At 35.0% G+C, this 72,089-nt stretch overlaps 2 protein-coding genes and 1 long non-coding RNA gene across 4 annotated transcripts; 1 reads left to right on the plus strand and 2 right to left on the minus strand.

Moving 5' to 3' along the window:
* Positions 1 to 15,097: 15,097 nt before the first annotated feature.
* LOC123532574 (SAP domain-containing ribonucleoprotein-like) lies at positions 15,098 to 26,141 on the minus strand. Of its 2 annotated transcripts, XR_008365974.1 has the most exons (6): positions 26,024 to 26,141; positions 25,257 to 25,327; positions 22,619 to 22,667; positions 21,931 to 22,119; positions 21,181 to 21,343; positions 15,098 to 20,920 (listed from the first exon to the last, which is right to left on the minus strand). XR_008365974.1 is itself a non-coding variant. In XM_053517060.1 (5 exons), the coding sequence occupies exons 1-5, from the start codon at positions 26,051 to 26,053 to the stop codon at positions 21,302 to 21,304; spliced, it is 381 nt and encodes a 126-aa protein (XP_053373035.1). In that variant the 5' UTR covers positions 26,054 to 26,141; the 3' UTR covers positions 15,098 to 21,301. The 2 variants fall into 2 exon arrangements, 1 of the variants encoding a protein (XP_053373035.1); XM_053517060.1 differs by having other exon boundaries at positions 15,098 to 21,343.
* Positions 26,142 to 26,732: 591 nt separating this feature from the next.
* LOC123530886 (uncharacterized) lies at positions 26,733 to 41,556 on the minus strand. The gene is made up of 6 exons (XM_053518012.1): positions 41,473 to 41,556; positions 36,414 to 36,516; positions 35,500 to 35,550; positions 31,800 to 31,829; positions 30,526 to 30,593; positions 26,733 to 26,777 (listed from the first exon to the last, which is right to left on the minus strand). The coding sequence occupies exons 1-6, from the start codon at positions 41,512 to 41,514 to the stop codon at positions 26,733 to 26,735; spliced, it is 339 nt and encodes a 112-aa protein (XP_053373987.1). The 5' UTR covers positions 41,515 to 41,556.
* A 6,149-nt stretch (positions 41,557 to 47,705) lies between these two features.
* Positions 47,706 to 63,434, plus strand: LOC128546498 (uncharacterized). The gene is made up of 3 exons (XR_008365975.1): positions 47,706 to 47,810; positions 60,180 to 60,271; positions 63,288 to 63,434. It is a non-coding gene; the product is annotated as an uncharacterized LOC128546498 (long non-coding RNA).
* Positions 63,435 to 72,089: the final 8,655 nt, after the last annotated feature.

Raw genomic sequence — 72,089 nt, forward strand, 5'->3', positions numbered from 1 at the left:
TATATAGCTTACTTGAGACCAGTTCTAGAATATGCCTCTGTTGTTTGGGATAACTGTGCGAATTATGAAAAAGATCAATTAGAAAAGATTCAACTTGAAGCAGCGCGTATTGTTACTGGGCTAACGCGTTCAGTATCAATAGAAAGACTTCTTAACGAAATTGGATGGGTTTCTCTTTCTGACCGCAGAAAAATACAAAAATTAATTTTAATATACAAAGGAAAAAAATGATGATCTTCCAACATATTTACTAGATTTATTTCCATCGATCGTGAATGACTCAAACCAGTACAATTTAAGAAACAATGCCGATTTTGAAACTTTAGCTAGGCGTATTGAAATTTACTCCCAATCTACTATTCCCTCTGCAATAAAGTTATGGAATGATCTGAACATTGAAACTCGTCAGCTACCAACTCTTTCGGCTTTCAAAAGTAAACTTAAAGAAATTTTCAAGCCTCCACAATTCCCTACTTTTTACTTAATTGGTGACAGACAATACTCTGTGTTTCACGCTAGGATACGAAACAAGTGCAATAATCTAAACGCCGACTTGTTTAATAATCACATCAGAGAAAATCCAAACTGCGACTGCGGATCCGAAACGGAAGACGCAGAACACTATTTCTTTAAATGCACTCGTTTTTCACATCAAAGAAGAGAACTTTTTACTAAAACAAGATTATTTCACCCACTAAGTGTCAATAAGCTTTTGTATGGCAATGATAATATTTCTATAGAAGATAACACTACTCTTTTCACAGAAGTTCAAAACTATATCAAACATACAAGACGTTTCGACAGTACATAATGTATTTCTCATGTCCTCTTGTCATTATTACGTTACTTTGGGACAGGATGTTTGTGATTACTGGGTAGACACTCGGGGATATAAAGCAGCATATATTTCTTTTTCTTTTCTTTTCTAGCTCAACTATAATGATTACAACCATAACTTGACTAATACTAAAATTTATTAATTATCATTGTGTAATTATTATCATAAATACTATTATTGTTATCATTTTGTTGCTACATCAACGTGTAATTATTATCATAAATACTATTATTGTTATCATTTTGTTACTACATCATCGTGTAATTATTATCATAAATACTATTAGGGTTATCATTTTGTTACTACATTGATATCATCATCATAATATTTCCCTTCTTCTTCTTCTTTTTCTTCTCCTTCATCTTTTTATCTTTGTAGTTATTATCACTATCATATATCTTTGTATAAGGAATGCTTAGTTAAACTAATACACTCGTTCATTTTTCATTTGCTATTAATGTTACGCACTTGGGAAGGGCTGACTTCTAATGTTGCAATAACTTGTAGCCCAACCCATTTGCTTTTGTTACTTATTATGTATATGTGCTATGTATTATGTGTTCAGAAGCAATAAAATATGATTAAATCGAATCGGTTTGTAATACTACCAGGATCTGCTTTTTAATTCTTAGCAGATTAAATGATTTTATCTGTAGGTGAGAATGTATTCTGTATGATATACCCTTTTTGACGATTGCATAATATAAATCAGTGTTAATCAGCTCTTTTTATAGTTGATGGAAAGGATATGTGTCTTAATATATCTCTGAGTATTACAGCTTTGTTTTAATTCTTGCGTCTTTAAATATTTTAAAAATGAGGTATTCACAGGCCCTTGAAGCTGTATCAATAAATATACGATATAATTATCATATCCCACCCACCTAATATACTATGAAAGTGTACAGGATCTCGATCTCTTCAAGAGATCTAACCTACATATATATCTTATTTTATTAAGTTTCAAACACATGTAAAGTATTTTAAGTAATTTTCAACAGGAGTTATTGACCTCCTATTGAAATGCGTATACTACCAGTGGCATGATTAACACTTCTTATCTGTCTTCAATGTAGATATGTTTATATGTTAAATAGGTGCTTATGTTTAAATAGTCTGTACTTCTTTATTACTGTCAGCAAGTGATAATTTGATAACTGATGCCATTCGTGTGGTTATGTTTTCATAGATGTGTCTAAACGTATACAAGTCTCTTTTATTCAGTAACTGAATGACAATGTGAATCTTAAAATATATTCTAAAATTTATATATATTATGTAATATTTGATGTACTTAATTCATTGGTTGCTTCTGTTCTTGATTTACATATCTGAATACCAACTTCCTGTTGGTCACCATAAACACGGGCTGATCATGATCTACACTGGTCACAAAGACAGAATCAATCGTGTCCAGCATGGCAATGGCTAAATAATTGCTGAAGTATATATTGAAATAGATATACGTTATATGTTTTAAAATATCTGTCCATAGAAATAGATTCTAGGGAATATCTAGAGCCAAAAGTTGAAATCTCAGTTGGATGTTTTCAAAAATAGTTAAATATTCCTGCACTGGCACATGGACATTTTGTGGTTAAAGACATCTACATTTGTTTCCATATCGGCCACATTTATATTCATGGTAATAACACAGCGCGAAAACAAACTCTGTTTCAAGCGCTGTCCACATGATTGCTGCAGATATTGACTGGGCAATGAATTTTGTTCCTACCGAAGCATAAAAGTACGGAAGAGCTTTAGTGTCAGATGCGTTTTATTTATTAACTCGAAATTTCAAGATACTTGACTCGAAATTTATTTACTCGAAATTTTGACTTACTAACTCGAAATTTCGACTTAGTAACTCTAAATTTCGAGTTAATAACACGAAATTTCGACTTCGTATCTTGCCCTTTTATCCGCAAAATTTGGTCGTCTGTCCGTCTGTCAAAGGCCAAAATGTAATGGACGGCTTTTGACTCTTAGAAGTGGAATCATTTATCTACACATCCATAATATTGTACCCAACTTGTAGGGATTTGAACATATACTACCATACATTAATGTATGACCTTCCATAGCCTCTAGAGCTATTCCAGATTTCAAACTGTATCCAGGATATATACCTTCATTTACATTTATAGTATGTTCAGGTGGAAGGGGCTCAAACTAGGCCGAAAACCTTCCAGATATGGTCAAAATAGTGAAGTTTGAATACTTCCCGGTGACTTTCTATGACGTCTCCTCAAAATCTAAATCTGTCCGGGTACACGATCTTGAGCAAACTCATACTACTACACGTCCATGTAGGGTATGTCTATATTTCATTTCCATATGGGCTCAAACTAGGTCGTAAACCTTCCAGACTTAAACATGGTTTAGTTTATACTAATTTGTTTTAGCTCGACCGTGATGAGAGCTTCAAGTTTATTGAAACAATCCTCGTGTCCGCTTCCTTGAAAAACCAGTACTAGTGTCATATGAGAAGTCATGGCCGTGACCCCAGTGGATTGAGCTTAAATAGTGATATTTTTCATAAGCAAACGGTGCCATACGACCCTGTGGGGCTACCCGACGGATACACCAGGTACCTAATCTTGGCCAGGACCTGTACATCAACGAAAACTATTATAGTAAGTAACTCGAACAACTCAAAATTTCGACTTAATAACTCGAAATTTCGACTTAATAACTTGAAATTTCGACTTAGTAACTCGAAATATCGGGATTTCGGGATACGTTACTGGAAATTTCGATTTAGTATTTTAAAATTTCGAGATACGTAACTCGAAACTTTGAGTTTATAAACAACATGCACCTGGCACTAATGCTCTTCCGTATGAAAGTGCCAAGTAAGTTATTACTCAAAAATATGTATAGGTAAGAGGTTCTGATAACCGGGCAAAGCCCGGTTATCAGAACGTCTTACCTACTTATTTGCAAATATGTGGGGCTGAAGAAATCTGACCTTCCTAATTAACCATGAAATTGCTGTTGTCAAACAAATTTGTGTCTTCAGAGGTAAGCTGAGTGCGAATTACATCATTTATTTTGTCTGTAATTTGGAGCCAAAACAGATGTGAATGTCTAGCAAAATGACGGAATGTTTTCAGTTTGTTTCAAAGGTTATGTTGAGTAAGCTACGTTTAGAAGATATAAACATTCCACACATTATCGAAATTCATCATTTTTACCACCACAGAAGATAAATTTTCTCCACTTTAAACGTCAGTTGATTTGTTTAATATACTCCGTGATCCTTAAAGGACCAAAAATATAACAACACTGAACATATCAATGACAACACACATATCAGTGACAGACAGACAGACAACACCTCTGTGTATCTTAGGCGTGGTATTTTTCAAAAGTTAAAACAACCTAAGGCAGACATTGTTAATGATCGGACTGAATGCTCACTTACAGATACAAATACAGAGGGACGGACTGGCACACAGTCTGGGGGAGGACGGGCGGAATTGTGTGCACAGTCTTGGGGAGGACGGGCGGTATTGTACACTCAGTCTTGGGGAGGACGGGCGGTATTGTGCACTCAGTCTTGGGGAGGACGGGCGGAATTGTGTACTCAGTCTTGGGGAGGACGGGCGGAATTGTGTACTCAGTCTTGGGGAGGACGGGCGGAATTGTGTGCACAGTCTTGGAAAAAAACAAAGACTCTTATTTGTTTTTATTTTTCTATGTAATTAATTCAGAAGCTTTCCATTACTATCCGCTTGATGGCGTAGTTGCTGCTTTCTGAAGTGCTGCTATCACCCTAGAAATAAAAATATTTTATAATGTTTCGCTGTAAAGAATGTGTACACGTTATATTGAGAATACAAAGAAATTGTGTGAAACCTGAGCAAACGAATGAGAATAAAAATACGTAAAGCTTAAGTATATTCTTTTTATGTCAGTTTCCATGTCTTTAACCGGATATGCGAAGACAGAACATGCAAATTACGCATGCAAAACTATCAACAGAGGAAAAATGTGAGTGTCTTATACATTACATAAATATTGTTTTGATATGATAATCAGACGGAATCTGCGAGGTCTGCTTATGATTATCTTCAGGTTTACTTTTTAAAAGAACAATACGTTTCACTGCGCTCCGTTACTACACTGGATGTTCAATAACTGATCTATAACCTGTTTAAAAAATCCTAGGAATTTACGACAAACGTGATAAAAAAAAACAGATCTGCAACAGGTGACTGAATGTTTTGATTGAGCAAAAATAAAATCTCTGATATGGCACAAACTTACTCGTGGCAAAGGGTTCCGCAGCCTAATGATAAAAGGCCGGTGACGTACTTGCCGCACTGGTGTTCGCACTCTGCCTGCGTAGCGTCCGCCGAAAGAATAGCCGTCAACGTCTGTCTCACTGCGGAAAGATAATAATTAAAGTAAGTTTTGACATTCATTTCATTCATTTGCAAGTTTAAACAACAACAACAGATAAGATAAGATAAGATAAGATTTATTTTGAGTCGGCAAAACAGCAACATATGAACATAAGCTTTTATGAGCTTTTACAATCGACTAATGAGATTTTACAACCGACTAGTTTCTTAACAACAACAAAAAATATAAAAATGAAAATACTTTCATATTCTTATTATTTCCCCTATTTTCTGATATGCAAACAAATATACACGGAGACAGACAGACAGACAGAGGGCAAATGGAGGAGAGAGAGAGGGGGGGGAGGAGAGAGGGAGAGAGGGAGAGAAAGAGAGTTTGCGTTTCGCTGGAAAAGAATAATCAAGTTTTAATGAATCACTACACGAATAATGCATTGAAACGATAAAATGATAAAGGATTTATTTATTTCTCTCCTTTAGTAGCATAATACTCCCAACACCTAGATAACGTGTTGTTACGTACCGGTATCCATGACGAATCTTTTGTTATCAACACTGGCACAGTAAACCAGGGGCAGCAGAACCAGCAGACACAGCAAAAATTTCATGTTGATGCAGCTTCTCTGTAAATGTTTTCAAAAATGTCTTTATAAATCTTAACATTTACAAGCATCTCGCAAGTTATTTACATTAGGCCTATCTTCGGAAGTCCGGTGTACCATGCCAATTCCTAAATGCCAAAACTCGATGCTTAATGCCAAATTGCGAAATACTTAGTAATTAATGCCAAAATACCACCAATAATTTTATACTGCGGTATTTTCGTTAATTAATTGACATGTTGTAGTGAGATATATCTGGTATTTACACAAAATTTAATATATTTTTCACCGTTCAGAAACTTTCAAATGGATAAATTTAGTCAAAACATTAAATAAAAAGAAAATTTGTGCCACGTCATGAGAAAACCAACATAGTGGCTTTGCGACCAGCATGGATCCATGCTGTTCGCTAACGGTTTCCCTAATTGCAATAGGCATTGAAAGCGAACAGCATGGATCCTGACCAGACTGCGCAGATGCGCAGGCTGGTCTGGATCCATGCTGGTCGCAAATCCACTATATCGGTTTTCTCATGGCACGGCTCATTTGTTTGTTTTACATTTAAGATCAAAATACCTTACGCAAGCGAACACTATATCTTACCTTTTCACTCGTGGCTATGCCACTCGTGTAAATATTGCATCTTGAAAGATATTTAAATCTAACATTGACAGTTTATGTTGAATTATGTATGCTGAATGCTAAATAGTAAATTTAAATAATCACTTATTATAAGATTGTTTCACTGGTTGTAGGTGCAGATGTGAATTTCCGGTCTCGAGGGTAACTGTGTAGGCGGTGACGAGGCTCCAGCTACCCGAGAGCCGGATATTCCCATCTGCACCTATAACCAGTGACAGAATCTTTTTCTTGCATACCGATATCAAAATGATAATAAAAATAAAATCAATTGAATGGGTTTCTTTTTAGAACTATTTCTTATTGCAGCGTATTTAAAAAAAAGCGCGTCTTTGCTTTCTTATTTTTAATTAACATCAAATAAACGTGCTTCCTTTATTTAAAAAAAAAAAAAACAACAAAAGCTTAACTTGTGTGTTCTTTTTTAAAATCATAAATACTTAAAGCATTGATTTATAGTAAATATTTAAATCTACATTTTCAGTTTTATTATTCAAATTACAAACAAACTTCCGAAGTGAAAATCAAAGATATCTAAGAAAGTGTATATTCTTCATACATAGTAATAGACAACAGATTATTTGTTAGAACGATATAAAAAGAGTTAAGTTAAACAATTACAGTACCTTTAACAATGATCAAGTGACGCCAGACAAATGTTTGCCAAGAGATTATATACTGTTAGAATGCATGCATGCGTGACAAACATGAAAATATTCCGGTAACTTAGATAAGACTCAGGTTGTTTATAGATTTAATTTCCTAATGTGTACTTATTTTCAAATTTGCCGTTCAGTTGCATTTTTACTGCATCTTATATCAACTTTCTGTGGATTTTCTTACGAAATTTAAAGACTGTTGCAGTTCTAGATCTATAAACCAAATGCTTTTTAGCGTCAAAATTGTTGAAAACAAGTATTTGTTATACATATGTTCCCGGTACAATGTCTCGATTTCAATTTTAACATTATGCAGGACATTGCATGAACTGCAGTGCTGCAACTTTCAAGAACATGTATAATTATCCGCAAATCACGCTTCATTGTGGTCGTCTATAGCGCCAGTTTCATGCTCAAAGAAAATGTTGTTTAATTAAAGAAATCGTTTAAGCACACATACTGTTAAGTATTTCGTAAAAGGAGTGTTTTCGTCATTTGAAAATATAAGCCGCACCATAAGAAAACCAACATAGTGCATTTGCGACCAGCATTGATCCAGACCAGCCTGCGCATCCGCGCGGTCTGGCCAGGATCCATGCTGTTCGCTAACGTTTTCTCTAATTGCAATAGGCTATGAAAGCGATCCATGCTGGTCGCAAATGCACTATGTTGGTTTTCTCATGGCGTGGCTCATATAAATACATGTATTGTGCATCAACCTAAAGAACTTTGTCTGACTAACTTGGTAGCTCCATAATTCTAATAGAAATAAATTGTGGCTAAATTGTATATACACGTCAGCAGATTTTAAAGTTAAGTAAAAGGAAGGGGTTGCTTGAGTGCTCTAACAGTGTGAGAAATTCAGTACCACACCCTTTCTGTCAAATCAATGTAGTTTTGTATAAACAGAAAAGACATTTCATGAATTTTGACCAGGTTAAGTTGAAGCGTGTAGGAATGTACACGTTCGTCGTCTTTCACTTTTTTCAGATCTTAGTAAGGAACAAGTTGCAATATCAAGGCAATAGTTGAATTATACCCCTAAAGTATATTCCCTTGTGTGCCAGTAGTTTATTTAGTTTAAACATTTTTATCGCCCATTCAATATTTACGAGAATATATAACGATCCTACATCAGATGACGACCCTTCCAAGCACGTAGTTTATCAATTACCTCGAAACAGTTAGTTTCTTTTCAAAAATGTTCGAGTACTTTTGATTGGAGTGGAAAGACTTTAGTATGAACTACCCTGGGAATAGCATCACTGGGATACGAAGCTGTTGCCACAAGGGTATTTTTTACTATAACATTGCTCCAGTGTTGTAGATATGTATGTGCAATCACCACATAACAATATGATAATAATGTATCAGTCGTTGTTGAGATCTGTGCGTTCTCCTTGATACGTGATATTGAAAACGTGATATATGTGTTTTCAACCTCCCTACAGACATACAATGGACAGTTTACCATATTTTTAAAAGAGCTGTTCATAGAAAGAACTCCAGTGAGTCCTTAGTCTGGCATGACGAATTAGGTATTTATGTTTCCCAGTATTATAATGTCCTTCAACCTTCAGTATATCAAAATAAAATCGTCTTCGGAAGGTGGCTATAAAGTGGAGGAATTCCTAATCTACTGTAGTTGTTGCCAGTCACTTACAGTAGATGGCGGAAACTATTTAGTGTGACTATAAATGTTTCTGTGATCGATTGTGAACGGATATTTGTCCAACAGTTACAGTCATCTAGGAGGAAAGATATTGTGGGGTTAGATGATGCTTGATTTTGTAGAAAAATGCGAGCTTCTGATTTCGATGGGGTTGGAAGCAAGTTTCCCTATGAAAATTGTCAAACGAAACAGTGATAAGATCAGTGATAATTCTTAATGCTTCGTGTTGGATTTTCCGAAGTTCAGATTCAACGTGCCGAGTACTGTTACCCCATATACGACATGAGAATATCGAAAAAATGACATATAGATAGTTTCAACAGACCTACAGTCTAGGATAAATGTCTGTGCTTTTTTATGTTGATACTTCTACATGCATTTCTGTATGTTCGTTGTAGTTACCTAATTAACTGTACTGTCATGCATGTACAAAGAAGGATGTACGGGTTTGTTAGTTTTACGAGAAATACGAAAAGAGTATGTTTTTAAAGTTAAAGTCAACCAGTCACTAGTTTGTCCATTAATCTATTTTCACCAGATTAAAATTCAGATCGGCGGATGTAGTAATCGGTTTATTAACATTTAGAATTATATTAATCATAATATAAATAAAACTTTTTGGCGATAATGTAACATATGGCATAGTCTCAATAGCTCAACGAAAGTGTGTCCGCGTCGTGTGCGAGATATCCGGGGTTCAATGCTTGTCATATTAAAGACGTGAAAAATGGTACTTGCAGCTCACTTGCTTGGCACTTATAAGCATCTAAAGGGTTGTATACATGTTACTTAATATATTGTTAGTCGCACAAAAAGATTGAAAACGTTTGGCCTATTTTGTTGTTGGATTCTTATAAAGCTGCCTAAAAACAACATTATATTTCTAAATTTTAATAGGCTAAGATTTTACACAAGATATATTTCTAATCATTGAATTAAAGTTATCAAAGATATCTTCAATATAAATGTTACTCTTATAAACACCTAGTGATGCATTATTATAACGTCTTTTCTCAGATCTGAGGAGACATATGCTTATATTCTGGGATTTCGTATGTCCGTCCGTTTGTAACAATATCCGCTTTATACATTCTTATAACATTGAAGGATTCTTAAATAATTTGGCATAAAAGTTCAGCCTGCAAAACGCAACTTTCGGTCATGCCGGTTCAAGGTCTAGGCCGTATCGTGAGAAGAAATGTCTGATGGGATTTTTTTTTAGATCAAAGGATTTTCAAATAATATCGCATAGGTTGCTTAATGGAACATTGTGTAGATCGCGCTTTTCTGTGTGATGTGTAAAAATGGTAATATTTTAATGTTCGCTCAATTCTTTGAAAGATTTTCAAATATCTTTACACAATAGATATATTTGTCATAATAAGGCGAGATGCAGAACATCGTCTGTTTTACATTTGGAAATAAAACCTCCTTATCTGGCAACGAGATATAATGACCATATAAAATCGCTGATCATGACTTCTATATTTGAGACCTTATATTATCACCTGGCTTTATCCCACACGTGGAACTCGACTTTCAAATTTGGCTGTATATAAACACGAAAATCGTGATCATGATCTATCTTTATAAAGAGACATCGTGTGGCTGCCTTCTGCGATCAATTTGAATACAGTTCAGTCAGTGTATGCGTCCGTGTCACACACGTGGAAAATATATGTTAAACGAGCCATAACCTACGTTTTTGATCTGTTGTGTCAGCCTTTAGAATCTCTATAAGTCTGTCAGACAAAGAGCTATCCTTCTAAACTTAAACGGCAACATTGCAAAAACTCTTTTGACTAGGCCATAAATATATCCGCATGTTTTCGACGTTTTTTACATTCTGCGGACCGGTTTCTGAAATGCGGCGTTATGCAGGTACCTGACTACAATTTACTTGCACTTCGCTACACGATATTCAGCACTCCTTTTTCTGCTCGCTTTCTTGAGGCAAATGTACAAATGTCTTATCAAAAGAAGGTCTATGACTGAGTGAAAACCTAGAAAGTATATAAATATGATCCTGAAATTACAGAATTGTCTTGTGTTCGAAAATGTAAGTTTATCGTTACAGCATACTAGTATACGCGTTCAGTGTCCATGCTGTGTTTATGGTAGAGGATAACAAACTTCTTTTTGAACATATTTTTTCATGCTCTTTGTTGCAATAATGTGTTTAACTTACTTATCTATGAAGTACGAGTAACGAGGAGTTATATACTTATATCAATTTTTTGACACACTTTCCAGATCTACTTTGCATTTTTAAAGTAAATGTTTACATTTTTACAGCTGGTACTGTCTTGGAAAAAATGGCACAGTTTGGACAATAAGTAGGATATTTCTCTACGTAGCAGACTACAGACATGTTCTTTAAGGCAAAATATATATTTGCTAACACAATAACGTCTGTAGAAAGGCTTAATTCTCTTACTTGATTTAATAATATATGGAGAATACATGTCTTGTGTAGAAATGGAGAAAGTTTATACGGTTCAGACTCTTGCCGAACTGGATACACTCCCCCCATCTCGACACTCTAATCTACCTAAATTTGCACAGACAGATTACATTTGTGAGTAAAAACCGTTCTAGGACTCGCCTAAAGGATGGACATACTTTAAAGATTTCAATTATACAGGGGTTTTTTTTAACTTTCTTTATCACAACTAGGCCTCGTAAAGCAAGACGCAGTTCCTTATCGTTCTTTCGTGATTAGGATTGGTTGAACTTTGAGCTACTAGTTTTAGCAGTGTTCTCTCATGATTCGTCTATAAATGACAGTATTTAAAACATCAGGTCATTTAACCTATGTTTAAAACCACAACATATTTCGTGCCTTATCTTTTCCCTGGCCGATTTAAGTCTGGTTCAATGAAAGTGTGGTTTGTTTCTCATCATAATTTCACAACCCTCATATCTAAGTCAAGGCAGAACGTATGAACTGGATTTAAAGAATACCATTATCTTAAATATTTTGGGGTTATTACCATGCAAAGGCGTATTTTTCATAGGAAAATGTCTTTGTAAAGACTTCTAACCAGTAAAACTTGCAAAAATCAAAATTAAAACATGTAACTTTCAAGTATATGAGGGATTTATATCCGAAAAGAAGTGTAGTAATGGAGTCACATTTGTATTTCGACTAAACAAATATAATATATGCTAGGTAGCATTCAGCTCAGTCTGTAGGGTACTTGGGTTCCGGGTTCGGGCCCCTGTTTGACTGAAACCTTTGACGTATTGCCTAATTATATTATAATTGTGTAATCTAGTTGTGCCACGTAACCAACGGAGCATCTGGGAAAATAAATATAAGCTAATGGACATGAAATATTTGACTTCTGATCTAAAGGTACGACGTGAGCCTTAAACCGATAGTTTGCGTTTTCTAGTTACACCAAACACTTGTGTCAAAGTATCGTTAGAGAAAGGATGTAAAATCCCGACTATGAAGCTTTTGCTCTCACCATGCGACCTTAAACTTGGAATGAAATGACTTAAAGTTGTCTAACTAACGCTTATATTTATACCAAAGTATTACAGCTCCTTCAATGGGTTAATAGCCAAAATATGGAATGAAACGCTGCATTTTGACAGTTGTTCTTAATTAAATGTATGACCTTGACTTTGACCATAAATCAACGTGTCTGAAACTTCCGTTCAGCAGCATCGTTTCATTGCAGTCAGTTCGTTCCAGATTATTTAAAAGTCCTTTAAACCTGCTAAATTTCTAAAATGGACAGGTCCATCATTCAATTTGGGCAATACCATTTATTATTCGAAGGATGTTTACTGAAAATTTACTGACTGAATAGCGAACAGTGCAGACCATAATCAGACAGCACGGACGTGCAGGCTGATCTTGGTCAGCACTGGTCGCAAAGGCAGAATCACCTGCCGCCAGCAGGCTAAAGGTTAAGAAGGTGAACTGATACAAAGCGGAATGATTTTGTGAAAGACAGACGAACAAAAATTAAGACGAGACATAATAACCAAATCTTTCCTTATCTTTCTAATAAAATATGATATTTATTACACCTTTTCTACATAAATATTTCTTACAATCAGATAAATGGCACAGGAACAATTTTTCACACTGACAAATAAACGTCTTTAGGATTGTTTCCAAATGTTTAAATAAAAATCTACTACAATTCGGTGCTTTCATGCAGTGCGCTAATCGTTCATGTTTACAGACTTATAATGTGACAAGTCACATGAGAATAATGAACTGTATACCGTTTGTACATTGTAATTATATGCCCTTATCTAGCAGATCCGTGTTAAAGCGAATCTCTTTAAAAACATTTTGCTACGTTTTGCTAAAGAAAACATGAAAAACAGACGAAACCAAATTGTAGCTAAATGATTATATATAATTTATTTACTTTACATGCTATTGGTTTTCAATTCAAATTTCAGTGAAAGGTCGAAATGTGTCACAGGGCGGTACCAGTGTGATGTAATACTGAATGAACTGCTACAAGGTATCAAATGAGCCGTGCCATGAGAAAACCAACATAGTGGGTGTGCGACCAGCATGGATCCAGACCAGCCTGCGCATCCGCGCAGTCTGGTCAGGATCCATGCTGTTCGCTTTTAAAGCCTACTGCAATTAGAGAAACCATTAGCGAACAGCATGGATCCTGACCAGACTGCGCGGATGCGCAGGCTGGTCTGGATCCATGCTGGTCGAAAACCCACTATGTTGATTTTCTCATGGCACGGCTCAAATATGTTCTACTTCTTTACGACAATGCTCCATCAAACATCGGGTTATTAGAGATCTAAAAAGGTGTAATACCCAGATCTGTCACCTTGTGATTCCTTTTTATTCCAACTTCGAGGAAATCTCTCACTGGAATGAATCGCTTACCCCGGTATCAGTCTGACAAAAATTGTTTGGCAGACTGAACAGAAAGACAGACATACAAATACATGTAAATACAAGCAAATACATTCCAACTGGTACTCCCAACGAAGCGACGTAGTGATTTCATGTGCTAGAACTGTCATGTAAACAAGAGCACCACTAAGTCCGAAGCAATGTTCCTTTCAAGTTTGAGGGTCATAGTTCAAAGCAATCTGAGATGACGAAATTGCAAACAAACGGACGGCCAAACAATGGCATTAATACGTCCGTCTGAACACTTACCTGACACGACTGTGGCCATCTTCATCCGTTGCGACTTATTTTTTGTAGGAACAGTTACCATGGCATTCACCTTTCATCAACTGACCTCATAATTTAGTGTTTCTCATTCTAGTATTCACTGCAAACTTTTACCTACTAAACCTCAAACTCAATAGAGGTTTTGCACTGCTCAAGGACAACGTGTTTGCAAAATGCGAGGATCGTAGAGAAAGGGGTCTCAACACCTGGCGAAGCGTTTCTTTGTACAACTGTCACCGAGATTTTCATCTTTGACCACTGACCTCAAAACTGATAGCTGCCATCCACTGACTACAAGCAATTTCCAAGTCCAAAAACGGCCATAACTGGGCCAAAATACCCGACAGTTTTTCTTTGATTAAACCGAGTGACCTAGTTTTTGACCACCGTTTCGAGTGGGTCGCTATGCAACGCATTCAAGTGGATATCGCTCCGTGTCTTACTTGCGAAGTATTATCCGTCTTAAAAACAGTCATTAAAGCTTTCGTCGGGGGATAATAAAATGTAAATATAAGAAATGAAATTATTTTTTTCGGTGTTCATGCGAAATGAACGACAGAATAGGATCGGCAAATTAAACATGAATCGCATGCGATTCATGTTTAATTTGCCGATCCTATTCTGTCGTTCATTTCGCATGCGATTCATGTTTAATTTGCCGATCCTATTCTGTCGTTCATTTCGCATGAACACCGAAAAAAATCATTTCATTTCTTAATAATTCCAACTTTTATGACAACCATATGCTTCACTTCAAACAGCATTGCCCAGTCATAATTTCAGTACTGATTCATTTACTGATACTGGTTTAACAAAATAATGAATAAGAAACCAGAGAAAAATACAAATTTTTACATACATAATTAAAAAAATATATATATATATTTATGACGGATGCAAGATTCGAACACTACAAAATGATAACATTTCCTTCCACTCACCGCCTGGGCCAACAAGCCAACTATTGATCTAACTCTATATATTTTGTTTTAAACCCAATGCTACCTATTATTTACATTACTGCAAAAAAAATAAAAATGCCACAATACTGAACAGAACTTGTACTTGTTTTCTTAACTCAACAAATCATGCAACTGGCTAAAAATTAAGAAAAAATAATAACATTCAACTTCAGCATTTATTTTATTCTTTATTTATAAAACAGTTTATTTTTTCATATTTACAGTAATATGTCTACCTCTACAATTGTAAAGTGACATACATATTGTTGGCAACTTTTTCTAAAACAACTAGAAACTAAGTTTTGAAATTCAAGACAATTCCCTATCAATTTCTCAAACAGACTGTATACTAGAGAAATTCATGACATTTTGTGTGTCTTGTAAAGTACACAATTAATCATTAATTTACTGCAAAATGATTAATTATATCTCAAAAAGTATAAAACTCACTTTTTTCAGCTGGCTACAATAAAACAGATGCATATCTACATCTCAGTGACTGACAAATCACATTAGAACTTCACAATAAGAGAAATTAATTTTAACTGCAACAAGATTAACCAAAATGCACAACACAATTTAAGCTCCAGTCAATAGAGAGAAAAGGTTATTTATTTATTTATGTTGATACTAGCAGTAACTGCCAAGTCCAACATTCTAATATTGGCATTTTCAAATAACGTTTTGAGAGGGAGAGAGGGGTTATTCTTTACTATGTCCCCTTGGATAAAATATTCTTTCATCCTTTCAAATGGGTCTAATAACAACCTGCAGCTTTCTAACTTGAATTCAGGACCCGTCATGTATAATCTACAATCAAATAAATCTGGTAGATGGCAAAAAGAGTTCATTCGAACCATGATTACATTTTGATAATCCCCTTTTAAAGTACAATACCATTTTTACTGTTACAAGAATAACTACCAGAAACAATAGTGTGGAACAAGAAATTATTACAAATAAGAGAGATTTATAACCCATCCTTTTGCAGGTAAGAATCTATGTTAAGATTTTTGTAATACATGATTTAAAAAAAACAAAAAAACATGTATTTCAAAACACATCCAAAGGGCCATAACTCATGACTTTATGAGCAGAGGTACATGTTTAAATAAAGCCTGTTTTAGGAGATTAAAACAAACTCAATATACACATAGTTAGACCTTAATCTATCAAAGTATGATGTTCTTTGATTTCTTTCCTGTCCATATACACATAATAAAAACACTGAACACATGAAATCTGCTTAAAAGCACTGAAACCATTATATGATAATTTCATATAGTAGCCAACTAACATGCGTACAAAATTTAAGATGTAGAGATCATACATTTCTATTCGCATGAAACAGTAATAACAACATTTTACAATCTCACAAAAAGTAGTTGGTGTATTTGTGATGAAATTCAGGTACATTTTACATTTCTACTGTAGTACATTCAAATAAAGTGTGCATTATGTTGGGTTTAAAGTCACCCCAAAACAATATAATGTTCAATAAGTTTTGAATTCAGTTTTAAATTCAGGCAAAAAAGTGCCAGAGTGTCATTTCCTTTCACTCAGAATCAATTCAAATATAAATGAATACATGTTGTTCCACTACAAATAAATTCAAATATAAATGAATACATGTTGTTCCACTACAAATATCAATTTAAAGGCTCATATTGTCTTTGTTTAAAATGTGGCTGCGAGATTTTCCATTATGAACATAAAATATATTAATTTATTAAATCCCATTTCCAATAAGTGTTTTCTCTAGTATTTGTCAAAGGTATGAATACTGACGAATATAGTAAAGTTTTACTGAATGTATTTTTCTATTACCTCCCTTTGTGGCTCTAACTGTAAAAGTTCATGGCAGTATTAAAAGTAGTGCCTTTAATATGAAATTTTAAATATAAACCAATACAAGTTATTCCATTCAGATTCAGTTCAAATACAGATCAAAACACATCTGATCATTTTACACCAATCAAAAATCGATGTGATTTTTGTTAAATTTTTTTCAAGCCTCCATCTTAATCCTTTGCTGTAGTGACAAATACAATCAACAATTTGAGTTATATCAAATATTCTTTGCATGCAATTTTCACGCTCTACAGTTGTAAGAAACAATGTGCTTGTACGAGATACACGTAAGGCTGAACAATAATGTAATATTTGAAAATATGTACTGACAATATAGATTTGCTTAGGTCATTATGGAACTGCTACTTCAAGATACAATTATCAAAAAATTATATACAACCCTTGCAAGCCTTTCTATACTGCTTTACTTAAAGGCTCCAACATATGATTACTGGATTATTTACCTGAGACTACAATAATAACTTAATAAACCTAAATCATTTTGCTACAAATATTGGCTTGCAGGAAGTATATGGTAAAATATCTGGGTTTATAAAATGTTGATGCCAAATTAGCCATTCTGAAGTCTCATAACACAAAGAATCCTACCAAGTGCGCACCAAGACGCCAATTTGTACAGTCAAACCTGTGTATGAAAACCACATCTGGAGAGGCAAAATTAGGTCTCAAGTTATATGCAGCTTTAATCCAATGCTCAGTTTGACTGTACTTACAAACAAGCTTGAACGCCGTTTTTCAACAGTATTTCAGTCATGTAACGGCGGAGAGATAACCTAACCAGAGTTCCTTGGTTCTGTACTAGTACTAACCTGTTCTCAGCAGACTAAATGTCTCCTGACACCATGCCTATTATCACATCCTTACAGAGAACATACGCCTCACCTGAGAATCAAACTCATGAATCCTTAGACCTGTGCTCTCCCTACTGAGCTAAACAGGCAGACAAGCATTTCTCTACAAGCATCTCATTACATAAACTTAGCACACTAACCTCTCTCTAGGGTAACTGCTGTACAAGAAACATTTCGTAGTTTTCCAAGTGATGTTGACTCTAGACAGATTTCACTGTATCTAAACATTTAGATACAGTAGCACAACAATATTAATAACATGCATAGACTTGAGTACATAAAAACAGATTTATAACATACTTTGTGTTAAGAGTTTAAACAATATGAAATGACAGTGACTCAACATAAGAATGTGTAAACAAGAACAGCATAAAATCAATAATGTTAGGAATTAAAAAAGAAAAATCAAGAATCCATGTCCTTCGAAAGGAGTTCGAGTTCTCGGCTGCCGTTGTTGTCTCAACACTTGTACTTGCTCCAAGAAAGCACTATAAATTCATAGCATCAAGATCAAAACCATTTCATGGCAATGATGATGATGAAGTTGATGACAATATAATGGTGGTGGTTGTTGTTTAACACTTATTCCTCATGCAGAACAGGTGACTGAAGTTCTTTTTTTTTTTGAACCAGTAATACATATATGCTTGTTTAATTGATCAATTAAATGTCATTAGAAAATCGTTATACCTGTGGACTTATGTTCTCTGGTTTTTTTTGGGGGGGAGGGGTTTGTTTTGTATTTTTGTTTTGGTTTTGAAACTGTAAGTTACCATCACTGCACTTATTTGCCATTACACTTGTTCATTACTACACTTTTATCACATATCTGACGTTGCTGGAGTGAAATAAAGCCATTACATAAAAATTGATAATACACTTTTGTAATAAAGCTTTGACGTCAACTTCATTTAAAGTATAGGAGACGTTGGTCAAATTGATGTGTTTATAATAATTAAAGAAACTAGAATTTTTTATGTTAATGTGATAAAATAATATTACATTTGTGACTTTCCACACTGAATTGATTAATCGAGCTGAGTAATATTGATAAAATGCTCTGCAGAGCCTCGCAATTTATTATTTTACTCAACTCGTTTAATATATTCGATATCAAAAAGACACTCTTGTAATATCCTCTATATTCAGGTATTGGAAAAAATTGCCATGATTAAGACTTTCAAGACCCATAATGCCCCTTTCTGGCAATTTTTTAACATATGGTCAGGCAACCAAGTAGAACCACAAACATTTCACAAGCCAGCACAATGGTTTATTTACATGAAAAAAACTTCAACCACATCAATGAGGACTGATCCAGGGGAGGTAAGTTGATTCGGAGTCACAGACCCAAACCGTTCCACCATGTACTTTCCTATTTCTATCTCTGTGATGAAACTTCACCTGTTGTTTGTCACTTACTACATATTTTTCTGACTTCATAAAATTACTAATGAATGGTGATTATTACATGATGGTGTGTTTGATTAATCAGTGATTTGTCATAACTAAAATTTTACCTCATCAACAAACCACATGATTTTCTATCCTTTTGTTTTTAAATCTGTTGTTTACCACATTGATAAATGAACTCTTTAATCTTAACCTTTACCCTGCTAAATTTCAAAAATGGACTGGTCCATCATCCAATTTGGGCAATACCATTTATTATTCAAAGGGATGTTCACTGAAAATTTACTGACTGAATAGCGAACAGTGCAGACCCTGATTAGCCTGCACATCCGCACTGGTCGCCAAAGCAGAATCAATTGCCGGCAGGAGCTTAAAGGTTAAGATTTAGAAGCTAGGTTACTCTTATAAGTTTTCCTTGTTTATAGAATCACAGTCAAGGTAGCAAGTTATTTCTTTCTTAGTTCTAAAGAACATGTATGTGATATCAGAATATTCAAATCATGTAGGTTCAATAGCGATACTAAATTTATTTAGCTTGTTAAGTTAGGAATATTATCATGCTTGAAAAATATACAATATTCGTTTTGTTCACTGACACAATCCCTGTTTCAAATACAATACCCCAAATGTACCTTGTCAATCACGTTGTACTATTTTTTCACACACATGTTGTGTAATTGTGTACACTGAATTATTCTGGTCTCCATATGTTGGAGGAAATAAAAGGTATCTATCTGTCTATTTATTAAAAACATTATATGTGACCTGTTCTTGCAATATTGCATACATTAAGAAAATAACTTCAGTGAACAACTACTGTAAAATCATATAATTTCGTGGGCATGAAATTTCGTGGATTTGGTCAAAATGGCTATTTCGTGGGGATATGAATTCGTGGATTTCAACTTTTGAACATAAAATTAATGGGAATTTTACTTATTGGGATTAAATTTCGTGGATTTCTCAACCACGAAATCTACGAAAATTAGTCCCCCATGAAATATTTATGATTTCACAGTAAGTGATTCGTCAGTTTTTCACAAACAGTTTATTCTATTTTTCGTTTTGTTTGTTTCATTTAGTTTTCGGCTAGTATCATTTCAAAGTTACCTCATAATACTATTTCCTATCATTGGTTGGTTAACTGATTGACTGACCAGTTCATTTCCCTTTAGAACAATTCTCACTGATCTTTGAAAGCACTGTATAAGTGACACAGTTTAAGTCATATAGAGAATTTACAGCTATACTGGTGGGCGAAGACACAAGATGCCCCTTTGGACATTATTCTGAGCATTGATGAGAACCTTGATAGGGTAGAAACACCAACCTTCCACATCTCAGCTGGATACTGTTCAGGTTAACATACAAAGTATGACTCTAGTGTTATTTCTATAGAGAAGCTGGCGAAACCTCGTCATGCCCTTTTTAAATTCCACCATGTTGCCTTAAATCCCACCTCTTTTTAAAAATAAACTTTTCATGAATAATTTAAATGCTGAAGTTGTAGCGGTTTTTTTTTTTTACATTTTTTTTTTTGTTTTCTAAAACCATGTCATCAAGTTTTAGATGTATTTTTCATATTGTCTGTTTTATTCTTTTTAACTTCTGATAGATTTAACTGTAATTTTTTTTTGATTTAACATGACCTGTTAAAACCTTACAGCATACATACATACAATATAAAATAGCCTAACAACCCATAATTTAGGCACCTGAATATCAAAAGATTCATCATTTACAATGACACCTAAACATTTAATGATCTATTATTTAAGTATATTACTGGTAAGATCTATTAAACCATTATTCAAGTACCAACACACAGAATGGTCCATAATTTAAGTACTAACATATGAGATGATACATTCTTAAAGTACTTTTAATATTTAATGATTGTGTCAAAATATTTAAGATCATATGTCACTTAAACATCTCTTAATGATTTATCATTTAAGTATCTAAATATCTAATGATTAATCAAATAAGTGTCTGAATATTTAATGACTTGTCAATTATGTACTTAAATAAGTACCTTCTAATGCTTGATCATTAAAGTATCTATGCATTAAAAACCTGTCATTTAAGTATCTCTTAATGAGTCATCATTTAAATACCTAAACACTGAAGGATTGATAATTTAAGTACCTCCTATTTAGCTGCCTTAAGATTCCGATGCTATGAATTTACATTGCTTATTTCTCAACGTTTTGCTTAAAGGTCATCCATAAAATATTGCTAGGTTCAGGACATCCCAAATCTCTCAGCTCTCTTCTTCTTTTTCTCCTGAAATCATTAACATAACATCATTAACCATAAAATGAAACTTGTAGACTTGTTTACACTAATATAAATGCAAAGTGACTACGCAATGATGCATATGAAAAAGTCCAAAATTTAGTGCCATGATGTTGATATTTTGGATAGAGTTTACTGGGAAACTGCAAGACCACTGTCATTTCCAGCTTTTAAATTAACAGTTCACAACTTGTCAAAGTAATTTCTATCATCAAGTAATTCTCATGCCTCAGCAATGTCCAAAGTTTAATCTAAATCTAGTGTTTTATATTCATTTTATTGACAGAGCTGCCATTCTTATTTATCAAATACCATGCCTAATTATTTTTAATAATAGGTTTATAAATAAATTACCACTCTTGCTAATTATGTTCAAGATCAATAAAATATCCAGTTATTTTATTGTTCAAAATCCAGCATGTTAACTCTTTCCATCAATTTTTGCCATGAAGTATATGTCAAAACTATTAATGTCTGTAATCAATGATCAGACTATTTCACTTTGTATGCTGATTAATTCAGGCAGAAATTAAGATTTATTCTAAACATTAAAACTTGCAGTAGCAAGTTCTTACCTCTTCAGCAGAACCTGCATTTACTTTCACCAGTTTAGCTTTGTTTGGTCCGTTGTTTGTTACCGATGTCACGTCTCCAAATCTTTCTTTTCTCTTTCTTATTTTTTCTGCCTCGTCTACCTTTGACAATGTGGGTGCTATAACTTGACCAAACCTTTCAGCTCGTTTCTTCAGGACTTCTGTATCAGTCTTTAATATAAAAATAAACTTGCCATTTTGAAAATTCAGCAAGACTAGAAATTCATTAAATTTCAGTACGGTCATCTCTTTTTTTGTGTTTATATCAATTTGTTTCTTCAACAGAAAAAATTTGCTAAAACAGTTGATCTACAATATTTTCCCCGCATAAAACAGCAAATGCACTCATAACTTCCAGTAAGTTAAGTTTGACTGCATTGATAGCGTAGAGCATCTGCTCCAAGTCTGCAAGGTTGTTGGTTTCACTCACTCATCTTGTCATATCAAGACCTGAAAACTGTCTTTTCCAGTAGCTCCCTTGCATGGCACTAAGCATTAAAAAGAGAAAAAAGTTTTTGTTTCTCCTGCACTCTTTTGGCAATAGATATCATGGAGAATAAGGCCAAGAGTGATGAATAAAAGTGGTTAAACTTGCTTCATAATCAACCTAAAATAAATTAGTATAAAATATATAGGGCTATCAAAATGGTGTAGTATTTTACAAACTTACCCCAGTTCCAGATATAGATATCTTGGATGATGGTGTACTCCCTCCAAATCTGAAATATAATTATTCATTATCTTAAAGGTGCTTGTCTTCAGATGGAGGTCAAAATTTCTTTGAAACTGATAATGCAGTATATGACATATTTAAATCAACACTCTTCTGTCAGTACTTGACGAAATGCAAGAAAAGAGTTATGGTTCTTGGCCTTCTTACTCACCTATTGATGACAAAAAATGCTAAAGTTCAAAGCTATAGCATTCAAGGAAAGGGAACTAAGACAACAAAAAGGTAACTACAAAATACTTATTTCCTAAGTTAGTAAGACAGAAACAATAAAGAATAAAACATAAAGTCAAAACAAAGTAAGCTAACTTGGTTACTTCAGTCTGTCTTATGGCTGGCACCCAGATGAGTAGAATGACCCTCACTATTCTTCAATGACTAACAAAATGCTTATCAAAATTACGGTTCTTGGCCTACATACTCACCTAATCATAATAAACAAGTCTGTAAATTTTCAAAGTTATTGCTCTTACAGCACTCAAGTAAAGTGGACCTAAACAAAACTTTTAACCAAGTAATTCCAATTTTCAAAACAGGAAAAGAACCATAACTAGAAAATGCTTTTGTAAAAAAGCGCATGCCTCCCCCAATGCAAAGTCCTATAGGCAAGAAGTCAATAGGGGTCAGGAGCAAAAGTCAAAGAGACACTGATGGTTGGCTGCAATACGGATCATCTACTTGGCATGTCCAGTCATCCCGCTAAGTTTCAAAACTCTTGGCCTAGTGGTTCTTAAATCACTGTACAGGCTCCTGTGACCTTGACCTTTGATCTAGTGAACCCAAAATAAATAGGGGTCATCTACTCTGCATGTCCAATCATCCTATTAAGTTTCAACATTCTAGGTCAAGCGGTTCTCATGTTATTTTCCGGAAATGATTTTACATGACCAGGCCCCTGTGACCTTGACCTTTAATAGACTGAACCAAAAACCAATAGGGGTCATCTACTCTGCATATTCAATCATCCTATGAAGTTTCAACATTCTGGGTCACGTGGTTCTCAAGTTATTGTCAGATCGGAAATTGTTTTCCATGTTCAGGCTCCTGTGACCTTGACCTTTAACAGAGTGACCCCAAAATCGATAGGGGTCATTTACTCTGCAGGAACAATCATCCTATGAAGTTTCAACATTCTGGGTCGAGAGGTTCTCAAGTTATTTATTGGAAACAGTTTTCGATGTTCAGGCCCCTGTGACCTTGACCTTTAAAAGAGTGACCCCAAAATCGATACGGGTCATCTACTCTGCATGAACAATCATCCTATTAAGTTTCAACATTCTGGGTCAAGTGGTTCTCAAGTTACTGACCGGAAATGGTTTTCAATGTTCAGGCCCCTGTGACCTTGACCTTCAACAGAGTGACCCCAAAATCAATAGGGGTCATCTACTCTGCATGATCAATCATCCTATGAAGTTTCAACATTCTAGGTAGAGTGGTTGTCAAGTTATTTTCCTGAAATTATTTTACATGACCAGGCCCCTGTGACCTTGACCTTTAATAGACTGAACCAAAAATAAATAGGGGTCATCTACTCTGCATGTTCAATCATCCTATGAAGTTTCAACATTCTGGGTCAAGTGGTTCTCAAGTTATTGATTGGAAATGGTTTTCGATGTTCAGCCCCTGTGACCTTGACCTTTAAGGAGTGACCCCAAAAAAATAGGGGTCATTTACTCCGCATGACCAATCATCCTATGAAGTTTCAACGTTCTGGGTCAAGTCGTTCTCGAGTTATTGATCGGAAATGGTTTTCCATGTTCAGGCCCCTGTGACCTTGACCTTTGACGGAGTGACCCCAAAAACAATAGAAGTCGTCTCCTCCATAAGCCCTACCAACCTATGAAGTTTGAAGGTTTTAGGTCAAATGGTTCTCCAGTTATTGCTCGCAAATGTGACATACGTACAGACGGACGGAAGGATGGACGGACAGGGCAAAAACAAGAAGAGGGGATACATAATTCTGACAAATGAAAGTAATAGTTACATTTTTTGCCATTGTACTTATCATGATAAACAGGTGTGTAAAATTTCAAACCTATTGCTCCATAAGTATTTGAGAAAAGTGGATCTAAATAAAAATTTTAACCAAGTGTTCAAAGTACCATACTTCTAACAAAATAAATATGAGTTATGGTTCTTAGCCTACATATCAACATGTGCATAGCTACAGCTCTAATAGTTTTTTGAGAAATAGTGAACCTCAACAAAAATCGTAACCAAAGCCGACACTGACAATCAAGTGATGACAAAACATGTATTTTTTTTTGAGAAATAAATGTAATTTTAGTTGATATTTTATTTATAATTTAGAATACAGCTAAATTTCTTGTTTTTTGTTTTAGCACCTTTTTTCTCATTACACGTTATGTTAGCTTTTGGGTCATATTACACCAGATTAGAAGAGTGCTGCACATGTACTGCTTCCTAAACTAAATGATCACATGCCCTGAAATCTCTAATCAAAATGTAACCTAAAATTCAGCTCTGCAGTTTTACTTCTCCTAAACAACACTGAACCTTATTACCATATTAAATGTGTCTAACTCATTAAAATGTAAGAAAATCATCTGACAGGTACCTTTCAGCTCTCAACTGTTTCTTCATGTCCTCATTGACCACACCAAACCTCTCTGCTCGCTGCTTCAGTCTCTACAATATAAAACATTTTAACTGGAATATTCTACATGCTGGTTGACAAAATATACTGGAATCATGTTTTATGTGTCTATTGAACATGGTTACCCCGCTAAAAATACTAGCTTTGCCATGATGTTTTTTTTTTTCATTAACAAAGGTACATAACTCCAGGTATTAAAAATTCCTTTATTTTTACAACTACAAACCATGTGTAATCATCTATAGAAGTTTGAACTAATAGATCCTGATAATATATTGAAATGAAGAAGCTGACAGACCGGGTGTGGTAGTTATGAACAATGGTTAATCTGCAACCCAACTGGGCCGTCTCTTTTATAATTTGTACTGATATAGTAACTCCAAGGTATCAACAACACACTGATCATATATGACAGTTATGAAACTACTTACTGCAAAAAAGAAATATATGTAACAAAATTATTTCAAGGGAAGATAACCTCACTGCTCCGAAAATACAAGAATTTCTTTCCAAAGAGCCAGCATACTGTAAATAGTGATACAAGTTTTAAAGTTGAATTCAGTTTCTTGCTGAATATTCATGGGAAGTAGGTATTTTTTCTTCATTTTAGGATTACATTAATATCGATATTTTCCTGGCAATACATCAATATTGTGGCTAACAATAACTGACTATTGCTACATTATGCAGGGCAAGAATAATAAAACTATTCCAAGACTCAAAGCTACCTCAGCTTCTGACAATGAAGTTGACACCATTTTGGGTTTTGCCTCAGTATTCTCAACAGCTACCCTGAAACAAAACAATAATTTTCTTTTTAAAATCTTATTATTATTTTAAATATTAACTTTATTAAATGTTGGACATCATGAGACTGAAACAAAGCCACTCCATAATTTTGGTAATACAGTAGTGTAAGGCTTTGATGCTGATGTTGTTTTAAGCACAAATTGTCTTGTTCTATCACAGGTAAATAAAAAGAATATAACATTTGTGTCTTTCCACATTGAATTTATTAAACTTGTTGAATAAACTTCACCCGCACCATGAGAAAACCAACATAGTGCATTTGTGACCAGCATGGATCCAGACCAGCCTGCGCATGCAGTCTGGTCAGGCTTTCAAAGTCTACTGCAATTAGAGAAACCATTAGCAAACAGCATGGAACCTGACCAGACTGCGCGGATGCTGGTCGCAAATGCACTATGTTGGTTTTCTCATGGTGCGGCTCAGTCTTGACAAAAATGCACTGCAGTGCCTTGCATTTTACTATTTTATTCAACTCATTTAATAAATTCAATATTAAAAGACATTCATGTGATATCTTCTATGCATCATTTAAAGACTATCTACACTGAATAAGGAGAATCTAAGAACATGACAATTCTCAGCAAGTTTTAAAATAAAGGAATATAAATCAATGAAAAAATGGATGACTTACTGTGGAGAGGTGACTTCCTTCACAACAGGTTCAGCTTTTTTCTGAAATTCATTTGTATTTGATTAGTCATTCTACTAAAAGAAAGACATCGAGTGACAGCCTTACTGTCTTAAAATACAACCAAGATGAAAGTGTCTCTTCTCATTTATTATATTCATTTAAAACATTATGTGGTAAGATGCACAAGCCGAAGGGTGTGGGTTCCACAGGAATCATGTTCATGACTTTAGTCCGTAAATATCTATAGTCAATCAACTAAAAGAACTGCTTTCTCATTTCAAGATTTCTTCGTCTATAATACTGAATATCTCTATATTAACTTGAGACCAAGTCTGCAAGTAGGAATTTGTTAAAAGGACTTGTTCAAGCATTTTTATTATAATAAGTGAATATTTTTTCTCTAAAAAATCTATAAAATGTAGATACTGTCAAAATGACCAGATGTACAATCTTACTGACATAGGAGTTTATATTAAGATATCCTAATAAAATAACCAAAATTTATTGTGCAGAAGAGAATAAACTCTTGCAAAGCTTTTGAAATAATGGAGAAAATCAACATCATTTTTTCCTGCTTTTTTTATCAATATTTCACACATTCACACTTACTTAACTTTAACACTTTTTTTCACTCACTTTATTATTTGTCAATGTTAGATACACATTCAATGCCAAACTTCATGGAAATGAACATGTTGAAAAAATTCATTCAAACTATGGGAGAGTGGCTTTAAACAGAAAATTGAGAAAAATATACACTAACATTATCTAAGTTTACACTAGAATGTTTGAGCTCAACCATGAAGGAAACTGAAAGCTTATCTCAATCACTCTCAAGGCAACTTCCAGACAAAACCAGTATTGGTGTCATACAAGGAAGTATGCAACCGCAGCTCCAGTGGGGTCGGAATCAATGATATCAAGGTTGAGTGATCAACACCAAAACCACTTGATCACCACCTATACAGAACTAGCATATCTCAAATAAATAGTAACCAAGTAATTTAGTCACTGGCAGAGTAACTTGTTTGAGTACATTTTGGCACTTTTTCCCCACTTCTGAAAGTATTTTCCCCCAACTTTGGAAATTCCCGTCATTTTTTTTTTCAATTTTAATTCATTTTCTAACTAAAGCTTTTAGTATATTTAAGGTATTGGACCCCTAATACTAATCTTTAAAAAATGGTATTTGCTTGGTATATTCTTACAGTTTACCATGTTTCGCACTGTGTTGCAATTTTTGAACAACTTTTACCGTGCCGTTTTTTATAACTTTTGTATAATTTATGGTATTTCCTCAAGCTCAAGTAGAGACAAATTTCAAAGTGATGGCCACTATCCAAAACGTTTGCAGAGAATTCATTATACCATTAATGTTGATAAAAGAAACATCAAATTATTGGTAAACAATTATAAAACACAAAATAAAACTGTCAATATCATTTTTTCTAGGGTGCCTCAAGTAAACGGATTTAATGAGAAAGAATTCTAACTCCAACATTGAAAAATTAAGGTCGAATCCTGCGAGTCTCTTTTGAATTTTGCTCACTTCATTCAAAAATAACCTTGGGGCAGAAGTAAAACCTACCTACATTTCTTCCACAATATGTAATCTAAGAGTGAAGGCAAAATAGAGAACTTTTACCGCATGTAACTCAGTATTTTTAAAGATGTCTAACTACCCCTTCTGTTACAGAGGTAAATTCACTTTGAACAGCAAAAAAATCGCTTATAAAATGAAATTTCCCACTGTTGTACAATTAATCAATAATGAGTCTTGAAAGAAAAACTTACTAGAAAAAAAGGAAAACTAGAAAATGCAAAGTCCTATAGGCAAGAAGTCAATAGGGGTCAGGAGCGAAAGTCAAAGAGACACTGATGGTTGGCTGCAATAGGGATCATCTACTTGGCATGTCCAGTCATCCCGCTAAATTTCAACACTCTAGCCTAGTGGTTCTCAAGTCACTGTTCAGGCTCCTGTGACCTTGACCTTTGATCAAGTGACCTCAAAATTAATAGGGGTCATCTACTCTGCATGTCCAATCATCCTATTAAGTTTCAACATTGTAGGTCAAGTGGTTCTCAAGTTATTTCCAAAAAATGATTTTACATGAACAGGCCACTGTGACCTTGACCTTTAATAGACTGACCCCAAAATCAATAGGGGTCATCTACTCTGCATGAACAATCATCCTATGAAGTTTCAACATTCTGGGTCAAGTGGTTCTCAAGTTATTGATTGGAACTGGTTATCAATGTTCAGGCCTCTGTGACCTTGACCTTTAACGGAGTGACCCCAAAAACAATAGGGGTCATTTACTCTGCATGAACAATCATCCTATGAAGTTTCAACATTCTGGGTCGAGAGGTTCTCAAGTTATTGATTGGAAATGGTTTTCCATGTTCAGGCCCCTGTGGCCTTGACCTTTAACAGAGTGACCCTAAAATCATTAGGGGTCATCTACTCTGCATGACCAATCATCCTATGAAGTTTCATCATTCTGGGTCAAGTGGTTCTCAAGTTACTGACCGGAAATGGTTTTCCATGTTCAGGCCCCTGTGACCTTGACCTTTCACAGAGTGACCCCAAAATCGTTAGGGGTCATCTACTCTGCATGACCAATCATCCTATTATGTTTCAACATTCTGGGTCAAGTGGTTCTCAAGTTACTGACCGGAAATGGTTTTCAATGTTCTGGCCCCTGTGACCTTGACCTTTAATGGAGTGACCCCAAAATCTATAGGGGTCATCTACTTTGCATGTACAATCATCCTATGAAGTTTCAACATTCTGGGTCATGTGGTTCTCTAGTTATTGATCGGAAATGGTTTTCCATGTTCAGGCCCATGTGACCTTGACCTTTGACGGAGTGACCCCAAAATCAATAGGGGTCATCTACTCTTCATGACCAATCATCCTATGAAGTTTCATCATTCTGGGTCAAGTGGTTCTCTAGTTATTGATCGGAAATGGTTTTCAATGTTCAGGCCCCTGTGACCTTGACCTTTGACAGAGTGACCCCAAAAACAATAGGGGTCATCTACTCCAGCAGCCCTACAACCCTATGAAGTTTGAAGGTTCTAGGTCAAATGGTTCTCCAGTAATTGCTCGGAAATGAAGTGTGACGTACGGACGGACGGACGGAAGGACAGGGCAAAAACAATATGTCTCCTGGGGGAGACATAATAAGGAAAAAAAATTTTGGTCCCAGTGATGCTTGAACTTATGCCCCCCTGAAAATTGCAGTCAACGTAGGTTTATGGTAGGAATTGAATACTCTTCAAAAAGGAGGTACTCTAAACGGGTCTAATACCTTAAAACACAAGCTAATGTGCCTACTGAACTATTTTGCTCAGAAATGTTGTCAAATGTAACATACTATACAAAAAATACCACTTGTTAAAATTCTACTTTACTCACTTTTTCCTTTTAAATGACATAGAAGTTCTCCTTGATATTTGTTTTGCTGGAAGTTACTGTGAAATCATTAATATTCGTGGGGGACTAATTTTGGTGGATTTTGTGGCTGTGTCAATCCACGAAATTTAATCCCAACGAACAAGTAAAATTCCCATTCATTTTATGTTCAAAAGTTGAAATCCACAAATTCATATCCCCAAGAAATTGCCGTTTTGACCCAAACCACGAAATTTCATGCCCACGAAATTAAATGATTTTACAGTAAGTCACAATGAACAGCTTAAATGGCAGAAAACCTTCAACAAGCTAGCTAGATAGCCTAAATGATTTGGCCGCAGAGGCACCCTATACTTGTTGTAGGTACATACCGGAGTAACAACTGGTTTAGGGGTAGGCTCTGGCTCGGACAGATCAACATTGTCATCCAAAATGGAATCTGAAAACAACATAGTAAATATGTAAACATCAACATCACTTACATGCATATTGCTTATTTAAATATTCTGGATAACTGCATACAAAGTGATCAACTACTGAAGTTCTGCATTGAATAATGTACCAAGTTTTGTACCTGAACAGATTATTGCGAAGTATTTTTCAATGTTATTCACTGATTGAAACACTGCTCATTTACTAGTAATAGTGGATGGCTTGACTGAGCAATTCATATGGTCTCCAGCTGTCTCCCTTATATTTTTCAGGGTCATTTTAAACCCTGATAACTCCACTTCAGTCTTTGAGCAATCCGTGTTTTACTGCATTTCTGTATTTCATGGTGTTAATTAAAGCAAACATTGCAGAATATGGGCATCAAACTGAACTGAGATGTCAACAAGAGCTGTCGGAGAATAGCAACGCTCGACTATTCAACAGCCTTTCAAATGAATGAATATACAAGTTGAAAAAAAGGGGTGGGATTTTGTAAAAATGCAAAGCAGAGTTAAGGAATCATGCACTTTCTACCAGATCATCATAGTAAACGTGTGTGTAAAGTTTCAATTCATTCCTATCAGTGGGTACTACTGAGATACCAACTTAATCAAAAATTGAAAAAGCAAAATAGTTTATAGAAACTGTGCTCTGCATGTCAGATCATCACAGTGAATAAGTGTGTGAAGTTTAAATCCATTTCTGTTAGTGGGTGCTGAGATACCACCTAACATATAAAAACCTAAACCAAATCGGGATGCCAACATCGACACAAGGGCAAGTCCAATAACTCTACCTATTCTTCTAATAGCTGAGCTAAAAAGCATGGTCTACAGGCACAGAGTATGATTTCCTTGATGATTTCACAGTATCCATTTGTCTTCTAAAGAAGTGTTGTTTTACAGTTCATGTGCTGTGACTGTGAATTTAATTTATAATTGAGCCGTGCCATGAGAAAACCAACATATTGGGTTTGCGACCAGCAAGGATCCAGACCAGCCTGCGCATCCGCGCAGTCTGTCAGGATCCATGCTGTTTGCTTTCAAAGCCTATTGCAATTAGAGAAACCGTTAGCGAACAGCATTTATCCTGACCTGGTCTGGATCCATGTTGGTCGCAAACCCACTATGTTGGATTTCTCATGGCACGGTATTATTCAGTTTTCATGATACAGTTGTTTTATTTGGGCAGACTATGTAAGGGATTATTTTACCTTCTATTGTAGCAGTTGTTTCTGTTGTAGCTGAAATAAATCAAATAAATATTCTTAGAAACAATATGCTTAAAGTACAGTAATCACATCTTGAAACCTTAGTAAATGGTGTTATAGTGGAAAACAAGAGATTGCTTTCTCCGTTAACTATGATAAAAAGTTGTCTATTTATGATCACTAAGTCTTGTGCATACCAAACTTATTAGTGACAAAATATCATTATTTTTTTCTTCATTTTTCTACTTGATTTTTATATTTATTCTTTAAATAAAGAAACAAGTTACTGACAAAATATTTTTCAAAGAGTTTTGAGAGAAATTCCAACATTTCTTTTTCAAAATGCATATGCCATACATTTCAGCTTTTTCTTTTTTAAAGACTTTTAGTCATTTTCAATCATGGTTTTTCAAAACAAAGCAACCAACTCAAGGACTTCTCTAGGTTTGTGTGAACCCTGTGGTTCAACTTGTTTTTGTTTTAACACATCCTTTTCCAAAACATAAACAAAGTTAAATTCAAGAATCAGACTACACATGAAATGAAATTATGACTGATTTATTCTAGCTAACAAGCTGCAAACATAATAACTGAAGTGACTTGTCATGCTTGTGGTGCTGGAACAATTATTTATTATGTTATTCATATTGTTTTACTTTGTAATAAAATTCAAGGATATATCATTTTGGGGAAAATGAAATAGCAGTTTCCTTATATGTACCATTCGTGTTTATACATCAATTTTTGGGATGCTCTCGGCGATTAAATAAAATAAGCCTTTCACTTTTTCATTCAAGATTTTGTAAATAATGAAACAATACTAAAATGAGCCGCGCCATGAGAAAACCAACATGTTTTTAACTGTTAAAGGGTCATAATGCCTTTGATTACCAAGAGGACCATGATGGTCCTGAATCGCTCACCTCTTCCCACATGACCCAGTTTTGAGTATGACGTTGTTTTTTCTATTATTTGACATAGTGACCTAGTTTTTCAGCTCATGTGACCCAGTTTTGAACTTGACCTAGATATTATCAAGATAAACATTCTGACCAATTTTCATGAAGATCCATTGAAAAATATGGTCTCTAGAGAGGTCACAAGGTTTATCTATTATTTGACCTATTGACCTAGTTTTCGAAGGTACATGACCCTGTTTTAACCTTTACCTAGATATCATCAAGATGAACATTCTCACTAATTTTCATGAAGATCTCATGAAAAATATGGCCTCTAGAGAGGTCACAAGGTTTTTCTATTTTTATACCTACTGGCCTAGTTTTTGACCGCACGTGACCCAGTTTCGAAACTGACCTAGACATCATCAATGTGAACTTTCAGATCAATTTTCATGAAGATCCATTGAAAAATATGGCCTCTAGAGAGGTCAAAAGATTTTAATAATTTAAGACCTACTGACCTAGTTTTTGACCGCAGTTGACCCAGTTTCAAACTTGACCTAGATATCATCAAGATGAACATTCAAACCAACTTTCATACAGATCCCATGAAAAGTATGGCCTCTAGAGAGGTCACAAGGTTTTTTATTATTTGACCTAATGACCTAGTTTTTGATGGCACGTGACCCAGTTTCAAACTTGACCTAGATATCACCAAGATGAACATTCTGACCAATTTTTATGGAGATCCATTCACAAGTATGGCCTCTAGAGAGGTCACAAGGTTTTTCTAATTTTAGACCTACTGACCTAGTTTTTGACCGCACATGACCCTGTTTCGAACTTGACCTACATACCATCAAGATGAACATTCAGACCAACTTTCATACAGATCCCATGAAAAGTATGGCCTCTAGAGAGGTCACAAGGTTTTTTATTATTTGACCTAATGACCTAGTTTTTGATGGCACGTGACCCAGTTTCAAACTTGACCTAGATATCACCAAGATAAACATTCTGACCAATTTTTATGGAGATCCATTCACAAGTATGGCCTCTAGAGAGGTCACAAGGTTTTTCTAATTTTAGACCTACTGACCTAGTTTTTGACCGCACATGACCCTGTTTCGAACTTGACCTAGATACCATCAAGATGAACATTCAGACCAATTTTCATACAGATCCCATGAAAAATATGGCCTTTAGAGAGGTCACAAGGGTTTTCCATTATTTGACCTACTGACCTAGTTTTTGATGGCACGTGACCTACTTTAGAACTTGACCTAGATATCATCAAGACGAACATTCAGACCAACTTTCATACAGATCCCATGAAAAATATGGCCTCCAGAGAGGTCACAAGGTTCTTCAGTTATTTGACCTACTGACCTAGTTTTTGATGGCACGTGACCCACTTTCGATCTTGACCTAGATATCATCAAGGTGAACATTCTGACCAATTTTCATGAAGATCTCATGAGATATATGGCCTCTAGAGAGGTCACAAAGTTTTTCTATTTTTAGACCTACTGACCTAGTTTTTGACCGCACGTGACCCAGTTTCGAACTTGACTTAGATATCAACAAGATGAACATTCAGACCAACTTTCATACAGATCCCATGAAAAATATGGCCTTTAGAGAGGTCACAAGGTTTTTTATTATTTGACCTACTGACCTAGTTTTTGACGGCACGTGACCCAGTTTCGAACTTGATCTAGATATCATCAAGGTGAATGTTCTGACCAATTTTCATGAAGATCTTGTGAAATATATGGCCTCTAGAGAGGTCACAAGGTTTTTCTATTTTTAGACCTACTGACCTAGTTTTTGATGGCACGTGACCCAGTTTCGAACTTGACCTAGATATCATCAAGGTGAATGTTCTGACCAATTTTCACGAAGTTTTTGTGAAATATATGGCCTCTAGAGAGGTCACAAGGTTTTTCTATTTTTAGACCTACTGACCTAGTTTTTGAAGGCACGTGACTTAGTTTCAAACTTGACCTAGATATCATCAAGGTGAACATTCTGACCAATTTTCATGAAGATCTTGTGAAATATATGGCCTCTAGAGAGGTCACAAGGTTTTTCTATTTTTAGACCTACTGACCTAGTTTTTGATGGCACGTGACCCAGTTTCGAACTTGACCTAGATATCATCAAGATGAACATTCTGACCAACTTTCATAAAGATCCCATGAAAAATGTGACATCTAGAGTGGTCACAAGCAAAAGTTTACGGACGGATGCACGGACGCACGGATGGACGACGGACACCGTGCGATCACAAAAGCTTACCTTGTCACTTTGTGACAGGTGAGCTAAAAATATATTATTTTTTTTGTTAAATCCAATGTTTGATTATTGTTTTCTCATGTATCTGTCATAGGTTCGACTATATGACAATAGAAAGTACTATAAAATGCAATGTTTTGATTATTTCCCTTTATGACACTGACTTCAGAATTTCATGTGTAATACAATGTATAAAAAGAAGCGTTTTTCTAGTAAGTATTCAGTTATATTTAGTCTCTTTTTGGACAACTGTTATTATTACAGCATTTTCTGTTTTTAACATAAAATTAAGCCTTATGGAACTTTAAAGTACAAACTCGAACTAAACACATGCATCAAATAAAATAACAAATAAAAATTAGACGGGCAGATAAAATAAAATAACAACAGAAACTAAGACAGACAGATATAAAGAATAACTGATCAAATGTAAACACAATTAAATAGCTTCAAACTGGAAAAAAACATCTCAGCAAAGTCTAACAGAAACAGTCATATACACTCACAGTCAAGCAACTTGTCATCAAAGAACGGTATATCTTCTATTATAAGATCTTCTGGCAAAAAAAATCATGGCTTTTAAGAAGCATACATTTGTTTTACAAAATGTACGGTAAAGCATACAGTCTACACAATACAAAGTGTAAGATAAAACAGCAACAAAATTACACTCAAATGCTATGTACTATATCTACCACATATTCCGTAAGAAATAATCCCTGTAATAACTTACAAAATAACTGTCCCCCATCCCGAAACTGGAATGCAACTGCATCTGCACTTAACCTTAAAGTTATCTTCCAGGCCCTCATGGAATAGCAAATTGTGTACCTCTTATTTACAATTTCAGACTATGCAAATAGCAATTGTTACATTCAAATTCAAAGAGTACCGAAACCTATTTTTAGAACGCGAAATTGAATGTATCCTTAGTATTTTTACTAGTTTTCCCATACATAAAGAAAATCCTGTAAGTAGACAATCAACAAAGCAACTGCATGCAGTAGTTACGAGATTTGGTTAAAAATGTGACAGTAACTTGCATGTTTTGGTATTGTTATTTTTCCACATAACAGTTAATAATTTCTGTCTCGGTTTTTTATTGCCCAACACTGACACTGTTTACATCCGGATAATTGCTTTGTGGACAACACTTAGTAATTTTGTGGTATTTCCCATCAAAATCTTTGAAAGTATGCCGATTTTAACAATTTTCACTGCTTCAATATTATTTAATTTAAACAACTATGTCCGATCGACTGCCAGAAAATCTGTCAAGTAGCTTCAGAAAGCCTGTAATCGTGCGAATATATTTGTTATTCACATTTTTTGGTTTCCTAACTACACAAAACAGAAATCAAGAATTCAGTTTCTTGCATTTACAGAAAACTGACACACAAGATTTTTAAAGAATACGCACCTTCCTCAGTCTGCACATCTGCTTTAAGCCTGTCGAGAAGTTCACTTTTAGTTCCTGTCAATGGTAAACCTCTCTCCTTCAATGCTTTCTTCAAGTCTGTAACCTGAAAGCACAGTGCAAGAACTTTGAAAATAGTGTCATTAATATTCCTAAAGCCAGTAAGAAAATATGGCAAATTATTAGGAAATGATGTCACTGCGACAATGGCTTCCCTGGAAATTTGCAAAGTATGATATTAATTTTGTTTCAAAAGGTATGATGAGACTAGATGTTAACTTTTTTTTCAAGTGAATAGGTTCTCGCGAATGTTCACTTCCTTTTGAGTAGTGAAGTTTCTTTGTAATATTTTCCTGATTTCTTTGTGCTCACTTTGAGGCTTTGCCTTATTTCATATTAATAATATTCTTTACCAAATTTAACTATCTGTAAGCACATTTTTGTACTTGGAGCTGAAATGTGACAGCAAGTGATAGGAAGAGGGGACGTAATTAAAAAGGAAGTGGCTATTCTTACGGTCCCGTAGGAATAGCCTCGCAGAAGAATAGTGAAAAGCCCGTAGGTGTCTATTCCTATGTCTCTCCGGTACAAATTATGAAAAGCCTGCAGGTGCTTATTCCTATGGCAGTTTTGTGTTACACATGGTACTGAATTCATTTGACTGATATAATTTCACCAAACTTCTTTACTTTTCCGGTAAGGAAATCCACAGAAGACAAAAAGGGAATTGATTTCCCCTAGTACAACATATTTTATTACTTCCATTTGTTACATAAACAAACAATTTTAATACAATGAATTTATCGTAAGTGTAAAATACTTATTTAACTAAAATTTGTCTTCTAAATAAATCGGAAAACAATTGTTGGTTAATAATGATTGTTAATATTGAAACACTAAAAAAATATTGACCAAGTGTTTTCAACTAAACCAGTTAGAGAATCATTGATTTATGTTTCGTGTATATACAGGGTCACACATTAAACCGGAATCCACCTAAAAACTGGAATACACATGGTTCTAGGAAACACCAAAATCAGCGTCCTTGTATGCATAATTGGTTGCATGGGAGTCCCCGGACGCACGTTTCTGCAGTGAGACGCAATGAAAATTAATTGATTACATAAACCTGCGAATACACAAGGTTTGACTCGAGAGCAAAATATGTGGGCGGAGTTACTCGCTTGTCACCAATAGCCGCATATAGCCAATCAGCGTTATTAATTAATATATATTTTATGTTGCTAACTGATGGGCGCTGCCATTTTTAAACATCAACCGAAACTGACTTCCATTTAGACTGGTAGAACAGTTTTCGTTACCTTTGCGAAAAAAAAATGATTGAATTAAACGGAATGAAAGGTACTACAATAACAGAGACCCTGTAACTTTGGAAATTTATTCATTTTCTATCACTTTTGTCACAAATATACTGTTATGATTTAATGTTAATACATAAATTACCATTCTCGTTGACCTTGCCAAAGATAGTTGGAGAATACTGCCTGTCTTAATATCGTTTTGCTAGAGGTGGGCTTCTATAAACCTACAGCAATTTTACAAAGAAGTTTACAATGAACAATCTATCTATCAATGAATATGACCGTTACCTGTGTATTGATAAAATGCTTCAATTGAGACAAATCAGCATGACCTTCTTAGTAACCAACAACAATACTTCAGGATTTTTTAATTAATTAAAGCGTTTGAACCAGTCTTCCGAGGCTGTGACCTTCTTGTACAAAATGTAAACAATCGGCTGCAACAGGCTATTTTAAGGAAACATCGATGTATTATATATAATTTGATGGAAGCAGTAAGGTGCATTATTGCATTAATCTGTTTATACTATTTCACGTTAGTATGGGAAGTAAAACTGCTTTCCTCCACTTTCACGTACTACACGGAGCATTTTTTTGGTGCATAAGTTGATAGGGATTTTTCTAGACCTCTAAAAAGGGCAGGGTGCTGCTAAAAAGGGGCAGGGTGCATTTTGCGCGTTGCGTACCTTTGTCTACGAAAATCATAAGGTAGATTTCCATGGCTTTTGTTGTAATGTCTACATTGTAAGGTACTACAGAAAGATTTGCAATGAATCTGAATGTCAGGAAAAACATTAATACCTGTTTGTCTATATTACATGCTTATCATTTATAAATACATGCAATTTGTTTTATGTTTGCATGCATTATTTTTGTCTAGAAAGTTTTCTTGATTAGAAATACACCATAAACTGATAAAGATACTTTTGAATAATTTAATAATTCTGGTGCAAATCTGTCATTATACATAATTACATTCATTATATTACTGAACGTACCGTTGAAACTCGCGTATAAATGACCCACCCACCACCCCGAATCGTGGGTGCATATTATACAAAGGTGTAGACAACTTTTCCAACTTCAAAATAACTTTGTTTACGATTTTCGCCATTTTGGTAAAGGGAATCTACTCTACGCGCTGACTGTCTACGCTAAATTCTGATATTGTCGTTACTAATGTAAAAGATCGAGCGGTTTATTTTCTTTTAAACAAAATTAATATCATACAAATTTAATAGTATTTTTATGAAATAAATATAACAAAATCATAGATATTCTGATAGGCAGTGATACTAATTAAAGATCGACTGTTATCTTCAACCGAGATCAAACTGTGAACAGCAAAATTGACACGAGGTGCCACGCTAATTGCCGATAATTACTGGCCATTAATCGGCATTTAATAAGCAGCAGACTTTGTTTTAAGATATGTTTTTTTCTCCTTTTTTATTCTGTTTTGCAGTTTGTTTTAATTGCTGACCTATCTAATTGTTGTTTATTACGAATCAATCGGTCGTCGTCTGCATACTGATACTGCATACATGCCTCGGGCAAATACACAGCAGCTGTGAATAGTCGGTCATAACTTCGTATCGACTGACAATTATTTGGGATGGTATTTTGACAGATGATTGATAGGCAGTTCGTTTAGAAATACATAAATAATGGTCAAAGGGGCGGTGCTAAAAGGGCAAAGGGGCGCTGAAGAAAGGCAAAAGGGCAGTGATTTCGGGCAGAAGGGCGGCGCTAAAAATGGGCAGGGCGCTGCGCCCTGCTATTCCGCTCTAGAAAAATCCCTAGATGACCTGAAGTTTCTGAAGTTGACTTCCAGGTTATGGCATCAGAAAACAAAACAGTGTGCGAGCTACATGTAAATTTTCCGGTATCACGAAATTAAGGGTATCACGATTTGAGGATACTCGAGGGTACAATTATAGAGGCCTATGTCTGTCTGTCAGTCTAGTCAGTAGTTGGGACTGCAACTTTTTCAGCTTTGGGAGTCCCAGGACTGCAACTTGAAATTGCTAGTGAGAACCCTGATACACTTGAGCAGGGTTTTCCCTCGGGTTTTTTATTTGGGAGTCCATGGACTCCCATGGCTGCTAATTTAAGGGTCCCTAATAATTTTTGGGGGTCCACAAATTATTGATCTTGAAAATGGACATTATTACTAAAAAAAATTTATCCTAAAACCGAATGAACTTGTATCTTTTTAATTTAGATAGCAGCTGATTCAGTATTTCGGAATGGTATCTTTCAAAATGGCATGAGCTTCTCAATCCAGACTGATAACAAAAGGTGTGACAGTCTTTTTGTTATGATCAAATAGCCAGTAATTACCGGCAATTAAGTGTCACCTCGTGTCAATTATGTTGTTCACAGTTTGATCTTAGTTAAAGATAATACTCGATCCTTAATAAGTATCATAATTTTTGTGATTTATTAATATTTTTTCATCAAAATACTTTAAATTTATATGAAATTAATTTTGTTTAATAGAAAAATAAACCATTCGATCTTTTACAGAACGTAACGGCAATCTTAGATTTTAGCGGTGTCAGTTAGCGCGGAGAGTAGTTTCCCTTTAACAAAATGGCGAACATCGGTAACAAAACTTGTTTTGAAGTTGGAAAATCGTCTATACCTGTGTATAATGAGCACCCACGAATCGGGGATGGTCCCGGTCGTAAAAAACTGCGCATTTTACATGGGTATCTGCGCAAAGGAAGCTTCAGTGCAAAGGAGTTTCGTGACCGATTTTGCGGGTCCAGTGGACGCAGAGGCACTACAAAATGCGAGTCCAAAGCAGTCAAAGCGCGTCAGGGACGCAGAAAACCTGCGTCCGGGAAAACCCTGACTTGAGGTTAGCAGACCTGTAATGTAATGGCCATTCAGGACATAGTTATAAAGTAATATAGAAACAGTTCAGTATTCTAAAATATTGCTTCTCCGAAATATTATACATGAATAATTATATATTGCTATCCTAAGGTTAACAAAGTACAGTTTCTTCTCTGTACCAGGCATACAGGTAGCCAACTGGACGCTGGCATATTTCCATTATACACTGCAGATTCAGCAGTCCGCAGAATGTCGTATCACCATATTTGTAATAACGCTCGGACATGATAGCTAATTACCAACAATGCTCTTGGCTATATTTCCTATATAACTCTGATTAGCGGGAGAAAGCTCAGAACGGCACGGGGAACCGAATAGATTAGACTCTTTTAGTTATTTGGGCTAAAACACCTTGGGTTAGCTATCATTGTCAGTACGTCTCACTTTTCCATAAGAACTTGGGTTGAACTTTAAATAAAAACTGTTACACTTTCAAAGTGTTGTTTACTATTCCCTTTGTCGCCGGAGTTATTACGTGACAGACCCACGTCTTTATAAAAAAAAAACTCAAGTTGCAATAACTTTGTCCTTTCTGAGTGGTCAAACTTGATGAACTATTCTGCAAAATGCTTCTGATGATCAACAAATAAAACTTTGAAATTATTTCATAAATATTTTTTTTGTTGATATCGCGAACTTCAGTCTTCTATTTCAGTATAAGTTTGCATTCTCCACCCACTCACATCAAACACATCACATAATTTGAATCGAAGTCTGCAGTAGTAGATGTCAAAAAAGTAGGATCAAAATATGCTTAGAGGGAAATTTAGAGGCAGGAATAAAGTAACTACAATTTCAACTGCAATACTTGGATCCAAACCTCCCTAATATCATACTTTCATTTTGCCAAAATCCTCCACCGCTGCTTTGTCCGCCATTGTTATATTTTCCCTATTGTCCGTTCCGTGCCGTACCTTTCAAAAAAAAAAAAAATATCGTCAACGTACCTGTTTTCAAACCCCATCTGTTTTCAAACCCTAAACTTACACTCTGTTTATTTTACCATCAGATCATGAATGATATCAGTACTGGCACCTGCAGGTACTTGGTATATAAGATACCTGCTACAGCTGTCAAAATTAAAAATGCATGAAAAACAAATATTTTATTTAATGGTGTTTTTCATTATTACTTTTGGCATGCATCACATATATCCATAGCATAGAGTTTCTTTTTTATGTAAAGTAAGATCTTTCTTGGAGGAAATTACTTACTGTATCCTCTTTACAGTCATATATAAGTTATGAGATATTATCATAGATATGATTTGTACAATTTCATGTGCTATTTGGCTTATAGGAATTCAGTAAAACTTGACAAAAAATGCAAACAATGTGACGGAAAAAAGCGTTGTAACTCCAGTTTAGTAGACTAGCTAAATCGAATAAAATCTCGTAAACAGCAATGTTTTGTTGTTTTTTATTCGTGTAAAATACATCACATTGACATAATTATCACACACAATTTATAAAGCCCAAATTTTAACACAGTTTGAATATCACAGATATTATTGGCGACTATTGCACGATTATGACATATATAAAAACACAGGATAACCTGTAAAAGCTTTGCGGCTTATTTCCAACAGGGTCCTTGGAAATTGAACATATTGTCATAGATAACTAAAATCTGACACAGCAGAGAAGTCCTAAATTCATAATTCAATATATATCTCACAATCTTCAATGATTTTGGGCAATTTGTATTTTACACTTCAATTGTTTTGTGAGTCAACAATACCATGACGAACTAGCATAATCATAATGTCATTTTGCTTTTGAGAAAATATGTTTCTAAAATGTTTGGATACTTGGCCTAATTAAAGTACTACTTAAAGATTTATAGTTTTCCGGTCATTCCATTTTTTATCTGGCTTTGAGAAAAAAGACAGACATTAGTTAACTATAAAAAGTGAAGAATATCAAAATCTGCTTTAACTTACAAAGTTAAGACATCATTAAAATAATTATTACATGCATTTTTGCAGGTGGTTTGAAAACAGGTTCTTGTCGCCATGTTGAAAATACATGTGTTGGAAATTTCTTATTTATTTTTAAAGATGTATTGCTTTATTAATTTATTCATTATTTTTAAATTTTAAGTCATCGCTTGACTTAGTAGCAAGTTTATCATGTCCTATAAAAATCATTAATTATAAGTAATTTCCCGAAATTCCTTCGGGTTTGAAAACTGGTAATTCGATGGTATAATCCTTTAATCCCGAGAAAAAAGATGATCGCGAATTCGATAAATTTCTTATTATCAGTACTATTCATAAGCAATTCGTTTGCTGTAATAAAATCATTCTTTCTTCCCTCCAGAGTAGTCGCTGTTTCTGCACCAGGCCTGGAGGCATTCAAGTCTACTTTCCAGCAAGTGCCATGCAGTTACAGCATTTAAAGAAGTGAGAGGTGTGTGTGCACCTTGTAATACATGTTGGTTTTTGAAAATTGGACATTTTATGTTTTGCCGAAACAAATTTATGCTAAAAGCATGCTTAGTATTCACCGTCGCTAGTAAATGTTCAGGTCGACTCGTCCCCAAGTCAACTTAGAACTAGTCCCAAATTTGGTCATTTCACAAGAACATTTGTTCAAGTCCACCCAATGACAAAGCGACAACCTACAAAACATATGTCCGTCCAACAGTGTAATACGTGTCCGCTGTGTGGTCGCCCTATAGTTACAGCCACATCAGCCAATTGAGCTCAGTCTCAAATATGCTCCTTGAACTCCAATGGAACAGACTTCAGTGCAGAAGCAACTTTGTTTAGAGTTACTCTGCTATACAAAATAGACGCGGTCTTGCTGATGTTACTCCGGATACTTCTCTATTGCAATCATGTTCTGCCCGAATCCACGACCAGTAGTTCAGCCAAATGTTCTGCAGCACATTTGCTTTAAGCACAACTTCTTTCCTGCTATTTTTGTCCTTTGCAACGGCCTGCCACAACAAGTAATTCTTCTACGCCGGAGAGCTTTGAAGCTGTTCTTGACAACCATATCACATTTTAAACGCCGGACTTTCTTTTAAAAATGTAGTAAGTGATACTGTATAAATCAATAATCAATAGTCATCCCGTAAAGTTGAACTGTATCTTTGTTCACAATAGCGAAGCGATTACTGATGATGATTATGATGATGATGATAAAAATAATGGTGTTGATGTTGAGGATGATGAAATTAACTACAACGTTGCAAATTCGACAAGTAGCCGCAGATACTTGTAAAATATTTATACTTGTAAAATATTTATAATTCAGTTTGATAGACGTAAAACAGAGCCTATTTCACTTTCCTAGTCCAAATATGTGACTTGAAAACTACAGGGGTCATTACAGTTATAAATGTACTAAATATGTATTCAAGCAACACTTTGCAACGGTTGCAATGTTTACCAATAAATGTCTTTTATTTTGACAAAATGTTGCCTTTTCGGGTGTAAATATGACACTTATCTGCATGCTATAAGTGACATTTCATGTAGTTATGTCTATTTACCAAATCTGACGGTTGTACTTCAACTGCACTCAAGTTCTGGCCATTTTTTTTTTACAGTAAGTCATTTTCGTAGAGTGAAAACACATTAAGCACATTTAGTTTGACAGTAAACATGTTTATAAAGCGGTTTTTATTTTACGTATATTCCTGTCATTTCCAACGATGATTGTTAATCATTTCCATTTAATTTTTACATCTTTTACTAATTACTAGTTTAAGCAATTCTGTTTTATTGAAAGCATATCTTTACTTGATGATAATAAGAACTTAAGAGAAATACTCGTAAATTATAATGCGATCATATGTGTATTTGCTTTTAGGATGAGTGGTCTTTGTTTTCCAGACAGAAAATATTATACCAACGCAAATTGTAATTAGTGATTCAACTGCCTAACCAGAAAGCTGCACATGCAAATTGTACTCTAGTATCGCGGAAAAGACCTACATACATGTATATCTGGCTGAAAATGCTGCTTGATACTTTCCTAAGATCCAAAGTTCATTATTTGTTTTACGGGAGCGCTGACTATATTTTCAAACAAAACTTATTTTCATCCCATCACCCTCTTATAAATATACATGGCACAAGAAAATGTATTTACTGTCATGGTCAAATATTTCAAACACGCAACATTACTTCAAGAGCTATTTTCCGACCAAGTGTGACAAACATGAAGTATTTAATCTAAGAATAAATTAGTAAAACATAGCTAAGCTCATCAAACAGAAAGTAAAAAAAAAGCAAAATGAAAGTAACAGTTTTACTTGTAAAATGTTCCAAAATCTAAAGATATTTATTGTCTAAGGAAAAATTAGGTAGTGACAAAACTATAGGATTCAAAATCATTTTATTAACGTAACAATATTTACCGAGTTATTTTTTTGTAAACACCCTGCCTATAAATTGTTCTAACTCCCCAGTATCATGAGTATTGCCGCGAATAAAATACATGCCGACCTTCCATGTAAAGACCAAAGCTGTGAGTGCGAAAGACATTACGCCATATGCAGCTGGTTATGAATGTTATAAACATTTACAATGGGTGATAAAAGTAAAGGAATTATTTCAGGTAAGGAAATATTGAAAGAGAAGGCAAAATAAAGCATGCACATTTACTAAACACCAGTGATTTGCATATATTCATAGTTTTTTCATCCTTGAGGCATATTTGACTCAATATTTTGAAAAAATCTGTAGTAAAACAGAAGATATAAAACGCTAGCTAGCATAACTATTAGCGTCAGAAATTGAAAATTGCTCCGTGGTACATTTAAGTCAAATGTGTTGCGTGCAATAATAATGAATTTATTGCTATTATTGTCTGCTTCCGGTTCAAGCTAAAGTAGTAGTTCTAACAAATCGTATTATCAAAGTATGATGGATTTTCATAAATGATCCCATTTGTATTAAATAGGTTAGTATAAAAAGCTTTTTAAGTGTATTGTGTCTGATTTATATATGTTCGATTGTGATGTAGGAATAGTCTTTTAAAGTATATTTGAAAGAACGGACGAACGGACAGATAAACTGACGATGAGATGTCACAAAATAGTTCATTATAGGCACTGTGGGGGCTTATTATTCGCATACATGAAAAGAATCTATATGAAAGAACTTGTACAGGATATACAGAAGTGTCATATTTACAAAGGAAATGGGGAAAAATTATGTCAAAATTAAAGACATATCATTTGTTAGCATTGCAACCGAGCCTAAAACCTTCCATGAAATGTTTTTGTCTTTATAGTTAACCGGCTATAAAGACAATATTGTCCAAGAATAGGCTTTGTGCCACAGCACTGATGCATTTATTTTGTGGAATGCAAAGCAAAAACCCACTTACCAGTCAAAAAAATCCATTAGCACATATACTTTCGGTTGAAGATACGGCCATTTGTTACCGCGCAACATTTCGCTCACTTAATCCTTCCTGCATACCACCGTACGTCCTATCCCTGGTCTAGCTTTCTTTTGCTGAGTTTTGTTTCACGTTAACATGAGTTTCTTAATGGTTAATATTGACAATTGTTTATACTTAATATAGCATTATTTTTTAAATACTTTTTTCCAACTTACCACATGCATAGATACTCGGAAAAGATATTCTCCATGATAGTAAAACAACAAATTAGAAACTTCTGGCCATGCAGTGATTTCCGGGTTTTCACTTTATTTAGGTTTCCACTTTTTATATTTTATTAAACAACAAATAAGAAACCTGTTGCCATGTAAGTGATTTCCTGGTTTTCCAAATATAACGATATGCGACAACCTGTTGGAAATTAACAAATATTTTGCAATAAGCAATAAAGGTTACAAAGAAAGAGGCTAACAGAAACAAGAAGGAGTCATCCATGTTTAAACTTCTGTGTTCATTTAAGAATTTCTGTTCATTCCATTTATAGTCCATTTTGAGCATCAGCATGACTACATATCGCAATTTAATGTTTTTGTTTCATCAACACTCCAATTACTTTTGCCAGCCACAGCATCAATTGTTTGATACAAAAGAGAACCATGTGGTATTCTTCCGCCAAAAGGTAAGATCTGTGGATTTGGGATTGTAAAACCAGTTATAACTCACATTTGCGTTCACATTTGTAAAAAAAATGTAGTATTACTTTTTAATATAGTATTAAAACCACCTCCCGGGGTAGTTTTAATGCTATATTACAGAACCCACTTGACCTTTACATAATTCACGTTTAACATCACATATAGTGTAGACGCAAACGAGTTTAAAAAATAAACCCAAGTTAATATAGGATTAAAAACGTAGTCTGAACACGGTATTAGGTAGCAGTTAATTGTTGAAACGCGAAAGTTCATTGCTGTCACTACCCTCTCGTTTATTCATGATAATTATTTACCGTTTTTTTTTTTTTTATTTTATAGTGCTGTTTTAAAACAGATTGAGCGGTCATGTTTAAAGGGACCCGGGTTCTAAATTTTGCGTAAAAGTTTGGAAACGGCATCAATCTTTTATATTTTATACTTCAGTTCATTCATTTCTATAACATGTTGTAACTCCGGTGGTCCTCTCCATACATATCACCCGGTTTTGTTTGAAGCTAAAAAGGTTGAAATGACGTAGATTTAGCGGCTATATCCAGCTATGTTATTCATGTTATTTAAATTTAAATTGTTGTACACATACAGTTGTAGAATTTATTCATACATAATTTGCTCTTTATATATACAGAAGTTAGATAGACACTTTTATACAGTAATCGATTAAATAATGAAAAAGCTGCCGAGCTCATCTTTCTGAAATGACGCAGATTATCAGGGTAAAAAAAGTAAGCATAATTTTATTTATTCTGGTTTTAATATAATTTGTTTTCGATAAAACTAAGCTGTTGATGATATAGAAAGTAAAGATTTCGCCGGCTGTCTCCATCATTTAAAAAAAAAAACTTTCTAAAGAACTAGAGATCAATTTGGAGTGGCCTAAAGGCAGATTGTGTATGTGGTTAAGCAAAAACCACGTTCATTGTGACACTGTTCACTCAAATTATCTCGTGTATCTTGTTTAATCCATGTTTTACAATAATCGAGCAGATCACGTGACAATATTGCAAGGTTGCCGCCATTTTACACTGTTTACGTTCTGGACAAAGAAAGATGGCGTTTTGGGCTTTGTTTCAAGTAGCAAATAGATGTCTATGTGAGGTGAGTTCATTTCCTTTCGGAGTTATGGCTTACTTACCATGTAACACTGTATAATTTAGGACAAAAGGTGAAGTTGAATTCTTTCAGTTTTGCTTTGAATGAAATATTCATTTCGACATAAAAACTATTTCATGAAAAATAATGAAGATATTTCTTACAAACTTGGTCCATTTATTAAGCATAACATATGATGCATATTAAGATATTAAAAATTATGTTTAATGCAATGTTTAAAACAGAAAAGGGTTCAATGGCTTTCTGTTGCTCCAAACTTGTGCGCCAATACCTTTATCAGGCTGGGCACATCTCCCAATCGGGGTAAATTACCTCGTTTGGGGTAATATACCCCGATCGGGGTACAACTAGAACAATAGAAAAGTACAAAAAATTTGATATTTCTTTTTTCTTTTAAGTGCTAACATAAATATTTTTACTAAAGCTTTATATCATCATTACAAATATACCTATGTACCATTTTATCAATTTTGCATATGTTAAAAAATGGTGAAAATCTGAAATTTTTACAACAAAAATCTGTTAAAAAATTATCATATTGTCAACTGTTAATATCATACGAAGTTGACCTGAGAATATGAGCATTAGCACTCCCTTAATAAAAAAGTTATCAAACATTTTGTACTTTTCTATTGTTCTTGTTTTACCCCGATCAGGGTATATTACCCCGAACGAGGTAATTTACCCCGATTGGGAGATGTGCCCAGCCTGTTTATTCTATATATCAGAGAGCTATAAAAATACTTCTTTGTATATATTTAGTGTTAATACTTTGTTTCTAGTGCAGATGTATGAATAATTTTTTACAACTAACATTTTTCTATAATGTTGTAAGTGAAAGCACAGTAAGGGGGCTTATATATTTCACGCGATCTTAAGAAATAATTGGCAATATCCCCACTCGCTACATTGCCCCGTCACAAATATAAAACAATCTGAACATCAAATTATTTTGACTAGGTAGGGGGCCTGGAGGATGACACTGTCATTGACGGATGGGTGTGGAAGGGGTAGTCGAACTAGTTTGATGCATATTCACACTGGTTATTCGGGTACCTACTCGTGTGAGCGATACCACCCTCGTGTGATTTATGTACATGTAGGTTGTTTGGGGTATATAAAAACAATGCCAACTTATGACACATATTTAAGAATGTTGAACATTTTAAAGACAGATTCGTCCGAGGCAGTGCATTAATTCGCACTGGTGAAAATATCAGTCCTCAATAATATTGATATGACTATAAAATTTGAAGAAATGTAGCGAAATTCATGTATATTGACGTTTTGGGACGTATTTTTCTTTGTTCAAAGTTGAGATAACTGAATTTGCCACTCACCTTGGTAGAACTATACATACTCAACTACAAAACGTTTGGATCGTGTACATGCAAGTTCTTTTTGTTGATAAAATTTCAATTATGTGCATCCTGTTGCTGTTTTTAGCTCATCTGATTTTTTGAAAAAAAAATGATGAGTTATTGTCATCACTTGAGCGGTTGTCGGCGTCGGCGTCGGCGTCGGCGTCGGCGTCTGCGTCGGCGTTGCTTGGTTAAGTTTTATGTTTAGGTCAGCTTTTCTCCTAAACTATCAAAGCTATTGCTTTGAAACTTGGAATACTTGTTCACCATCATAAGCTGACCCTGTATAGCAAGAAACGTAACTCCATCTTGCATTTTGCAAGATTTATGGCCCCTTTTGTACTTCGAAAATATCAGATTTCTTGGTTAAGTTTTATGTTTAGGTCAACTTTTCTCCTACACTATCAAAGCTATTGCTTTGAAACTTGGAATACTTGTTCACCATCATAAGCAGACCCTGTACATCAAGAAACATAACTCCATCTTGCTTTTTGCAAGAATTATTGCCCCTTTTGGACTTAGAAAATCAGTTTTCTTGGTTAAATTTTATGTTTAGGTCAACTTTTATCCTAAACTATCAAAGCTATTGCTTTAAAACTTGCAACACTTGTTCACCATCATAAGCTGACCCTGTACAGCAAGAAACATAACTCCATCCTGCTTTTTGCAAGAATGATGGCCCCTTTTGGACTTAGAAAATATCAGATTTCTTGGTTAAGTTTTATGTTTAGGTCAACTTTTTCTCTTAAAGTATCAAAGCTATTGCTTTAAAATTTGCAACAGTTTTTCACCATCATAAGCTGACCCTATACAGCAAGCAACATAACTCCATCCTGCTTTTTGCAATAATTATTGCCCTTTTGGACTTAGAAAAATCATTTTCTTGGTTGAATATTATGTTTAAGTCAACTTTTCTCATAAACTACAAGCTATTGCTTTAAAACTTGCAACAGTTTTTCACCATCATAAGTGGACACTGTACATCAAGAAACATAACTCTATCCTGCTTTTGCAAGAATGATGGCCCTTTTTAGACTTAGAAAATCATGGGTAGGACAATATTTCTATTATACAAAAAAAATCAGATGAGCGTCAGCACCCGCAAGGCGGTGCTCTTGTTAGCTCATCTGATTTTTTGAAAAAAAATGATGAGTTTTTGTCATCACTTGAGCGGTTGTCGGCGTCGGCGTCGGTGTTGCCTGGTTAAGTTTTATGTTTAGGTCAGCTTTTCTCCTAAACTATCAAAGCTATTGCTTTGAAACTTGGAATACTTGTTCACCATCATAAGCTGACCCTGTATAGCAAGAAACATAACTCCATCTTGCTTTTTGCAAGATTTATGGCCCCTTTTGTACTTAGAAAATATCAGATTTCTTGGTTAAGTTTTAAGTTTAGGTCAACTTTTCTCCTAAACTATCAAAGCTATTGCTTTGAAACTTGGAATACTTGTTCACCATCATAAGCAGACCCTGTACATCAAGAAACATAACTCCATCTTGCTTTTTGCAAGAATTATTGCCCCTTTTGGACTTAGAAAATCAGTTTTCTTGGTTAAGTTTTATGTTTAGGTCAGCTTTTATCCTAAACTATCAAAGCTATTGTTTTAAAACTTGCAACACTTGTTCACCATCATAAGCTGACCCTGTACAGCAAGAAACATAACTCCATCCTGCTTTTTGCAAGATTTATGGCCCCTTTTGGACTTAGAAAATATCAGATTTCTTGGTTAAGTTTTATGTTTAGGTAAACTTTTTCTCTTAAACTGTCAAAGCTATTGCTTTGAAACTTGCAACACTTGTTCACCATCATATGCTGACCCTGTACAGCAAGCAACATAACTCCATCCTGCTTTTTGCAATAATTATTGCCCCTTTTGGACTTAGAAAAATCATTTTCTTGGTTGAATATTATGTTTAAGTCAACTTTTCTCATAAACTATCAAAGCTATTGCTTTAAAACTTGCAACAGTTTTTCACCATCATAAGTGGACACTGTACATCAAGAAACATAACTCTATCCTGCTTTTTGCAAGAATTGTGGCCCTTTTTAGACTTAGAAAATCATGGGTAGGACAATATTTCTATTATACAAAAAAAATCAGATGAGCGTCAGCACCCGTAAGGCGGTGCTCTTGTTGATGGTACCTCTGACGATGGATGAAAATAAATAAAGATACCTACCCGTTTGCACATGTGTACCGTCCTCGTTATGTCAATGAACATTTATAAAAACTCCCCGCAGCGATTGCATCCGTATACGGTACACTAAATAAACGCAATTGAAGGTAATTGCTTTGAGGATCTGGAAATAGGAACTGGAAATGTGAATTCCGACCTTTAGTAGATCTATTTGATAAGAATTTAACTTTAAAGATGTAAAGAATAGGAGTGGACCGTGTTAGCAGTATTTCACCAATATTAAATCTTCCCTCACACCCACCCTCTATTCTACGCATTCTATCATCTTGCCTTCTTGAAGTTCTTCTTTTTCTCCTTCAGTCTCATTATGAAAACGACCAAATGTGTCACAAACCAAGCAGAAGTGTTTATGTTAAGACCTTCTTTTTCTTCCTGAAAGGGAAAGTGAACCCTCTCTCTGGGCATGTATTCATTTAGGGAGATGCTCCGGCTTCATAAATCTGCCTTTTATCGTATCTTGTAATATTACTCACTTCTGTTCATAGGCGCATTGTCCATTAAGGTAGTGCTAATTACGCGACTTGTTTACAAGTGCATACAATATACACTACTGTATAAGTGTCTTACAGGTGACTAACTGAAGAAACAGATGCAGTTATGGAATTCTATCTCTTTTTAGTGTTTGTTCAAACACTCATCACAGCGGTTGTAAACGTTAAATGTACGTCTAGGGAGGAAATCTGTTAGATTCAAGATTTCAAGATTCCAATATTTTATTTATAACTAGGCCCATACGGCATCAGCATTATAATAATAACAAATTTAACAAAACAAACACTAATACATAAAATAAAACAGTAGTTTTACGGTCATAATAGATCTGATAAAAATATTTTGTAAGCTAAATCATAGAAGATGGTGTACATTTAGAATTAACCAGGTTGATAACATTGTTTTAACTGGCCAGCAAATGACTGCCAGTGACAAAGACCTATCCCTACCTAAAAATTTGAAGTATTTTCTGTACAAACAATGCAAACTTAAAAAGAAGAGTACTATCATTACTTTGAAATAAACGTTAAATGACATTACATTTAACAGTTGAAAGTCATTTGGTATATATTTTACACTGTCCAAATCAATGAAGGGACATTCTAAAATAAGAATATTGTGGAAATACACTGGTGAAAGTACTGACTGATTCAACCAGAATTCAGCAGATCCAAGTTGTTCTAAAGATTCTTTTACATATGAAATCCAAGAACAATAATTTACATTTGCTGATGGAGTCTATACATGAACCTGTAAAGTATACAGTTTATCTTTTCTTGTTTAACATTTGATAAATTGTACATCGATAGTTCAAAATTCGATTTCTAGTTATAATATCTATTGGTAATACCAAAAGCTCACCAAAAACCATGACATAAGGTGTTGACTTTTAAACTTCAGTAATGTTTTTAAAACTTTAAGCTGAACACTTTTAACAATGCTAACATCACCACATCCCCATACCTCTGATCCATACAGTAACATTGGTTGAACCACAGACTCAAATGAGTGTAACTGTGAATCAATACTAAGCTGCAACTTCCTACATTTTTTTTTCAACAGGGCATACATAGCCTCCTAGCTTGGTCAACCAAATATACCATTGTAGTTAAATTTAATTCCTAGATAAAAGAAGTCATCTACTACTTCAAGTGCAGCATTATCATAATAAAAGGTAGACTTATTTTGTACTTTTCCACGTGAAAAAAACAACCTTAGTTTTATTTGAATTAACTGTAAGTTTCCAAATATCATAATATTCTGACATACGCAGATTGTAAATCATTTTAAGATTCTGCAAATAACACTGTATCATCTGCTTAACAAAAATAGCTTGAAGAACGTTTCTGAAATATCATCACTTAATAGGTCCTATACATTGTTTGATAATTCTACTAGTCCTGAACAATAATTAGACATATATGAGACTAAATCATTCTAGAAAACGAAATAATATAGGTGATAAATTTTCACCTTGCTGTACACCAGTTGAGCCAATAAAGAAATTTGATAGACTTTGGCTACTCTTAATACAAGATTTGGCTTTATCATATATTGCATAATATACAGCCTTTAAAAGACTTTCCCATCAATGCTATGCTGTAGCAACAGACTATAAGACAGGTAAGATGATATTTTGTTAAAGTTTAAGTATCAGACGAGCTGTAATATCTTTGAAATAATGTACAAAAACAAGCAAAATTTCTCGTCGCTTTTTTTTCTTTTCATTTCCTACCATTTTAGCTCTGCTTTCAACAGTTGGATGCTAAGCAAATTGCTCGGGACTTGAATTGTTCGACAAACCTGCAAACCTACTAAACTTCATGCCCTCTAACCTACCTTAATAGAACATCACTTTTTCCAACACCTATTTTTCATGAAAGTTCTATCATAAGTTAAAGTAACGATAAAAATAAAGAGGGGGCTGAATAGTTCCTAGTAAAATGCCGGTCATTTGTGGCCTGGTACCTAAAATGGCGTGTATATGCTCCTGCCCGCACAATAAACCCCATACTTTCGGTTTCGATCTGCAAAACTTGTATGTGAAGTGTATAAACATATCTCATCTCATTTACATATCTCAGGCATTATGTATTCACGCAGTAAAAAGGTGTGATTAACGCACTTGTTCAACACGAAATTCCGCACATAAAAATAGGGAAATAAGGATCTGTTTACTACTGACTTCTTCCGACTACTCAAACGAAGCACATTTTCGACCGAATTACTGGCTTTATTCCTCAAAACGAAGCTAAACATGGGTCGAACGCAATAAAATATTTGACAAAAATCATAGAATTTCTGAACAAATTTAATTTTGTTTTTGTTGCAAACATTTTGTACCCCATAACAACTTAAATAACAAGACAAAACGTACGGAAGTCGCAATATTCAATTGAAAATACACCTAAGAATGTGTCTATGCAGATGGATCTTGAAAGCAAACTAGAAGAAATTATGTGAGAAGTTTTTCTTCGGATAGGCTGCTTCCAGTAGCCCAGGTGAGTATAAAAGACCAAGGTTTTATCTTTATCCTGGCTGGTCATTGTATATTATTGCTAAATTATAGAAAAGGGGTCTGCGTCAATGTAATGTTCATTTCAATAACGAGGACGGTATCTGCTGGATTGACAGAAACAACGAGGATGGTACCATGGTACATTGTCAGAGGTATCTTATTTTCTACACACTGACTTCGAAAAAATCTATCTAATTTTACTGTGCTTCAGGTTTTTGTGAAATGAAAGCAATGGCTAATACACAGAATGACTGCTTTTCATTTTCCTAACAAAAAATTCCTTTATATAATCCGAAATAATACCATTAATCGTGAAAATATATACCATCGCCTTAAAATATCTTCATTTTAGCCACAAAAAACGTATTTTTTTCACAATTATTCAGATTATATGAGATAGATATTTGACACGGATATAGTTAAGGTATGATCTTACACATTTAATACTAAAACTTTCCAAATCTTCAGTAAAATACGGAATAATTACGTGTTATAGGTGTGAATTTCCTTTTCACCAACATGTACATTAATCACACGAGGGCGGTATCGCTCACACGAGTAGGTACCCGAATAACCAGTGTGATACAGATTGTTTTATATTGTAACTGCTGCAAATGTCAGAAATTAAAATCCGCCACTCAGTGTCAGTAAGCTTGTCTACGGGAAGGGATTGCGTAATATGATATTGTTTAGGATAAAACTTATTTCATATATTGTTTCATTAACCTGAATTTATGCAAATTGCTTTCATCAAAAATAAGAAGATATTGCAGAATAAATATAGCAGTGGCTGAGCCTCATGGGTTTTTATTGGCATAGGAGAGGAGTCTTAGGTTTCACAATGTTTAACTGTTTAACAGTTAAAGGCTTAGTATTCTGTGGCCTATCTTTATATTAATTTAAAGGCCCTTAGGAGTTTACAAGTCACTGTGAGCACAAATTTCACTAAACATCTGTGTGAAAATTTCTCAGAAAGTGCCTACCCATAGATAACATATTTTCTTACCGCTATTCGCTCATTCCAAGCACTACTGGTGCTTCACTTTGATGGAATTGTGACACGTCTTGGAGTATTTGTTCTTAATGAAAGAAACACAAATTTGCAGGATTGCTTTCAAGTGAAATTTAAGTGAAAAGTAATATTTTGTAAACAATTACATGTTAATTAATTATTATATCATCTATGTTTAGCTTGACTATTCAAAAAATAGGTAGAGCTATTGGACTCACTTGTGCGTCCGTATCTGCGTCGGCATCCCAATTTGGTTAAGTTTTTGTATGTAAGCTAGCTGGTATCTCAGTAACCACTTACGGGAATAGATTGAAACTTCAAACACTTATTCACTGTGATAAACTTACTTACATTGCACAGGTTCTATAACTCTGTTTTGCTTTTTTTTACAAAATTATACCCCTTTTTCGACTTAGCAGTTTTGGGTTAAGTTTTTGTATGTAAGCTGGTATCTGACAGTACCGACTAATGGGAATAGATTGAAACTAAACATACTTGTTCACTGTCATGATCTGACATGTAATGTACAGGTAACATAACACTACTTTGCATTTTCACAAAATTATGCCCCTTTTTAGCTCACCTGAGCAATGCTCCGGTAAGTTTTTGTGATCGCTCGATGTCCGGCCCTGTCTGTCCGTCGTATGTTGTCTGTCTGTTGTCTAGCTGTCAACATTTAGCTCGTGTATGTGATAGAGGCTGTTTTTTCAACTGATCTTCATGAAATTTTGTCAGAATGATAACCTTCACTCGCGATGAAATCTAGGCCAAGTTTGAAAATGGGTTATCTGGGGTCAAAAACTAGGTCACTAGGTCAAATAGAAAAAAACCTTGTGTATGTAATAGAGGCTTTATTTTTCATCTGATCTTCATGAATTTAGTCAGAATGATAACCCTGATGAAATATAGGCCAAATTCAAAAATGGGTCATCTGAGGTAAAAAAACTAGGTCACTAGGTCAAATGAAAGAAAAACCTTGTGTATGTGATAGAGGGTGTATTTTTCAATTGATCTTCATGAATTTTGGTCAGAATGATAACCTTGATCTAGGTCAAGTTTAAAAATGGGTCATCTGGGGTCAAAAAAGTTGGTCACTAGGTCAAATTAAAGAAAAACCTTGTGTATGCGATAGAGGCTGTTTTTTTCAATTGATCTTCATGAAATTTTGTCAGAATGATTACCTTGATGAAATCTAGGCCATGTTCAAAAAATGGGTCATCTGGGATCAAAAACTACATCAATGGGTCAATTCAAAGAAAAACCTTGTGTATGCGATAGAGGTTGTATTTTTCAATTAATCTTCATGAAATTTGGTCAGAATGATTGCCTTGATGAAATCTAGGTCGAGTTTGAATATGGGTCATCTGGGGTCAAAAAGTAGGTCACTAGCTCAAATCAAAGAAAAACCTTGTGTATGTGATAGAGGCTGTATTTTTAGCTCATCTGATTTTTAAAAAAAAAAAATGATGAGTTACTACTGTTTGCAGATCAAATTGCCCATTCGACCTTTTTCAAATCGATATAGTTGCACGTTTACGTCACAAAAAATGTGAAGCTGAAGCTATTTTTGGAGTAACCCTGACAGGTTAACCCCGCCTCATCCGCAATAAATTATTCATTCACCTTTTTTCTTTACGTCACACAGAACGCGCGCTCTGACTCTATCTTTGAAGTATCGCCGTACTTGCATACATTGTAAAGTGCAACAAGGATAATGGATATGTTTTAAAAGTAGAATGTTTCAACTACGTTCAAATGAAAACAGCGTTTTTTGTTTGTTATGACAATTATTATCGACGAAATTTCCAACCACGCAAGGTATACAAGGTTTTATAGAAAGGTATCATTGAACCTTCAAGTTACGTAGCACTTGTAGATCTAATTGTCATATCCATAAAAACCGATTTATTTGATATTCAAACTTTTGCAGTCTTCCGTAGCTTACTGAACTATCGCAAATCTAACTCCATTATAGATCTAGTTTTTGTTTTGTTTTTTGTTTTGGTGGGGTTTACGTGTATGTGAATTTATCATCTATTTATTTTAAGTCGTTAAAACACTATTTCAGTTATTTACATACAGGCAGTTGATAGGCCTTGTCTTCGTTCATGGAAAGAACCAGTTATAGACTCACGAAAGTCAAAATAATTCGATGTTTAGTTTGTTTTATATATATTTGTGACAGTCCGACACTCTAAAAGGACCAAAATAATTGAGGATAAATAACAGCACACCGTCATGTAAAGTTATTTGTTTTATCGCTTGCACTTTATGTGTAACGTTAATTGTGTTAAGGGGAATTACGATAACTTTTACATAAATTAATGAGGAATTGAATCCTCTTTTGATTACATGTAGTCTATAATAATTAGACCTGGGGAAGACCGATTTTACATTTTGATATTTTACATAGGGGGCATCGACCAGTAAAAAATAAACGATATTAAACTCTTGAGTACAAAATAAGTTTTATTTGAATTTATCTCATATTCGCAACAAAACAGCATTTAAACCAAAATCTAGCGATGACAATTTCTTTCGAGTGGAGAAAATAACTCGTAACTGTTTCCTAGGATCGCGTCCAATTAGTTAGACTAAGACTCACATATTCCATAAGAAATTGCCGACTTTTTTCAACTAAAGGGGCATGGTCGGTTCCGGGATTCGATCTTATGCCCTTCAATCAATGATGAGCGAATCCAACAACTCGAGTCAGGCACGTTTTATAACTATAGTGAAAACTAACACGAGATAGTACATTATTTAAAAGAAAATTCTGCAGCAAAAGGTACTGAAATTTAGGCAGAAAAAGGCCTGTAATGTATAAGAAGGTGTCTTTTTTTCACATCCACGCTACCTAAATGTAGTGTGCATTGTGGCAATATTCATTTAAATTCTAAATGAAGATTAGATCTGGTACATCCGTTACAATCCGGTTAAACACCCGTTCCAACAGTATTTATGAGTATTTAAATCATCATTTCTCGGTGATGCAGCCAATGTAAACAAGTTCATTCAGTATATTTTGCTCGTATCGGAAAGGCGGAGTTACGTACCTGTATAGACAAGATCCAAAAATAACTTCAGCATCGCTCCTTTTGTGACGTAAAGGTACAAGTCTATCGATTTAAGAAAATGCTAAAGGGCAATTTGATCTGCAAACAGTAGTATTGTCATCACTTGATCGGCGTCTGCGTTGGCGTCGGCGTTGCCTGGTTAAGTTTTATGTTTAGGTCAGCTTTTCTCCTAAACAGTCAAAGGTATTGCTTTGAAACTTGCAACACTTGTTCACCATCAATAGCTGACCCTGTACATTAAGAAACATAACTCTGTCCTGCTTTTTGCAAGAATTATTGCCCCTTTTGGACTTAGAAAATCAGATTTATTGGTTAAGTGTTATCTTTAGGTCAGCTTTTCTCATAAACTATCAAAGCTATTGCTTTAAAACTTGCAACACTTGTTCACCATCAATAGCTGACCCTTTACAGCTAAAAACATAACTCCATCCTGCTTTTTTGCAAGAATTATGACCCCTTTTGGACTTAGAAAATATCAGTTTTCTTGGTTAAGTTTTATGTTTAGGTCAACTTTTCTCATAAACTATCAAAGCTATTGCTTTGAAACTTGCAACAGTTGTTCACCATCATAAGCTGACCCTATACAGCAAGAAACATAACTCTGTCCTGCTTTTTGCAAGAATTATGGCCCCTTTTGGACTTAGAAAATATCAGATTTATTGGTTAAGTTTTATGCTTAGGTAAACTTTCCTCCTAAGCTATCAAAGGTATTGCTTTGAAAATTGCAACTGTTGTTCACCATCATAAGCTGACTCTGTACATCAAGAAACATAATTCCATCCTGCTTTTTGCAAGAATTATGGCCCTTTTTGGACTTAGAAAATCACGGGTATGACAATTTTTCTAATATACAAAAAGATCAGGTGAGCGTCAGCACCCGCAAGGCGGTGCTCTTGTTCAATTGATCTTCATGAAATTTGGTCAGCATTATAACCGTGATGAAATCAAGCCCGAATTAGAATATGGGTCATCAGAGGTCAAAAACTAGGTCAAATCAAAGAAAAACCTCGTGTATGCGAAAGAGATGGTATTTTTCAATTGGTCTTCATGAAATTTTGTCAGAATGATTGCCCTGATGATATCTAGGTCGAGCTTGAATAAGGGTCATCTGGGGTTAAAAAGTAGGTTACTAGGTTAAATCAAAGAAAAACCTTGTTTATAAGATAGAGACTGTATTTTACAATTGATCTTCATGAAATTTTGTCACAATGATTACCTTGATAAAATCAAGGTAAAGTTTGAATATGGGTCATCTGTGGTAAAAAACTAGGTCACAAGGTCTTATCTAAGAAAATGCTTGTTTAAACTCAAGAGATCACATTTTTGGTCCAATCTTAATGAAAATTGGCCAGAATATTTGTTTCCATGAAATCACTAGGTCAAACATGTTTACACTGTTATGGTGTGTATCTCAGGTGAGCGTCCTAGGACCATCTTGGCCCTCATGTTTGACTAAGCAGTTTTTGGTTAAGTTTTTGTAATAAGCTGGTATCTCAGCACCCACTAATGGGAATGGATTGAAACTTCACACAATTGTCCATTGTCATGAACTGATATGCGTTGTACTGGTTCCATAACCCTGTTTTGCAATTTTGCAGAATTATTCCCCTTTTTCAACTTTTATATTCATTCAACTGACAAGGCTGTTGAATTATGTCAAGCGTTGTTGTCCTCCAACAGCACTTCTTTTTTTCAGGTATGAAGTTGAAAAGTCAGAAGTTAGTGTATACCGAGACAAGAAATGAAGCTAAGATAGAGTCAGACATAGTACAGGTCATGTAACAGATGGTAAGTCACAGGGTTAGTAACTCTTATCATGCTGGACATGATTATCAAGATCTGCACTGTTTGCCACATAGTCAGTATATTTTTGGTAAACACCCCTTTTAACAGTTACTGGTACTGTCCAAATTGATAAGAGAGCAACTGAAAGACAGACAGATATGAGTTTTCAGCTAGTTTTCTAAACAATAATATGTTTCCCAATGTTCTATAATGTCATAGAATTAAATGTTTCTGAAAAGATGGAAGTGCCTTTATTTATGATGTATAGCTGTTTAGCAGGAGTCCTCCCTTTTTATACGCACGTTTGAAAAAACGGGACGTATTATGGGAACGCCCCTGGCGGGCGGGCGGGCGGCGTCCACAGACTTTGTCCGGAGCATATCTTCTACATGCATGAAGGGATTTTGATGAAACTTTGCACAGTTGTTCACCATCATGAGACGGAGTGTCATGCGCAAAAACCAGGTCCCTAGCTCTAAGGTCAAGGTCACACTTAGAGGTCAAAGGTCAGATTCAAGAATGACTTTGTCCGGAGCATATCTTCTTCATGCATGGAGGGATTTTGATGAAAGTTGGCACAATTGTTCATCATCATGAGACGGAGTGTCATGCGCAAGAACCAGGTCCCTAGGTCTAAGGTCAAGGTCACACTTAGAGGTCAAAGGATACAAGAATGAAAACTTTGTCCGGAGCATATCTTCTTCATGCATGGAGGGATTTTGATATAACTTGGCATAAATGTTCACCACCACGAGGCGGAGTGTCATGCGCAAGAACTAGGTCCCTAGGTCTAAGGTCAAGGTCACACTTAGAGGTCAACGGATACAAGAATGAAAACCTTGTCCGGAGCATTTCTTCTTCATGCATAGAGGGATTTTGATACAACTTTGCACAAATGTTCACCACCACGAGGCGGAGTGTCATGTGCAAGAACCAGGTCCCTAGGTCAAAGGTCAAGGTCACACTTAGAGGCCAAAGGTCAGATACAAGAATGACTTTGTCCGAAGCATTTCTTCTTCATGCATGGAGGGATTTTGATGTAACTTGGCACAATTATACACCATCATGAGAGGAAGTGTCATGCGCAGTTCCTTTCTTTAGAATTACTTCCTTTTGTTGTTACTATAAATAGCTTATATTGTAACTTTTTCATTACTAGTTGAAGGGAAAAATCGAGACCACTTTTCTGTAGTACAACATTCTTGCTACATCCAATTATGATGTGTATTTTGACCAATCACTACCTGGTAAAGATTTTTGTGTGGACTTGCATTTTTTTTTTGGATTTTTTTTTTTTTTTTTTTTTTAAGATTATCTTCCCTTAGTTGTTACTATAAATAACTTATATTGTAACTTTTTTATAATTGACCGTAGGGAAAAAACGACCTCTTTTCTGTGGTACAACATAGATGTTACTTTCAAATTTTAGGTGTATTTTAATGTATCTCTACCTGGTAAGGAGTTTTTTTGTGGACTTAGAAAAACAAATGACTTACAATGATTACTAAACAACCACAAAATTAAAATTCCATTTGCAAATACAGGTGCTAGAGTAAAGAAATTTGCTGTGATGGGCGTATATTGTGACATTCTTGCACTCTTGTTGCATTATGACTTGGGAATTACATTTTCAGCACATCAGCATACAAAGAGCACATGTCAGCGAGCTGATATTCAGTGTGGTTATTTGTACTTAATTTTTAGCTCACCTGAACTTTGTTTAAGGGTGAGTTATTAGTATATATGTAGTTGGATGGTCCATCGTCGGCCATCGTCCAGTGTCAACATTGTTTACTTAAACATCTCCTCAGAAACTGCAGGTCAGACTTACACCAAATTTGGTCAGTAGAATCCTGGAATGGATCTCTATCAGGTTTGTTCAAATGGTTCACCTTGGCCCTTTTTTAGGGGCCGCAAGAGCTAAAAATAGAAAAAACTGTTAAAGAACTTTTTCTCATGAACCACTTGATAGATATTCATCAAACTTGGTCTGTAGCATCATTATAAGGCTCTCTCCCAATTTTGGTCAAATGGAAGCATTTTGCCCCTTTTATGGGCCCCAAAGCTAAAATTTTAAATAACTTTGAATAACTTTTTCCCATGAACCACATGAAGGATCTTCATCAAACTTGGTCTATGGCATCATTATAAGGTTCTGCCTCACATTTGTTCAATGGCGGCACTTGGCCCCTTTTAGGGGCCACTAGAGCCAAAATTAGAAATACTCTTATACAACTTCTTGTCATAAACCGTTAGAAGGATCTTCATCAAACTTGATCTGTAGCATCATAATATAAGATCCATTCCCAACTGCGTTCAAATTGGGGCACTTATTTGAGCTAGTGTCACGAAATCTCACAGGGTATTCATTCAGCATGTTAAGTTGTGCATTTGCGGTTTTAATTGTGATATCACACAGCCGTACCATTATATGCATAAAAGGGCGTAGAAGTTTGTGTTGCCTGCATCTCAAAAATGTTTTGACTTAAAATAAAGTATGGATTGTTACATAGCATGCAAAGGTCACCGTGCACCTGGGGTTCTGTTTTGGTTGTTACTCGGCCAGACCAGAGTTGTGGTCCTTGACTTAGTGAAAAATACACATCAAGTGCATAAAAGTTTGTTTTGTAGATATCTTAAAAAAATGTTTCACCTAGATTCATGTGTTACATATAGCATGTGAAGGTGAGCACCTGGGGTTCTGTTTTGGATTTCACTTGGCCAGAAAAGAGAATGATATTGTCCTTGGCTAAGTTAGGAAGTGGGGGCACCAGTGTCTAATGGACACACATCTAGCTTTAACTGATTGAAATCAGATATGCCTTTCATGGATGATTATTGAATTTGTCTGGACATAACTTTCATTCAATACATGTATTACCTTCAGGAGTTATCCCCCATGAATAAAACACACTGGATGACCATACCCTCATATGAATATTCTGTCAAATATTTGCAATGTCTGACTGAGCTTGTTAGATGTAACAAAGAGAGCAAACATTATTACCTCTGTTTTTAGACGTGGACAGAATGTTGTTGTGGTGGCTTTGTTCAAGTTACATATTCTGACAAAGATGGTAAAGCAGTGGCAGACAGAGTTGTGTGACATTGTGTATGTTTCATTTGTTAGAGCCCATGCACAGACAGAAGAAAAGCCAAGGTATGTAGATTGCAGTGAACTTGATATACACTGTCAGCCTTAAATAGGTTAGTGGTTAAAACATAGGAATGTATTAAAGCCGTAACCACAAAATAGATCTTCATCAGACTTCATTTTGTAGCAGTACATTAGGGTCTTCTCCCAGGTTTGTTCGAAATGAGGCACATGGAACCTTTAAGGGGCTGTTAGAGCTAAAAATAGAAAAACCTTTAAACAACTTAGCTAATGGACACCTTGATGGATATTTCTGAAACTTGGTATGTAGTACCATAAGGTCCTTTAAAAAAATAATCAATGGGTGCACTCTGCCCTTTTTAAGGACCACTTTAGCTAAAATTAGAAATAACATGTAACAACTCTCATGAACTGCTTGATAGATTTTCATCAAACTTAGTATATCCCTATATCAGTACAGGTTGATAATTTGTGCTATCGGCGGCTCTGTTGTGTAGGACTGATTTTGTTGAGCGAAAGTTAGAGAAGAAACTATGAAAGTTGCTGATGTCATGTAATAAAAGACTTACTGAATGGCTTGCCAGGCAAGAGTCAAAACTATATGCCCTTAGCCCTTTCAGCCATGGGTTTGATAGTTTTGACTATTGACCAATAAGTTATTCAGTAAGGGTATGTTGTAATGTAGGTAGTAAGTTTGTGCAGGAATGATTTAAGCATGAAGTAATAGTACTGTGACACAGAAACACAGTATCATAAAGAAGATAATGGAAATGCAGAAAAATATTTTGTGAAATACATTGGAATGAAGTAAGTAGTCTTTTGGTCATAACCTACCAGTTTTAATGTATCCTTTCCGCTACCCTAACTTAGTAAAACATATTAGCATCTGATGGCTCTTTCACGTTTCTGTTGAATCAACATTTATTACATGAAATTCTTTTAAGAAAATTTCTAAAATGTCTAGGTCTGCAGCTCTCAAATGCAGAAATATCTTACATCTGAGGCATAAAATGACACTTTCAGACAACATCTAAAATGACCTTTTAAACGATTTGACGAAGTTCCAGAAATCTCCATATACCCTTGCTCCATTACGGACTCCTGTTTTTTTGTCTTTATTCTGAGTTCAAATATTTTTTGTGGACATGTTCTGCTAAAGCCCATGTATTTTCAGATCATTAGAATTTGCTGAAAATTGACTGTTCATGCATTAGCAAAAAAATATTTTTATGCCCCCGAAGGGAGGCATATAGTTTTTGAACCGTCTGTCAGTCTGTCCGCAATTTTCGTGTCCGGTCCATATCTTTGTCATTGATGGATGGATTTTCAAATAACTTGGCATGAATGTGTACCACAGTAAGACGACGTGTCGCGCGCAAGACCCAGGTTCGTAGCTCAAAGGTCAAGGTCACACTTAGACATTAAAGGATAGTGCATTGATGGGCGTGTCCGGTCCATATCTTTGTCATCGATGGATGGATTTTCAAATAACTTGGCATGAATGTGTACCACAGTAAGACGACGTGTCGCGCGCAAGACCCAGCTCCGTAGCTCAAAGGTCAAGGTCACACTTAGACTTTAAAGGATAGTGCATTGATGGGCGTGTCCGGTCCATATCTTTGTCAACCATGGATGGATTTTCAAATAACTTGGCATGAATGTGTACCACAGTAAGACGACGTGTCGTGCGCAAGACCCAGGTCCATAGCTCAAAGGTCAAGGTCACACTTAGACGTTAAAGGTCATTTTTCATGATAGTGCATTGATGGGCGTGTCCGGTCCATATCTTTGTCATTCATGCATGGATTTTAAAATAACTATGCATGAATGTGTGACACAGTAAGACGACGTGTCGCGCACAAGACCCAGCTCCGTAGGTCAAAGGTCCTAAACTCTTACATCGCCCATAATTACTCATTCAAAGTGCCATCGGGGTCATCCTATGGAGACAGCTCTTGTTTTTTTTTTAAATTAAAGAAGTCCATGCACATACATTTAGACGGGGTGACCCCTGACTATAAACCAATGCAAATGCGACTATCGTTTCCAAGTTAAGCTTCATTTTCTTTGCTTCCAGAAAAAGTTGAAGGTCATCTGACGTCATTTTCTGTATTGTCAAAAATGTATTGTTTGCCTGGCGAGATTGCATAAAAATGTGCTGGTAGTCCTAAGGATATGGTGTTCACAGTGAAAAAGTGAGTTTAAGTACTCATTCTAAATGAATTTGTGCAAAATGTGGGAAAATTAAGATCTATTTACTTTGGACTTCTTTTGACTTCACCATGGAAGCGCATTTTCAACCAAATTACTGACCTTACTCTTATAAAAAGAAAAATAAACTAGATATATTTCAATAGAATATAACCAGTAAGATCAGTTTAGTTCTGTAGGCTATACTGTAGGATATGTTACACTGTGTGAAATAAAAACGTGGTAAAACCTACATTTTTAGCTCAACTATTTGAGAATAGTCTAGCTATTCTACTCACCCTGGCGTCGGCGTCGGCATCACACCTTGGTTAAAGTTTTGCATGCAGGTACATACAGCTATCATTTAAAGGCATATAGCTTTGAAACTTATTTCTTCTTTTTCTAGGTCAATTACCAACCTCACTGGGTCAAGTTCCATAACTCTGACATGTATTTTGGGCAAATTATGCCGGCTTTTAAACTTAGAAAATCCTGGTTAAAGTTTTACATGCAAGTTACTATCTCCAAACTAATGCATATATTTGCAAAATGTTTTTGCTTGGACACTAAAATTGGATTCATTCTGTATGAAATTAAGACAGAGTGTATTAATTTTGAACATTTTCTGTCATGAGAGAGTTAAATTGAGCCTTTCTTATCCAAAAAATGAAAGCTATGCACATATTGATGGCTTAGATAATTGGCGCAAAACAAGTCTATCTGCATTTTCAGCTCTACTGTTCGAAGAATATGGAGAGCTATACTGCTCACCCTGTGGGCACTGGTTTAGGTTTTTATCCCTGCCAAATACTGAGGGATATAGTTTTGGCATCATTCATCCATCCATCTGGAGTCATATCTAGGAAGTGATTTGGAATATTCAAATAAAACTGTATAATGTACATGATCATCACTATAGGGAAATGTGGCCTGTCAAGTTTCAGTCAGATTGCCCAAGTAACACCAGAGTTTTGGCCCTTAGTAGTTTGGCGCTCGGGCGGCGTCCACAGACTTTGTACGGAGCATATCTTCTTCATGCATGGAGGGATTTTGATGAATCTTAGCACAACTTTTCACCATCATCAGATGGAGTGTTGTGAGCAAGAACCAGGTCCCTAGGTCTAAGGTCAAGGTCACACTTAGAGGTCAAAGGTCAAATTTAAGAATGACTTTGTCCGGAGCATATCTTCTTCGCTCATGGTTTGATTTTGATGTAGCTTGGCCAAATTGTTCACCATGATGAAACGGAGTGTCATGTGCAAGAACCAGATCCCTAGGTCTAAGGTCAGGGTCACACTACGAGGCCAAAGATACAAGAATGAAAACTAGGTCTAAGGTCAAGGTCACACTTAGAGGTCAAAGGTCAAATACAAGAATGACTTTGTCCAGAGCATTTCTTTTTCATGCATGGAGGGATTTTGATATAAATTGGCACAAATGTTCACCACCATGTGACGGAGTGTCATGCGCTAGAACCAGGTCCCTAGGTCTAAGGTCAAGGTCACACTTAGAAGCCGAAGTTCATATACAAGAATGACTTTGTCCAGAGCATTTCTTCTTCATGCATGAAGGGATTTTTATGTAACTTGGCACAATTGTTCACCATCATGAAACAGAATGTTATGCACAGGTCCCTTCTTTAGAACAACTTCCCTATGTTGTTACTATAAATAGCTTATATTGTAACTAAAAATTTTCATTACTAGTCGTAGGGAAAATCGAGACAACTTTTCTGTAGTACAACATGCATGTTACTTCCAATTTTGAGGTGTAATCTGACCTGTCTCTACCTAATAAGGATTTTTGTGTGGATTTACAATTTTTTTTTTTTTTTTTTTTTTTTTGAAGATGAACTTGCCTTAGTTGTTATAATAAAATAACTTAAATTGTAACTTTTTTTATAATTGACTGTAGGGAAAAACCAAGACCACATTTCTGTGGTACAACATAGATGTCACTTTCAAATTTTAGGTGTATTTTAAGGTTTCGATGGAGGCATTGAGAAACAAAAATCAAACAACACCAAATCATAGAAAGAAAGAGTTGTTTGACATGAAAATTGAACAGCATGTAAAACATGTATATTACTTTACGAAACAAGTGTCAGTATACTGATATAAACATTGAATTCCGGAAAAGGGCTGCCTAAAAGGGCTCCACTTCCGGACAGTTAACGCCTTTAAAAACTCACCATTTTCAAAGAACTGTTACACATGTTCGTTTTGATGCATTTGCAATAGCGTGCGAGTGGTGAAATTTCGAATAACAAGGTGGAACACAGTTTTCAGCAATTGTTTATCTTTATTTCTTTACAAATGGCATTCATTTTCAAAGGGAGACAACTGTTCCCGATTATTTTAAGTACAAATGGCATTCATTTTCAAAGGGAAACAACTTTTTCCGATATTTTAAGTAATCTTTGAGAAAAAGTTGTCTCCCTTTGAAAATGAATGCCATTTGTAAAGAAAAAAGATAAACAATTGCTGAAAACTATGTTCCACCTTGTTACGTGAAATTTCACCACTCGCACGCTATTGCAAATGCATCAAAACAAACATGTGTAACAGTTCTTTGAAAATGGTGAGTTTTTAAAGGCGTTTAACTGTCCGGAAGTGGAGCCCCTTTAGGCAGCCCTTTTCCGGAATTCAATGTTTATATCAGTATACTGACACTTGTTTCGTAAAGTAATATACATGTTTTACATGCTGTTCAATTTTCATGTCAAACAACTCTTTCTTTCTATGATTTGGTGTTGTTTGATTTTTGTTTCTCAAGTCCTCCATCGAAACCTTAAGGTATCTCTACCTGGCTTTTTGTGGACTTAAAAAAAAAACAAAAGAATTACAATAATTACTAAACAACCACAAAATTAAAATTCCATTTGCAAATACAGGTGCTAGTGTAAAGAAATTTGCTTTGACGGGTGTATATTGTGACATTGTGGCAGTCTCTTGTTTTATAAGTTAAAAGCTTATTTATAATCATTTATACACATGGATACAGTATTATGAAGTGAATAGATAATAATCAAAATGTGGTTTCCAATAAAGCTTGTAGAGTGATCATTTTGTGGGGTTTCAGGTCATACTGATACAATTACTGGACATGGTGACTTTCCAGCTTTTGATGTTGGAGGAAGTGGGCACCTTAAGGTAGAACCACTAACCTTCTGTAAGCCAGCTATATGGCTTAATGAAAGAATTCAATACCCTGTTGAGGCTAGAACTACATCGCTGAGAGGCAAGTGATTTGATGTCGGTGACCTTAACCACTTGGCCAAGGAGGCCCCTATATGTTAACTATGACACTATTATTATGCGGCGAATCGCACTACATTGAAAATAAATCAAGTCCAGTGTAGTTTATCTGTTTTAATATACTATAGTTCCAATATTTAAGCGCTATAGATATTTATCTGGTTCACCAGAATATGTTGGAACACCAAACACAATTTTAAATGCTAAAGTTCATGTGGAACACCACAAATAAAAATAGTAAAGTTAATCTTTATGAAGGAACACCTTCTACTTTGACATCTAAAAATAAAGTGTAAGAATATGCTATTTTAAATTAAGAAACCTCATGTTAAAATATATGAAGGATTCTCATCGGTTATGTGAAATGACATGTGACATTTTTACACCTATGGCTTAAGTAATTATTTAGTTATTATAACACAATATTTGGCTGGTAATTGATGATTAAACGGAAGAACAGGAAAAACAACACAAAGCATTTTTACAAGTTGACAGCTTGGCTTCCTGGCTTAACAATCATTTTGAGACTTTGAGCGTCAGCTTAACATAATCTGACACTGAAGTTATTCCCTATAGTAAAAGAAAATGAAAATTTCCAATGACTGAAATAAACATAAAAATTTACAAAAACTAATTATTAAATCAACTTTAACTTTAAAAGACAAACATTTTGATACTAAACATGTAGGTTTTCTGTAAATATTAAATATTATTTGAAATTTTATAGAAAATGCAGTGTAGAAGAAAATTGACAAATATTTACTTCATAATAACTTCCCCCTGATTCTTTTACTTTGGTCCCCAAAGTCCAATAAATTAATTAAATATGAAATATAATTATGTATCAGTTCCAGTCACTAATTTCTTTTTTCAACATTCTATGAGTTCAAAGTCACAACCCATAAGGGCCTGAAGGAGCTATGTAGAAAGGTCTAATAAATTCTTCTTTTGAGGTACATGCAACAGTGAAGTGGTCCTGTTGGTCACAGAGCTTGCATGTTGTTCCAATGGAAGGACACTCATCCTGGGTATGACTTATGTTACCAGTGCATCGTGTGCAGGCATACAGGAAGATGGAATGTCCTTCATTTTTATCTGTTTTATTTAATTTTATGATTTCATCTGCCAGGGTTTTTATTTCTCTTTCACAAGCCCAAACTATTTTCTCTAGTCCTTTAATTTTCTCACACTGATTTTCTGCGATGTTTTCAAGGTAATTGTTCTGTATGTTTAACATTGCAACAACACGTTTTGAAGTATTGATGGTTTGTTCCAGCACCGAGCATTGATCTGTGATTTTAGAATGTTCATTTAGTAAAATGTCTTTACTTACTTCCATTTCTTTTGTTTGATCGCGTAATTTTGTGATGAGTTCAGACTGGATTTTAGACTTGTGAGTCAGATATTTGTTTTCATCCTCAAGAGACCTAATCATTTCATTTTTAGATACATTTTCCTGCTGAATCGTCAACACAACTGATTTGACATCTTCTGCTTTAGCTGAGATATTCTTCAAATGGAATCTTTCTAATGAATTGAAACACTGTTTTTGTAGTTCTGAATCCTACATTTGATAGAAAGGAAGGTTTTCAGCATCCTTTCTGTTCAGGAATGCTGTCATTCTGGCAGTGTCCCTTTAATTTCTTTTGTTTCTGAACAAGTGATGGTGACCTATAGTGCACTCTGGTGTGATATGGTTGTTGTGACTGCTGAAGTATCCTGTAGTTCTGATTGATAGGAGATAAGTAGATCCAATTTCCATGGTTATGACTTCTTCTGGTAAATCCAAACTGGTTTCCTTGCAGTTTCATTTCAAGTTCACTTTAAAGTCCAGTAAAATATTTTCTTGTAGATGTGGGGAATTTAAGATGAGTTACTCACTTGGCTTATGTCTTCAGAGGTACTAGGAAAGTCAGATGAGCTAAAAAGTCATCTGGCCAGTTTCTCTCACCAAATTATTATGCGGCGAATCGCACTACATTGAAAATAAATCAAGTCCAGTGTAGTTTATCTGTTTTAATATACTAAAGTTCCAATATTTAAGCACTATAGATATTTATCTGGTTCACCAGAATATGTTGGAACACCAAACACAATTTTAAATGCTAAAGTTCATGTGGAACACCACAAATAAAAATAGTAAAGTTAATCTTTATGAAGGAACACCTTCTACTTTGACATCTAAAAATAAAGTGTAAGAATATGCTATTTTAAATTAAGAAACCTCATGTTAAAATATATGAAGGATTCTCATCGGTTATGTGAAATGACATGTGACATTTTTACACCTATGGCTTAAGTAATTATTTAGTTATTATAACACAATATTTGGCTGGTAATTGATGATTAAACGGAAGAATAGGAAAAACAACACAAAGCATTTTTAGCTCACCTGTCACATAGTGACAAAGTGAGCTTTTGTGATCACGCAGCGTCCGTCGTCCGTCGTCCGTCCGTCCGTGCGTTAGTCCGTCCGTCCGTAAACTTTTGCTTGTGACCACTCTAGAGGTCACATTTTTTGTGGGATCTTTATGAAAATTGGTCAGAATGTTTATCTTGATGATATCTAGGTCAAGTTCGAAACTGGGTTACGTGCCATCAAAAACTAGGTCAGTAGGTCTAAAAATAGAAAAACCTTGTGACCTCTCTAGAGGCCATATATTTCACAAGATCTTCATGAAGATTGGTCAGAATGTTCACCTTGATGATATCTAGGTCAAGTTTGAAACTGGGTCACGTGCCTTCAAAAACTAGGTCAGTAGGTCTAAAAATAGAAAAACCTTGTGACCTCTCTAGAGGCTATATATTTTACAAGATCTTCATGAAAATTGGTCAGAACGTTCACCTTGATGATATCTAGGTCAAGTTCGAAACTGGGTCACGTGCCTTCAAAAACTAGGTCAGTAGGTCAAATAATAGAAAAACCTTGTGACCTCTTTAAAGGCCATATTTTTCATGGGATCTGTATGAAAGTTAGTCTGAATGTTTATCTTGATGATATCTAGGTCAAGTTCGAAACTGGGTCACGTGCCATCAAAAACTAGGTCAGTAGGTCAAATAATAGAAAAACCTTGTGACCTCTCTAAAGGCCATATTTTTCATGGGATCTGTATGAAAGTTGGTCTAAATGTTCATCTTTATGATATCTAGGTCAAGTTCGAAACGGGGTCACGTGCGGTCAAAAACTAGGTCAGTAGGTCTAAAAATAGAAAAACCTTGTGACCACTCTAGAGGCCATATATTTCATGAGATCTTCATG

This window comes from Mercenaria mercenaria, chromosome 11, assembly GCF_021730395.1.
Source record: "Mercenaria mercenaria strain notata chromosome 11, MADL_Memer_1, whole genome shotgun sequence".
NCBI lineage: Eukaryota > Metazoa > Mollusca > Bivalvia > Venerida > Veneridae > Mercenaria > Mercenaria mercenaria.

Bases quoted from the DNA above. Each gene is read 5' to 3' on its own strand.
- LOC123532574 (XM_053517060.1), bottom strand. From the start codon at position 26,053: ATGGTGTCAACTTCATTGTCAGAAGCTGAG. The intron at 22,120-22,618 runs GTAAGTTTGTAA...TTTATATTAAAG, and splicing joins TATCTATATCTGGAACTGGG to ACTGATACAGAAGTCCTGAA. The intron at 21,344-21,930 runs GTAAGAACTTGC...TAATGATTTCAG, and splicing joins ATGCAGGTTCTGCTGAAGAG to GAGAAAAAGAAGAAGAGAGC.
- LOC123530886 (XM_053518012.1), bottom strand. From the start codon at position 41,514: ATGGCGGACAAAGCAGCGGTGGAGGATTTTGGCAAAATGAAA. The intron at 36,517-41,472 runs GTATGATATTAG...CTGTGCTTTCAG, and splicing joins AGGATTTTGGCAAAATGAAA to GTTACAGACTTGAAGAAAGC. The intron at 26,778-30,525 runs GTATGTACCTAC...AATGAATTTCAG, and splicing joins CTAAACCAGTTGTTACTCCG to AAAAAAGCTGAACCTGTTGT.